Source organism: Melanostigma gelatinosum (assembly GCF_949748355.1).
Source record: "Melanostigma gelatinosum genome assembly, chromosome: 10".
NCBI lineage: Eukaryota > Metazoa > Chordata > Actinopteri > Perciformes > Zoarcidae > Melanostigma > Melanostigma gelatinosum.
Genome location: NC_136643.1, coordinates 4,095,507 through 4,167,055, shown reverse-complemented (window position 1 = coordinate 4,167,055; position 71,549 = coordinate 4,095,507). Strand labels below are relative to the sequence as shown.

The 71,549-nt window shown below is 43.9% G+C and overlaps 4 protein-coding genes across 5 annotated transcripts; 3 read left to right on the top strand and 1 right to left on the bottom strand.

Moving 5' to 3' along the window:
* Window positions 1-16,207: 16,207 nt before the first annotated feature.
* Window positions 16,208-44,845, top strand: hecw2a (HECT, C2 and WW domain containing E3 ubiquitin protein ligase 2a; the record flags this gene model as incomplete). The annotated part of the gene is made up of 29 exons (XM_079276774.1): window positions 16,208-16,583; window positions 21,502-21,609; window positions 21,874-21,968; window positions 22,709-22,775; window positions 24,337-24,506; window positions 24,677-24,816; window positions 24,961-25,061; window positions 25,148-26,004; window positions 26,586-26,886; window positions 27,057-27,149; window positions 27,816-27,966; window positions 28,420-28,526; window positions 28,852-28,976; window positions 29,961-30,146; window positions 30,352-30,486; window positions 33,481-33,583; window positions 33,672-33,768; window positions 34,101-34,184; window positions 34,406-34,488; window positions 35,805-35,925; window positions 36,760-36,873; window positions 37,897-38,049; window positions 38,886-38,984; window positions 40,173-40,302; window positions 40,422-40,568; window positions 41,602-41,716; window positions 43,124-43,209; window positions 43,496-43,608; window positions 44,618-44,845. The coding sequence occupies 29 exons, from the start codon at window positions 16,208-16,210 to the stop codon at window positions 44,727-44,729; spliced, it is 4,569 nt and encodes a 1,522-aa protein (XP_079132900.1). The 3' UTR covers window positions 44,730-44,845.
* Window positions 44,846-48,853: 4,008 nt separating this feature from the next.
* stk17b (serine/threonine kinase 17b (apoptosis-inducing)) lies at window positions 48,854-56,178 on the top strand. 2 transcript variants are annotated; one of them, XM_079277327.1, is made up of 7 exons: window positions 48,854-49,410; window positions 52,413-52,625; window positions 53,384-53,522; window positions 54,219-54,345; window positions 54,733-54,781; window positions 55,106-55,285; window positions 55,932-56,178. In XM_079277327.1, the coding sequence occupies exons 1-7, from the start codon at window positions 49,289-49,291 to the stop codon at window positions 56,164-56,166; spliced, it is 1,065 nt and encodes a 354-aa protein (XP_079133453.1). In that variant the 5' UTR covers window positions 48,854-49,288; the 3' UTR covers window positions 56,167-56,178. The 2 variants fall into 2 exon arrangements, with proteins under 2 accessions (XP_079133453.1, XP_079133452.1); XM_079277326.1 differs by having other exon boundaries at window positions 55,862-56,178.
* A 4,901-nt stretch (window positions 56,179-61,079) lies between these two features.
* cUnh2orf69 (chromosome Un C2orf69 homolog) lies at window positions 61,080-65,720 on the bottom strand (the record flags this gene model as incomplete). Its single annotated transcript, XM_079277328.1, has 3 exons — window positions 65,107-65,720; window positions 62,819-63,057; window positions 61,080-61,557 (listed from the first exon to the last, which is right to left on the bottom strand). Exons 1-3 carry the CDS (start codon window positions 65,404-65,406, stop codon window positions 61,080-61,082), a joined length of 1,017 nt encoding a protein of 338 aa, XP_079133454.1. The 5' UTR covers window positions 65,407-65,720.
* A 3,045-nt stretch (window positions 65,721-68,765) lies between these two features.
* On the top strand, window positions 68,766-71,058 carry LOC306783456 (ras-related protein Rab-17-like; the record flags this gene model as incomplete). The annotated part of the gene is made up of 5 exons (XM_079277105.1): window positions 68,766-68,946; window positions 69,780-69,931; window positions 70,034-70,159; window positions 70,292-70,385; window positions 70,845-71,058. 5 exons carry the CDS (start codon window positions 68,766-68,768, stop codon window positions 70,973-70,975), a joined length of 684 nt encoding a protein of 227 aa, XP_079133231.1. The 3' UTR covers window positions 70,976-71,058.
* Between the last annotated feature and the right edge of the window lie 491 nt (window positions 71,059-71,549).

The following is a 71,549-nucleotide window of genomic DNA, read 5'->3' as shown; positions in this document are numbered from 1 at the left end:
CCGCTGTGCATCGTCACAGCACTGCCTCTATCATTACAATTCCACAGTTTCTCTTTAACAGAGTTACTGTTCTCGCTCTGCTGTTCGGTTTAAAGCTTCCGTCAATTAACACCCCCCCCACCCCCACACAAACACATTTTGCCTTTCATATTTTTTATGGTTTATTGTGTACACAGCATTGAATTAGAGTAAATGTAATGAAGCTGATCAACCGGAACAGACCAAAGTAAAAACAAACATCTACAGTTCATTCTGAATTGACAAAATATTTGATTGCAAAAGTATTAACACCCGTCAAGTTAATAGCAGAGGACCTGTGGACGCAGTCTGAGTGGGTTTACACTAGTGTCCTCGTGTTCATGTAACAATCGGGTTGTTCGATTATATATTTTTATATTTTACATATCCAGGTTTACAAAATCTGAACATGAAAAGTTGAATTTGTTTTTACTGAAACTGAGTATTTTTCTGTTGATCAGTTAAAAAATATCACAATTAACTGAATACTTAATGCTCTTGGTGAAGCGTCGGGCTAGCGAGGTTCAAAAAGCAGATTACTTACTTTCCCTAAGCCTGGGATTTATGTTCAGTGGAGTATTATGGGATGTCTGGTTAGTACTGCAGCAGATCCACAGTATGATTGGAGCTTCAAACAGCAACTTCAAGCTTTGAACGGAAGATGTTTTAACTGCTGCAGTATCTATATATGAGTATATATGAGTGTCTTGTATTTCATGGTTACTGGTTATTAAGGCACTGATGGCAGGTGTACAGGTGAATACTTCGGACCAAGGATACCACCGTATGTCTTACTTTTTCTTTTCTTTTGCTTTAAATAGCTTTTCATCAAAGATGGATCACAGAACTGCTGGTCTGGGTGTCCTTTTGCAAGTCTTGAAATTACAGCAAACGTTTTACAACAATAAAACAACCCCTTTTTTGAATGTTTTTCTTTCTTAATATGTAAGAGCAGAGTTCTCTTGGTTCCAGATTATAACCTTTCAAGATCAAATTAGAAGACGAGGCTGGAGTTGTTCCATATTTTTCTTGTCAACAAAAGCCAACGGTGTGGTATTTCATCTCAATACTCAGCCCCGAGCCCATTGCTTCCTACTGATGACGTTGCAAAAAACAAAACAAAAAAACGCGCAGTAAAGACCGAAAACAGCTGGGCACTGTAGTTTTTAGTAAACGTTACTCAAACAGGAGTAAATTGTGAAATTGTTGGGACTATTTCCAGCTGTGGAGTAATACACATATGATGCTTTAGATGCGTAGGAAATGCATATTAGTGGAATTAGTTGTTGGTTTTGGTCTTCTAATGGGAATTGTTGACAAACAGAAAATCTCCAGACTTCTCCTTTTAATGCCAGCTGTTATAAGAAGAAGATGTAATATTCAATATCTTGAAGCTTTTGGATTTTTGCTGCTTCATAGCATCATCATGGTTGCCGTGACGAACTGTTTCCTGTGAGGTGGCGTGTGTTCTGGCACGTAGGCCTCACCTTTCTATTGATGTTCTGGCAGCCAATGACTTTTACAAGCCGGTTAACTGTTGCACTCACTCTGAAGCTTTCATCACTTACCTTTTACGTTTTTCACAAAACGTGATTCAGAAAGATTTAAAATAATAAAACAAATATATGACGCGCAACTAGCGACTTACAATATGTCTGCGACATGACAGGCGATCGATCGCGCTACCACAGCTGGACCAGAGTTTCATTTCACTTTTTATCTTTTTGTACTTGATGCCTCTCTGTGTTGAAAACGGTGTCTTATTGCTTTGCCTCCTCCTGGTCCTTGTGCTGTTGCTCACGCCCCCTCATGTCAGTGCAGCTGCTGCTGTGCCTTTCTGCTTCCTCCTGTGTGCAGCAGTGAGTCTGCTTCATAGGTATGAAGCAGGTGCCCGTCAGTTAGAAAACACCCGGCCTCTGCTGTCTCTGCTAAGTGATAAAGGCCCACGGTGAATGTAAGTGTACTCGTCTGGTTCTGTGTGAATGCGTCTACTCACAGAAATGTTTCCGCAACACTGTGGTCTGATTTCACTTTCTTAAAATCCTGAAGATAAGTTCATTAGGGACCAATCGCTCTCGCCCCTCCAGCAAGCACACAATCATGTACGTCAGCGTGCTCTGCAAAGACACAGCTGCTGTTCCCCAATGTGAATGTACCCGCACCGAATGTCTCCACGGGCGTATGAGTTTAAAACGAGTACTAGTGGTGTAAGTGATCCGCTTTGTCGTGCGCTCGTCCGTTTGGTGCCGTCTTAGTGCTTTGAGATGCACATCGTCTGCCTCGTTGTGAATTGGTGGCATACACTTCTTTGTAGAAGAAATTAGTAAAGATGAGAGCTGTTTTTTATATGAATATAAATGTGACTTATCGGTGTTCACTGTGATCATGTCTTAGTTCCAGATTTACACATGAGGGGTTTTCTTTCCAAACTGTAAAAGTCATCCCTTAGGGGGAAAACAAAAAACAAATGTGACATTTCCTCAGAGAAACTTATGTTTTCTAATATTAGCCATTTTAAAATGAGGTCACAGTTTGTGTTTTTATCTCACATTTTAGAGTAGGGCAGAAAATCAGATCCTTGAATACTTCCAGAATCAGGTTAAAACTTTTAAAGTTGGAATAAATTAACACCAGGAATCAAAGTCTACATTTCATAAGCACTCAATTTTAAATACTGCCATTTTTTATAACCGGTAAAACAAACGGGGCTCCTGTTGCTCCCTTATTGGAGTGCAGCTGTGACAAGTGTGTCCATAGTCTGTTCATTTATGTCAGACAAAGGGATCTTTACAGGAACAATACATGATTTCTCCACTTTAACTTTGTCAGTTTTTTTTTATTTTAATTATCTTTATTACAATGTGTCAGTGTACAAAAAGATGAAGTTGTTGGAAATGAAGTAAAGTGAAGCATATTGTCCAATAACGTTCCTGTCTTGATCTTACAGTAGGTGATGCCATGTTTTAATATCTAATTTTTATTATCAATCAAATGTACATTCTGCAGCAGTTTAATCAAAACATCAAATATCCTACAGACATATGTCAGACAAAGTTCTCCCTTCTTTGTGTGAGTGCACTTTTTCCCCAAGCTTTATTAGCATTTGAATCAAAGCACACTTAAGAAAAGAATCCATCACCTGCTCCACTCACTTGGATCGATCCCTGTAAACATCCATTCTGCCTAAAGTTAAGCTGAAAACAAAGAGTCGGCTCTCAGTTCAACTTACTGAAAACGAGTTGCTCAGTCAGACCAAACTCCTTTTTAGAATCAAGTGTTTGACAGATTTTAGAGAGTTTATTCCAATGTTGGATCAGCATGTTCCAGCACAGATCTTGTATTAAGGTAAACTGTTGTGCAACGCCACAGTATGACCGATGACATGCTAACCAACACTGAACCCTATGAAACTATAAAATCCATTAACAGACCTGGGTGTTGTCACATTGGTTGTTTGTATTCACTATTTTATTTACCAAGTAATAAAGAGTGCTATTAAATATGACCCTTTTCTCACTGTATGTGGTGATATGGAAGTAAAAATGATTTCAAATGTGACTACTGTTTTTAAGTGCTTTAAAGTCTGGTAACCCTATCACTTTTTCTTAGTTCTGCTTCTGCCTAGAGTGACTTTAAAACCTGTAACCTCCTGGTGGCTGGTCCTTGTGCAGAAATAACTAGTCCGCCGATCTTTGCTAATATACTGTAACAGGCCGTCGGGTGAAAGAAGAGAAAATGTACCACACCTGAGGGGTTGTTTTCTTTTATTTGTATTTTCTTGAGAGGCTCTGGTGTGGAAGAGTATTTTCTCCTCAGGTTTAAGCATTATTGTGTCAAAATTGATTGCTTTGATGTTTTTATATTTCTCACATTTTTATCTGATGTCATTCTAAATGGGCAAACTGTGCAATTTTTGGCACTATTGTTGCAATAAAACCAAGAAAAATAACACTTTATTATTATCATTATTATTATAGAAATGTTATGGGTATGAAATGAATATGCTTTAAGGGCCTGGCACACACAAACAGATGTTTTCTCTTATTCTGGCTATTTAGAACTCTGCTCTGGGTGAAGGTAGGTGGAGCTGTAAAATTATCAAACATTAGTTAAGAAGAATAATAAAGGTGTACGTTATCACGCCTGAACAAGTCCAACATGGGAGGGAAGGAGATGTTGCTCGAACGTCACAAACTTAGTCCAAATATTGGCAGTGTGTAGAAACACCTGTGTGAATATATCGTAGTGTCACTACGATGAGAGATTCTCACCGCTACACAGACTACTCATTCTGGGACAGTGATGCGCCTAAAAATACTGTCAGAAGTGGGATTCGAACCCACGCCTCCAGGGGAGACTGCGACCTGAACGCAGCGCCTTAGACCGCTCGGCCATCCTGACATGTTAAACTGAAGCGATAATAAATGTTACAATCACCAAAGAAAGTATTCGCTGTATTATTTGTTTAGGCTACTTCGAATGGATATTCAGCGATTTGGTGGTGACATATGAAGTAATGTAGTCTTTACACCAGGGGGAATTACTCACCAAAAGCAGTTAATGCATTTATCTATGAGGTATCTATTTAGTTATTTCATTGTGACTTTCAAGGTGCATTAAATATTAACACGGCATCAAATAACCGAGACGGAACGTATTAGTAGTAGCTACTAATACTGCTGATGTCACAGAAACACGTAGGCATGCCCCCTCCAAGACAGGAGCTCGAGCTAACTGTACAGACCTGTCACGCGCCAAAAAGCAGAGGGCTAAAAAGGACCAATTACTGGTGAAGAAAGTGGAACATTTAGTTTGGGAGTCTTTTCTCTTATCAAACCAGAGGTAAGTGAATACTGGACATATGTGTTCAACGGGTGCCCGAACAGAAACCTCAAAGGGAATGACGCTAAATAATGTCAGCCAGTCATTTGCTAACACATTATTAGCCACACCAAGTTTGTCTCGCTAACGTTAGTTGGCTCATTTGCTCTGCTGTCTTTCTGTCCCCTGGTGGTGAAAACATGCTCACTGCAGCTGTAAGCCCGTTCAGTTAAGTTGGGCTGTGGTATTTGAGGCCACAGAAATGTAACTTCTATTAAGATTGGATAACGTTAGCGCAGCTGCTGACCTCCCTCCACCACAGCGCCCGCCCCAACTAACGTTACCTCGTCAACTTCAAAACAGCTCTTCACTGCTCTTCATCTTCACCATTTGAACTGCATCTCCTTTTGCTGTGTCAATGACTTTTGGAGTACCGTTGCACCTCTGCCAGCCGGTCACCGGGGGGCGCAGTGTCCCAGACAACACCTGAATACAGCCTGCGATAGTGGGAAGAGTGAAGTTGCAAACACTGGTGGATGAATGTATACTTCCTCCACGTGTAACGTCACTTTACTGTGTCTATGCAGGAGCCTGGTTTCACCATGGTGAACAGTGCAGAATACATGACATCCGGCATCAACGAGGCTAACAGGAGGTGTCGTTCACCTGCGCAGGTCTACTGGGGAAAGACGGGACGCCATCAGTGGTGGAAGAGGTAAGCCTACTCTGATCCTTCAAAGTAAAAGCAGCGACACCTCAAAGTAAAAATACTCAGGTCAAACTCCTGCATTCAAAATGTTACCTCAGTAAAGCATTGCCTGTAGTCATTATGCAAGAGTGATATATCTCAATAGTACATTATTTGCATACTTATAACTGATGCATCAATGCAGAAGCAACATATTATTGTTGTAAATGGTCGATGTGGATCTTTTGAACCACTCTGTGTACTGTTGAGTTGTTCAATCTCTAACAATGCCTCTTCTCGACCATGTTTTGTATATGAAATGGTACTCTGCTGATGTTAAGACATAAATAATTCACTGTTTACATCTGAAATGTAGAAGCCTATAGAAGTAAAGAAGGCCAATAAAACTGCAGTTAGGTGTATGCATTTAGTATCATTGTTCTACAGGTTGACTACATTCAGTGCGCGCAGTCTCTCTCTCTCTCTCTCTCTCTCTCGTCACCTCCCACTCTCGTCACCTCCCACTCTGACATTTTCCCACATTAATATGCAGCGCGTGTGTGTGTGTCTATATACACGTTATCAACGGGGGAAAAAACTACATCTCAGGCGCGACAGTCCTCTGAATAAATCTCTCCGCGCCCCCCAGGAACATTAGCCATCCTCCGGTAGGCTACGTTTTTCTTCTTCTTCTCTTCTTCTTATTCTTTTGGGGCTGACAGCGGTTACATGCTCTGCCCAGTCACATTTGTTGGTGCGTGTGCATGTGCTGGTGGGCACTGCACGTCGGGACTGACTGTAGCGCATTGCGATGCAGAGAGGGTGAATAAGGATGCGGTGCCTGTATGAGCTGCACGCCTGAAGCCAGACAGAGTGCGGGGAGGTGCTGGTGGAGTTTATGCGCACACCTCTGGACGGAGAGGGCCGAGGTGCCTCTGCAACGCCGCGGCTTTTTTCAGAGGGATACCGTCTCGATACGTGACTCCCAGCCCGAAGCTGTCCCCTGGCTCGGGATCTGAGAGGGAGGGGGGTCTAACGCGGCACCCCGCCCGTCCCGCCTCATTTGGACTGCAGGGATAACGACCTAAACCGTGATATCCCCCGCGCAGAAACCACCGTGGCGGCGCTGTCATCATCCACGGACGGTTCTCCTCGCATCCCGCACCTCTGCGCCAAAGGTAAGCCTCTACCGTCCAGTGCGCCGACATGAATGGAGGGACCGTGTTGGTGTTCATGGCATCCAGGAGCGATGGTGATATTGATGATGGTGGCGGCGACGATGATGAAGCCCAAAAGCAGATGAATCTGTCATTAAACAACCGCAGCGCCTTCTTATTCGTAGCGTGTTCTGCTCGTGTTGTTGTTGTGGTTTTGCACCGAAAGGGGATCATTTATGATTTTTTTTAGGGGGGGTTCATGCATGCGTCTTTCGAAAGCGATGCATGAAAAGAAAATGACGTAGGGAATTCCCACAGTAATCCAATAGCGAGCGATGACACCTGCACATTCCGCAAGTGCGGTCCCTACATGGCCCGCTCGGTCATGTGCGTAAAGGCGGCCGCGCGCGGCCTCGGCGGCGCAGCAGGACTGATTCGGAATGATTAAAATTGGAGACGAGCTGTTATGTAACGGGGTTTTGCTGACGTGAGCGGGGGTTACCTTCACGTCTCTTGGTAACGCTGAGATGTAGAGATGCCCGTAATCCGGCTTGTGTTTACATTCACATGCACGGTACCACGTAAACCCCCTGGCTGTTATCCATGATGGAATATGTCATATTTGAGATTGGGTGCTATAATCCGTCATATGGGCCTGCAGTGTCTTTGTTTAATTCCCCTAAGAGATCTTGCAGTGCAGCAATTTGCTGATACTTTTTTATTCTCCCCCAACTGTGATCTTCTTTTAAGGGTTTGGCTGAAATCTGCAAAACTGCACAGCTTTCTCAAAAAATATGATACTTTCAGCAAATCTGTAATCTGAGACAAACTGGAACAAGCAGAAATACACTTTTGTTAGTTTTTTTTTTTTGTCCCTGCAGATCATCACAAAAAATGTCCTCACTTGACAGAATTTGACAAGAGGGCAACCTGTGAATGTTTGGCTCTGACGTCTGTCTGGATTTTGCGCAGAACCTGTAACCTGTCAGCTGCAGATGGGTGTGTAAACTGATGAGTATGTGAGACTTCTGAGTTGTGGATGAGTATATCAGGAGGGAGTAGAGGGTGAGGGGGATTAATTAGGGAGTCCAAAATACCCTCCTGTGCACAGGGTCCGTAATGATTAGCTATACCTCTAAATTAAAGGAAGTGTTTAATACTTAAAACAAATGCACAGTCTCCAGTCTAAACACACAGAAAAGGAGCTGGCCGTACTCCCAAACAGACCGTCCATTACACACAAGTACGCCTTCAAAGCAGTTCACACCTTCTAACGATAACAGTGGTGATCCTTTGCCCCTCGTAGCCAGCATATCATTCCTCAGCACCCGTGCTGAAGTGATTAAAGTGGCAGATTACAGCGGCGTGAAGGGTCATGAGGAGAATCCATCATAAGCTCTCAGAACACAAAGACCAGCTGTCGTTTAGTGGACCTGAGGTTGACTTTAGAAGAAGAGGCGTCTGCTGTGTTCGACTGCTGAGTAAAAGAAACAGGGATGTGTGTTGAAGACAGACGTGGCCTCCCACACAGGCATTGTCCCCCATGCTAAACCTGGTCAGACATCTTCATGAGGAGGTATGGGTGCACAGAGTTTGACATCGTGCATATTACAGCATAGATCCACCCAACGTTTTACCTGGCAAGAGGCCTCATCAGCCAGAGGTATTGATCGAACCCGTGTGGGTGTGCTGGGCCTTTAAATAGTGCTTTTGACTTGTCGTAGCAGGAAAAGCACATGTTTTACTACCAACATTAACAATGGCTCAAGCAGCACAAGCAGCTAAATGGAGTTCAGTCATCATTTATTTCATGCACACCTGTGATTTCCTTTCCACTGTGACAGGTCAAAATGTCTTTTGTGATAAAGTGCTGTCGTTAATGTTGCCGCGGAGGTTTGTGTTGCTCACCGTGTCAAATGCTTTGAACGGTTCTGCCACGTATTCAAGTATTTACTTCGTTCAATCAGAGATCCTACATTTACAAACGGATGCAACGATCACAAGAGATCCCTTTTCTTTGCCCACATCTGAAAATGTGCTGGGTATTGTAGCAATTATTCAAAAGTGTATCAAGTATCTTCGTAAGTTATTCTTCAATGCGAATGTTTCACAATCACCAAGATTTAGCCATTTTCCCCTGCATTTTATTTTGGGTTATGAAAGGCCTGGCTCTTTGTGCTTAGATACATGACTGTTGTTAAAAAAGTTGGCTTTGTTTTTAACAAAAATTAAAGTAATACATGTATTCTCAAAGTAAGGTATGGGGGAAGCAAAGTCTTATTTTGCTGTTGAAACTAAGGCATTGTACCGGCACTAGTATGAAACATCTAAATGACACCCAGCCCTTTATCCCCCAGCATTCATTGTGCTTTTAGAGAGAGCTGTAGCACTGCTTGTGCTTTGTGGAATGGAATGGTTTAGTGTCATGAGGTGGTCAGAAACACTTCCTTATTGAGTCAGGTGACCTGTATGGAAGCCCTAAACGGACATGATTCAAACATCTGTTTTAACATCGTTGTCTCATGAAAACAAAAGCTTGTTTCCTCTTATTCCTTCAAATGTTTGGGTCAAATCACCTGACCGTAAACGTGTTTAAACGGCCCACATTAGCTGGCAGTGATGGACTTGGGCAAGTTAGCGGAAGGATACGTGTGTGACTACGTCCAGTTTTCCAAATAAGGTGTTAATAAAGGTACATCATGTAAAAAATACATAAATGGAAATATGATTGAATGGATTATCTTCACAAACAGTATAAAACATGTGACCCGTGTCCCTAATGAAAATACCAATACATGGTGAGGGAAATGTCTGTAGTCTCCGATCTTTGGACTTTTACTCTGGGAAATCCCATAATTGGTACAGTAAAAATGCTGGATTTTCAGTCTGTATTGTAATGGAAAATGTATCTTACTGTTTGTTTAATGGAAATTTGGATATTCTTATGTGTATTTTATATTCTTATAAAATAGAAGTGTTTTATAACTTGTTGGGTGACAGACTATCATAAGCTTGCATTGTGATCCATGCAGCTGACTGCCTGCACACATGTCCTCTTCTTCTGTGTGTTGGATAAGAAGTACCTATTGTATGTTCTATGCCTTAAGGATAAAACGTATGCGTCTGTGTTTCTGTTGTATCACAGATAAAGAACTTCTTATACTTCTGTAACTGCATGGCCTGCACGGGTTAAACAGGATGTTCCAGTACACAGGCCCCCACCCTTGAACACTCTCTTTATAACTCTGTACGAATTTAAGTCTGTAGTACACTTCTGCAGACTCTTTGTGACTCTGTACAACTGTGCCTCTTCTTGCAAGAATACAATATAACATTTTAAAGACAAGTTCTGTTTGACGATATTCTTCATTTCAGTTCAAAAGGACTCAGCGGGTAAATTAGTTTTTCCACCACAGTATGTAGTCAGAGATATTAACATGTTTGCATTTCTTAACAGGAAGAGCCCGTCATGAATCCATACGCAACCCATTTTCCTATTTATAGAAAGGTCAGCGTTCTGAACTCAGAGAGGGCGATATCAATCAGTCTCGAGGCGTAAATGCCATTTTCGACTCGCCGAAGCCTGTCGTGGAGGGATACCTCCCGAGGAGTGACTCATCCCAGACATGTGCTCCCAGGGCGATGTGTTTAGAGAAATACCCTGCGCGGGAAAGGGCTGCACTTTTTCTGGGAAGTGGCCACACTCTGTCACCAGCCTTGTAGCCTGTGTTCTCTCACACTCACTCACAAAACTGCATCCTCCGGTGGGGCCTCGCTGCGGTGAGTTGTGGTCCGGTGGAGCAGTCGGTCTCCATCCACCTTTAGTAGTTTGTGAAGAGAATGTATTTTCATCCTCTGACTCAGAAACACTGTTTCTTTAAGAGTGGACAGGAATTCATGGTTTTGTCAAGAGGCGGTGCGTTTGTTTTAGGGTGCAATGCTTCGTTGTGCTGATTTTGTCTTTTGTTCTTTACATTATGTGTCAGTGAGGCACAATAATACCTCAGAGCCACTGTGTGTGTGTGTGTGTGTGTGTCAGGCTGTAAAGTGCAGGAGCAACAATGTTCAACATAATATATTGTACATAAGTATACTTTTGCATCTACTATGAACTTATCATCATAATTCTCCGAAAAGCAATATGACACTATGAATGAGTTGTAACAGTGCGTTTATAAGTATGCTCATTAGACTAGAGGATGTAGAGGGCAAATGCATAATATTATGTTCAGCAAAACATATCCACTTGATGCATCAGGTCAGTGTTGTGAGAAAGGACACCTGCCTTGTAAACTCCTGTGGGCCTGATTTGAACACAATAGACAAAGGTTTTGCTCAAGCTGAATCTGCAATTGGGCGACTGCTACCATCATAACTCCATCTGATCATCCACAACATGACTCAAATATCAAAACATGATCAATACTAAAGCAGCACCGAAAGGAACAACCCAGTCATTGAAACTGAAAAATGTCCTGTTCATCTTCAGAAGACAATTCTATTAGAATGTAAAGAAGTTACATTGTATTAGAATGTAACTTCTTTACATTCTATTAGAATGTAAAGAAGTTACATTGTGTTAGAATGTAACTTCTTTACATTTAAAGAAGTTACATTGTATTAGAATGTAAAGAAGTTACATTCTATTAGAATGTAAAGAAGTTACATTCTATTAGAATGTAGCTTCTTTACATTGTATTAGAATGTAAAGAAGCTACAGTGTATAGAATGATCCTATTGAAGTTATTCCTTTTTTAAATGTTTTAGACGAGTCACTAATCGCTTTAAAAGAGTGATTATAGCTGATTTAACTTACAGACATGAGATTGATCTTCTCATGTCACTCTCTTTACAACAATGATATAAATTCATCCCCATTTTATTGATATCTTATGAAAAGTTACTCCTCATTTTTCGTGTGTTTTTCCTGCAAAAGTCCAGCAACATGAGTCTGTTTTCGCTTGTTACATGTATACTGTCTTTTCAAAATAAACTTCCATCTTCACAGGAAGGTTTAGGCGATGAAACTACTTAGTTAGGTTTAGGAAAAGATCGTGGTTTGCGTTAAAATATCTACGGAAGTCACGTCACAAATAAATCAACATTGGCTTCCTCCTGGAGGAAACACAGTGTTAGTTTGACCATCCACCTCTCCTCATCCCACCCGTCCTGAGTGGAACTCTACTCATGTAGTCGCCCGCTAGCTTGTAGCATGTAGCATCCTGGAATCACTGGGAATCACAACACCGCGGCTTTGAGAGCACTTGTTTTCAATTGCGCATTAATGTGACTAACCAATGATTTAACTTGCTGCTAGGACCACTGGTTCACCAAACCTGCTTGCTTGCAGTCTGTGTTCCACCACAGTCCCCGACGCTGCTCTCGTGATTCATTTTGTTTCTAAAGATAGATTTGATTTTGTAGCGAGTAACGAAGGTTTCAGGGGAAATGTATCGGAGTAAAAGTATCAGTTTTCTTTGCAAAATGTAGTGACGTAAAAGAAAAAGTCAAATGTTGTTCTATGATTTGGGAGAGGTTTTAGACTTGCAGCTGCATCATTCCAAAGAAATAATAACAATAACAGTGCTTTTTTTTCAGGCGAACCTGAAACTTTTCAATCTGAGCTGTGTGCCATCTTCATTTACTCTTAACCAGTAACATATACACTGATATTTACACACCTGAACAAATCTCACAAGTGTTACCTTTTATTGTAACATCACAATTATTAAAATATGCAATTTTCGCGCAGAGGCCTAAAAAAGGGTGATGCGGGCTGCATATAATGACGTGGCGGGCCTTGAGTTTGACATGTCTGTGCTAGTAAATAATGTGCTAACGTACCCTGCTAACGTTAGCTGCACATTTGTTTTACATAGAAACGTAGCGTTTTAGACACATATCTCCATGTATCACTGTTACACAACGTTTAACCACGATGAGATGAAGAACATCTGAAACTATTGCATGAGAGTCTCTGCAGCAGAGCCGTCGGAGCTTTTGGTGTTCTACTGAGTATTTCTTACAGCAGGATAGTGTTTTTGTGAGTGATTCTGTGTGTGTGTGTGTGTGTGTGTTCATGATGATGAAGGAACATGTCACCCAGAGCAACACTGTGGCTCATTAATATGTTTATAATAGCTTTCCTTTAAATTATTCATTAAAATTATTAATTGTCTTATTCTATTATTTAGTTGTCTGTCAAACAACTCTTAATTAACAAATTGTTTCAGAAGTTCATCGAACACAGAGTCGTCACAAAGAATGGCATTATTGTAAATTCTCAACACTTAGAAATCCTCGACACCAGCCTGTTGTAGGAATGCTCTCTGAAGAAAGGCTTTTTGACGATTTAAAAACCAACGACACTCCAGCATATTCTGCCGTGCTCCATCACATCCTCTGCTGCAGATGTGTTTGTTTTTAGCATGCGCTGCACAGCGGTGCAGTCTCAGTATTTTGGTGCCGAATAACAGAGCAGCACTCGGAGGACTTTTCGCAAGACGGGTGTCAAATTCAACCTGGTCCCAGAGAATGGTTAGAATTCGATTCAAATGATTTTTTTGGCTCCTCATATGTAACACCTTGTTTATCTTTGTCCGTCTCCTGAGAATCAATCTGTAATCCCGCATCAGGTCAAAGCTGTGCAGAGCGGTTGAGAATTGGGATTATACTGGGAAATGGCGGTCCTTTAGTAAAAGCGCTGCAGCGAGTCCAGATTGTTCAGTGCCCCCTTCCTGAGGTCACGTTGTGGTGTGTGCTGGCAGACTCCTCTCCCCCTGTGCTGTGAGTGGGACGGTTGGCGTCTCCCACTCCATATCAGGGTGAGACAATGCACTCGGAACCACAGGAACACTTACATAACAACTCAGCAGTTACATATACACTTATCTTAGCTTCTTCTTCTCAGCGGAGTAAGCCTCTGCTTGTTTATGGACATGCCCCCCCCCCCCCCCCTGCATGAGCACACGTGGGCAGGATTTACGTATTCCTGCATCTGTGATGAAGGTTGTATTCTGTCATAATTCCCTGTGTGTGTGTGGTTGTGTGATGGATCCACGCTCTGGTAATCTTGTAGAGTCAGGGACGTCCGGTTGATTGATTGAGAAGCTCGGGAGCGGCACACGCAGTGTATTAGACAATTTGACATACAAGCTGCTGCATACGAAGCGCTTTTTGAAATTGGTTCTCATCTTTGCACTGTAAAGAGTTTCCACAGTCGACCTGTTAGCTCTCTACATGCGATGTAACCCCAAATTACAAGTCCGACTGAAAAGGAAGTGCAAACGGATTATATAAGAGACCAGAGGAGACACAACAGCGGGTCCTTGTGTTCTTTCACCGACTGTGAAGCACATAGGCCAGCCTCACGTTGGTTCTTTTTGTTCCCAGATGATGCAGATGAGGGTGTTAGTGGGTGCGGTGGAGGGCCACATCTTGACAAAGTAAAGAGCAGAATTTGCCACCACGGTCAGTGATGTTGCTAAGTAACATGCGTGTAATGTGTCTCTGACGCATTAAAACACAAAGAGGACGCAGTAAACTCAGTATCCCGCCCTATTTCCCCCTGATGATGCTACATTGTGAACAACAGATCCCTGTTGAAATCAAGGCAAACTTGGTGTTGGTAAATAAACTCATGTGGCCACTGAATGATGCTGCGATCACTCATGTCGATGATGATTTACCATCCAGAGTGCACAACGTGAGTCAGAATGTCACCACACAGATACACATATTTATAGATTCAGTGTGACTTACTCTTTACGGAGACATCATGATCTCAGGTCATTCATCTGGAATAAAGCTCCCATGAGTCTTCATCATTATGTGTTTAAGGTTTCTTCTGTATCACAGTAATTCAGTGACGGTTGTCCAGACATCCATGGGTACAAACAGGAACAGCTAATAGCTAATTCAGCATACTTTTAACAATGCCAATTTGCCAAAATGTAAACAACAAGCTATAAATAAGTCACTGCACCTAGCCACAGTTAGTGAACATGATGTCATTTTTGTGTAGATTAAATAAAAGAGGTATTAAGTAAAGTATGAGCTTTACAGGTAGTGGAAGTCTGACTTTATTTTCTGTCTTTGGACAGAGCCAGGCTAACAGTTTTCCCTCGGCTCCACTCTTTATGCTAAGCTAAGCTCACCAGCCGTACCAGTGTTACCATACTGATATGAGCGTTGTATTGATCTTGTCATCTAACTCTAATAAGCATATTTCCCAAAATGTCGAACTATTCCTTTAATATCTGAATGTAAGAGGAAACATAAAGGGTCAGTGAAAGTTCTGTTCAGTCATTTGAATTTGAGTGACGTTAAGTTTGGGTTTTCAGTTTTTCTTATTTGAAGGCTTATAACTTTTTTATTATTAAATACAGCGATGCATACGGACCACACACTGAGGCCTGCAGAGGAAGCAGTGGTTTCAAAGCATCACTGAACAGCTCAGCCTTTGAGACACATACGCACTTAAACAAGCCAAATATATCAGGGCTTAGCGCCGACAGCAGCCCACATGGGTTTCAGTGACTGCACCAGGCACATATTCGCGAAATATTACCAAACCGATTCTCTGGGGAAGAAAAACTCGGCTCCTCTGCCCGTATAAAGTCAGCTGCCCTTTGGCTGGATTCTGAAGTCACATGCCATCCTTCCTTTTAAAACAAAATGGTTCTGGTTGAGACTCTGACAGCACTCCTCTGACAGTTCCCTCACTGGCATTGGCTGGTTGAAGAGCTCCCTGGCAGGCAGATACAGCTGCCTGTCTGCTTTAGATCATTTAGATCATTTCGGTCTGCTCTTCTCCACAGTGGGGAGATCTGTTCCTTCCAAGAAGATCATATACACTCCTAGAAGTGTTTAATCGTTTAAATAAGTCAATAGTGTTTAAACCTCACCATTCTAGTTAGTAATAAAGCCATTAAAAATCCCTCCTCACATCCACTTCCTCCATCCTTTTCTGCTGTCAGTACAGTAAAGGATGGAGGGTTGTTTGTGTTGGTGACAGGCTTTTTGACAACAAACAAACCCCCTTGGTAACGAATGAGTTGTTCACTCATTTGTTGGATTGCAACCCACTGCATGCAACCATTGCTTTTGTTGTGCTCACCGTTTTCTCCGTCTCTCCTCTTTCCTTCATCTTCAGGCTCCCGTCGCCTTTGGCTAACATGAAATAAGAGTGTGGAGGACTGTGGCTGTTGTTGGACATCTTCTACTTCAACAGTTCTGAGATGACTCAAGGACCAGAAGGGCCGATAACAGCAGCCTCTGGGAAGAAGGAATCGGACCATCACTTCTGAAGCTAACGTATGCTTCCAGTCATGACAGCCTCTTCAAACCAACTCTCACTGTGTAGACGTGAGGGTTGAGTCAACAGGAATGAATCAGTAAAACGCGTCTTCACTTTGACGACCAGCCCAATCGATAAGAAGCTGCTACCCGTCTCTTCCTCTTCTTGGACCTTCCCATCAACAGCTTCCACCTCTCCTAGTCGCCTCTTCAACAATCGCTCAACATGCGTCCTTCCCTCGCCACGGCCGTCCTACCGCCCAGGACCCGTTCCCACAATCCACCCAACCTGGCGGTGGGGGGGCGGGAACACGTGACAGCTCCACGAAGGCGGAGCCCCCACCTCCGGCACACCCTCAGCCCAGACAACCTGCGGACCCTGGCGGAGAGGGGCGGGGCCGCCGTCGATACCGCCTCTATCAGCAGCCCTATCGGACTCCTGCGGGCCAACAGTGACACAGACCTGGTGACCTCCCATAGCCGGTCCTCGCTAACGGCGTCCACTCTGGAGCACACGCTGAACCGCGGCCAGAACCTCGTCATATCCTGGGACATCAAGGAGGAAGTGGACGCCACCGACTGGATCGGGCTGTACCATATTGGTGAGATGATGATTTTTTTTACATATATAGTTGCGAGTAGAGCTGCTTATAACCGTGCTGGGTTAGGTCGAGGACAACTCAAAGATGAAAATCTTTATTTCTGAGTTCTGATCTTAAAAATGACTCTCAAAGCTGTGTTGATAGTGTTTTCTGCATTACTCAAATCTTAATAATAATAACATGCAGGGAATGCAGCTGACCAAGGCCTTCCTGTTGCCGTCCTATGGTGCTAATGAAATCTTTAAATCCCGTTACGTTTGCGCTTGTAAAATTATGATTTTGTAGAACGTCAGATCGTGCAATAAATGCAGAATGAATTGCAGGCTTATGAATATGCAAGCAGAGAGATGTGATTAACTAAACAACAGCTTTGACAAAACGATCCCCAACATTGGAAATCACTCAAAGGTCTTTCTCTTTCAACCGAATCTACTGATGGAAATAGTATCTAAACTATTATATTTATAGATTAAATTATCAAAAATATTATCGTGTTAAATATTTGATTCTAAAAGTCATAGCAACTACAGTGTTCACATGGCAATAGATCCCTACAAATTTTTAAAATTTTTAAAATAAAATTGTATTGAGAATTAGCACCTACTATGTCTTTGGCCAGTGTATTCTGAGTCATAGGGCTGTTTTCACCACAGACAGCTTGACGTGTTACGGTAGTAAAAGCACAGCTGTCACTAGTAATACAGTAAATAAGATCCATGACCAGAACATTCAGCCCGTTCTCTCATGATTGTCGACTATCGTCAACGTATCGGGTCAACTTTCTGAGCCGTCAAGCCCAAATAACCAGTGATGGGTAATGATTAAACACTTTTAAAGGTAACTTGTTACATTACAACGTTACTGACATTAATAAGCAACTGGATACTTTACAGAGTTGCATTCTGAAAAAAGTAACTTGTTCGAGCTTTTGAATGTATTGACATCCATGCTCAGCCTGGTCTACAGCCTCTTTATCTCTGCAGGCAGAAGCCATAGAACACCATAGCTCCTCCTCTACAGCTCTTTATTATATGTTTCCGTCAGGCACTGTTCCCTCCATGTTATAAGGATTTTATAAATGTTACTTAATGATGAGGACTCTACAGTAGATATTGGTAGCATCTCCTCCACCAGCTCGTTAACGTCCCTCACAGAGACAGCTTTGGCCGAACCCAAAGCTTTCCGTCCCACCAGTGTTGTGGAGCTGTGCTAAGCTGGTGCTTCTTCAAAGATTATAGAATTGCTTATTTGAAACATAACGAAATGACTGATTGCAAACTAACACATTACGTTACGTTGCAACAAATAAGTAATCAGAGTACTCTGCACCCCGACAATGTCCAGGACCTGAGCTGACTAGACCCTACCTGTCCTCAAAGCTTTTTCTGCTGACCCGGGTGTTTTACCACCGGGAGCTGAGAATAGAAAGGGGGAGTCTTGTGCAGGAGCTTCCAACTCCGAGTCAATACTGCAACAGGAGCTGATGAGACTTTACACTGGCTGGAGGCTGAGTCGACATGGAACAGCTCTGCCTCGGTGTACAATAACATACACACATCACAAAGCTCGCGTCTCTCCGAGGTGGTCTCCGATAATGTATCCTGCTTAGATACAGGAATTTGACAGGGGGGGGTGCACTGAGCTGTGTGCTGAGGAAGGCTATCGGGCTCATCTGTCCATCCAGCTGAAAAGCAATACAGGAGCAGCGGTGTACAATCAGCACATTTGTTATGAACAGTCAGTGTCTTCTACGCTGTTGTAGTCACATAGTAGAGAGCTGAAGGCCCGACGTCACCTCTGGGTTAACGGCTGTTCCACCAGCTTCTCCCATCACGCATTTCTAGGGCTGGGCGATAAATCGATTTAATCGATTAATTCGAATGTGTGCTTTAAGGCGATGTGTTTTATTGAAAATCGAGAAAATCGCCCCCACCCCTCCCCCCCGTTGGGTTCCCGTAGTAGAGTGCGCGCGCATTGTTTACAAACTAAAACAATGGCGGCCAGCAGCTTCACTGCTGGCCGCCGCCGCCGCCACCTCACAACAACAACCCAGCATTTTGGAGACATTCACCAACTGTGCTCCGCATGAGAAGAAGAGTGCCCGGTGGAAAGCCATCACGGATGCAGTCGCGATGTATATCGCAAAAGATATGGTGCCCATATACACCGTGGAAAAGCCGGGGTTTATTCACCGTCTCAAAGCTTTGGACCCCAGGTACGTGCTACCAAGCCGTAAACATTTTTCTGACGTTGCCTTGCCTCGGCTGTACAATAGTACACGCCAAAGGATCTCTGCGGAGCTGGAGGGGATGTCATTCTACTCCGCAACAACTGACCTGTGGTCCAGCAGGTTGACCCAGACACCGATCCACTTGACTGGTGGAAGCGTCACCAACTTAACTTTCCAAGGCTAAGTACTTTAGCAAAGAAATACCTCTCTGTGCCAGCTACAAGTGCCCCCTCTGAGAGGCTTTTCAGTGTGTGGGGGGGGGCATTGTTACATGCCACCGTGCATGCCTGAAGCCAGAGGTAGTAGACAGGCTTGTCTTCCTGGCAAAAAATATTTAGAAAAAACATGCACTACTGTTTAATACTGTTGGTTATGTTGTGAATGCACTTGATTTTGTTTACATGCACTTATTTACTGTGCAAAATATGTTATGTTGATGTTAGATCAGATGTTGCACTTTTGAAAATGTGAATGTTAAAGGGTCATATACATTTTATTTCATGCTGTGTTTGTATCAGTGTATTCAGTTAGAAAAGCTTACTGTAAAAAGTTACATTTGCACAGTTGTTTACAATGGAAGGCTACTATTTAATGCCATTTAATGTTATGTTTAATTTAATTTTATATTTAAATGATTCAGGCAAACAAAAGAGTGACCAAATACTTTTTGTATACTACAGGCACCTTTCTACAATGTTCAGGTTTTGTTTGCACTTTATTTTTATCAACCTACTTGGGAAAATCATCACAAAATAAAAGAAAAAAATGTTTTCAACAGCTTCTGTCATCTGCAAAAAATTTTGGGGGAAAAAAATCGATTTAAATCGTGAATCGGATTTTTTGTAAAAAAAATCGGAGATTTTTTTTTTAGGCCATATCGCCCAGCCCTACGCATTTCTTTCAAAACGAAATGAAGCGAGCTTCTGTGGTGTACTTTACATATTCTAAGACAAATGGGTGACGAGTACAGACGCTGTCAATGGAAGTTCAAATCTTTGCGATCTTCCCAAAGTTAACCGATTCATTTGTCAGCATATGACATTAGAATGTTTACCAGGGAGGGAGGGGGCATCATGGGAAACGTACACGCCAGTGTTTTTAGAGTTTAACTCGTACAACGGACTAAAAATATCTTCAACTGTGTTGATTACAATTTTAAATCGGTCACTTGAGAGTCTCTTACTTAATGGAAGTATAATCCTACTGTAAATGACTGAAGTGACCCTCTGAATAAACAGAGTTATTAAATAGTTTCTTAAAGATGTACCGTCCTCATCCAGACATATGAAATGAACCGACGTACTGTTACACAGGATTTGTGGTTAAATGAGGTTTTCTTACTTCTGGGACAGAAAACAGAAGTTTTGGTTCTACTTCAGCGCTCTAGTCTAAAGTGTCATTTTATTTTAATCTAATAATGATGAAAACCTGATCTGCTTCCACTGGTTTCTAAATATTTATTGAAAACTGCTGTTGGAGACACACTGCTGCCCTGACATATATGATTAAAGGAACTACAGAAGCAGTGTTGTTCCACTTTTACAGTACATTAAAACGTGACGCAAAAAAAAGTTGTCTCTTTACACCAGATAATTACTGATATAATCCGGCGGCGTTGGGAGGGAAATTGCAGCCTTGTGAGCTGTTCAGCATGATGTATTGTGTTCATTATGGATTTCTGAGAGCAGCGGGCGTCTTTGACTTCCGAGAGGTCAAACAAACCTGCAGTACAACACCCGGCAGTAGATTATTCTAGAAAAGAATGCAGTTTGTGATCGCTTCAACTCGTTTACCAAACCATCCGTTTCTGATGACCTCCAGGACTGGATTAGCTGATCACATGTTTTCCAAACGCTTCCCTCTCAGGGGAGAATGCAGTATGGGAGAAAGAGATAGTGCAAACCGCCGGTGCCTGGCAGGGCGTCGGGTCACTTGCCATCGATCACGAGGGCCGCCAGGACTTCATTACCTGCTCTAGGTTCTCATACCCAGGAGGGGCTGCCGCTTTCCTCGACCAAGCAGACATTCAATGATAAGCGACTTGCCCTCCCCATCCTCCACTCCCCTTCAAACATGCACACACTCCTCTCGCGACTCTCTCCACCCGGCAGCTGAGTTTGGTGCTTCATTAATCTGTGAGAAAGTGCTACGTACAGCGGAATTCCCCCTCCCTGTTTTTAACTCAGAGGAAGTTTGCTGTTTTGTCCTTCTGGGTAGAGGTTGCAGGGAGGCTATTTTGGGAGTGTATTTCACTGATTAAAGGCAAACTTGTGTTTTTTTGGAAGACAAGAGTCCGCAGACTAAACACACTGAGAGACGGAGCAGATTTTCCTCAGCGAGAGCAGGATCCAGAGCTAGAGTGCGGTCATCTGTTGTTGGTCGTGTTTTTTTTTTATTTAAATTTTTTTTTAAATATTTATATAAATATTTTTTATTGAAAGACAATATTAAGACAATACATAGACATAACAACAAGAGGATGACAAGAACAGTGGGATAAAAGCCAGCAAATATCATAGAGTCAGTGTGTGTATGTGTGCGTGTGTGTGTGTGAGAATGTCCTTGAGCCTTTGGTCGTGTTTAACGTTCTCTGGTTAGAAATCAAAAGGGAACGTCAACACAGGAAGCGTGTCCAGAATATAAACACACGCACACACACACGTTACTAACAGTTCCCCGCTTCTGCAGATGAAACCAGTCCGTCCAACGTGTGGGACTGTAAGAACAGAGGGGTGAACGGCACCCAGAAGGGTCAGATTGTCTGGAGGCTGGAGCCCGGGCACTACTTTATGGAGCGTAAGTTACCACACAGAGTACCCTGACAATACTTTCATTGCATTCTTTCAAAATATTTTTCTTCACTTAGTATTTTGAAGCTTTTAATGATCAAAGATGTTAATGTTCTTCTGGAATAAAAGGTAAAAATGGTTTAAATAAGATCATGTTAAATCGTCAAAACACACAGAATCCTCAGTACAACTACTGTGTTATGGTCAGCAACAGGTAGATAACGTTTGCACTACTTCCACATCCCATAACTCTTTGCTGCTTCCTCTGCAGCTGAGACTAAGATCTGTTTCAAGTACTACCATGGAGTGAGCGGAGCCCTGAGAGCCACGACCCCCTGCATCACAGTGAAGAACCCTGCAGTCCTGGTCCGTGTGTGTGCGTGTGTGTGTGTGTGTGTCTGTGTGTGTGCGTGAGTGTGCATGCCTGCAGATATCTGCAGGACCAATTTGAGTTTGAGACTTTCCGATTGTGGACATTTTTGTTAAAAATGAGGACATTTTGTCCGGTCCTCACTTTAAGATAGACCTCCTGTGTTAGAGTTCGGGTTAGAATGGGGTTTAGGTTTAGATTAGGGTTTGGGTAAGGGTTGGGGTCAGGCAGTAGTAGTGATGGTTCGGGTTAGGGTAAGATGCTTCGGAATACAATATGTCACTGAGTGTTCTCACAAAGATAGAAGTGCAAGGTTGTGTGATTTTGGGTTTGGGATTAAGGCACTCTGAGTCCCAGGCTTGGTATTATCATCATGGTTAAAATGAGACATTAAGGATGAAGTTTATACCAAGTAATAGTAATGAGGTACAATTATTTCAAGATCTGATTGTTGCACGAATGTATAGAATTCTTTGAACACTGTTAGCAGTCCTGCAAAGTTCACATGATTTGTACATAATGGAGGTGGTTCAGGCAGACACCGACGTTTGTTTACTATGTTAAACCATGCGTGTACCAATGAGCAGTGCATCCTCGCTGCCTCCTTTCACTACAGATGATTCCCTCCACCTGCCAAGTTGTCTCCTGTATTAGCATTTAGATTCCAGTGAATTTAGTCGGACAGACACACAGATGTGTGTGAGCACGAGTGTGACGTTGTCTGTTCCCCCCTCAGGTGGAGGGCCTGGCAGAGCAGGTGGGCATCGAACATCCGCGAAAACTGATCAGCTTTACTTTGACAGGTGAGTTGAGAGGTTTGCGTGTTGAAACTGCTGTTCAGATTATTTTTGTCGCGTAATCGTTCTCAATAACAAACCGAAAAAGAAATCTGGAGTCGACAGCTGTAAGTCAATTTACCAAAGCCTTCAAAAACACTGACAGACTTTTGTCTTTTAGCTGAGTGATGTAATCTCCTCCTCATGTTTGTCTCACAGTCCTCCGGGGGAAAGCGAGAGTAAACATTAAAAGCTGGCTTCAGGAAACACAGTGATCTCGGAATTTAAAGAGGTGCTTTCCCGACGGAGAAATACATGGAATGTTATCAGTTTTCTAAAGAAGTCGGTTGGTATCACCATCTTTTAATAAGACGTAAACAGGAAAACGACAGCAGTCACATGTCCACTACAGCTTGTTTTAATTATCTGTTGCAACAGAAGCTTTCAGCTGTTTTATCAGCCGCCAGCTCTAATAGTTACCATTCTTCCAGATGAAAACATTACTAAACCAGCAGGGAGTTCATGCCCTAGTGCTCTGGTGCAGTTGTGGAGTAGTCAGAGGCTTAGAGGAAGGGGCTATAACATGACGAAGACATTCAAGGTTCATTTGTTGTCATTATTGAACACAACGAAAAGGCAGGTGTAGCCCATTTTCTACAGAAGACAAACATGACAAACTAAACAATTGCATTCAAAGAAATACTTGGATCAGGAGGAACGCAAACAGCAGCAACAAAACAATTCTCTGGTCAATATGGCCGACATATTCACATTAAAAATTCAAAATCAGGGAACATCGTCCATCACATTTGAATTGTTTGTGCACTAAACATGATTGATGTAAACGGAGTCACCCTCCTCTCGTCCAGCCGTCTCTGCTGCGGTCAGCCAGTCAAGTGCTGCTTGACCCTGGACGCCACGATAGAGCAAGGTCTCTGTAGAGATGTGGACACAGTAACCGACCCCCTGTTGCTGGGTTAGCCTGAAATCAAACATTAGCCAGGTAGTGGAGCAGCCTTAGGTCTTAGCTGGGTTAGCTTAGCTTCACACGGCTCTCCTCCCTGGGGCAGTCGACCCATTGATTTCAGTGGTGTTGGTCAGGCCGGTCTTGCCGGGTCGTGGACCTTTGGCAGTGATCGTCTCCAGTTCCACTCCCGACAAATTCATCCAATCCCCACACTTTCTTCTCCGATGTTGATTGACTGTATTGTCTGTATTCTGTCATATGTCATAAGCACTCCAGTGATAAACGCAAAAAAGTCAACAAATTAAGACAAAAATGCAGCAAAATCCATGAGAGCTGCCAGCCATAGCATTTATATGCCCTGCCTTTGCCATAGCATCTCGTCACCCGAAGCAACCGTCTTCTGTTTGTCATTATGCATCCAATGCTTTGCTCGATGACCAAATATTATTATTATCTGCAAAACCACTGACAGTCCCATCTGTCTCAGCTGTACTTTGTGTTCAGTTGTGCTAGTTAGCAAATGTTAGCGTGCTAACATGCTAAACATCAGCATGTTGACGCGATCATAGTATTTACCCCTCTCCTCTTCACAAGCCTGCTGTCACTAACGCGTTGCCACAGATCTGCGTGCCACCGGCCTGAAGAAGGGAATGTTTTTCAATCCGGACCCGTACCTGAAGATGTCCATCCACCCAGGGAAGAGGAGCGTCTTCCCTATCTTCAGCCACCACGGACAGGAGCGGCGATCGGCCATCATCGCCAACACCACCAACCCCGTCTGGCATGGAGAGGTGACGTTTTTATTGGGCTTCAAATACACCGCACTGCACCACGACACTGAGCATGCTTTTTCACATACACAGAGGATGTGTTTATACACTCGTTCACACACATTCTCTTTCAAACAGATATACTAGCCACACAAAGTACTGAGTGTCTATGTCTGTCTGCCTCTCTGCAGAAGTACACGTTTGTGGCACTAATGACGGACATCCTGTACATCGAGGTGAAGGACAAGTTTGCGAAAAGTCGACCGATCATCAAGCGCTTCCTCGGTCAGCTCACCATCCCCGTGCAGCGGCTTATCGACAAAATACCGGGGTAGGTGAAACGCAGGTTCCCACACACAGACGGAACATACACTATGTGCGCTCCATGTAACTTCAGTTCAGTCAGAAGGACAGATGTTAGGACTTGAATTTGACGTGTGCAATGTCACAGATGTCATGGTGTTTCTCTGTCCAGAGTCCAGCCTGTGAGCTTCCCCCTGTGTCGCCGCCTGCCTACTGAACATGTAAGCGGCAATTTGCAGTTCAAAGTGGAGCTCACGTCGACTGGGCCTGACGGTAAATCAATCGGTCTTTAAATTGAGTGGGTTTTCTTGAAATTTGTCTTTTCCAACATGGAAACACAACCTGTTGTGCTCCTGCAGGTGCCTCTCCTGAGTCTATCATTGGCCTCTCTCCCATGAATGGAGCTCCAGGGACTCCGTCCGATGATGAGGACCTGCCCCACCATCTTCCAGGGCTGGTCTCTTCGGGCCCTTCTCCCACCGGCTCCCAGGGCTCCCACAGCATGTGGGAAGGCGGGGCCACGGCCTACCCAGCAAAGGACCTGCCTTTTGTTGGATCCCGGGCTAGATTTGTGGAGCACGAGAGCCTGTCTTGCCACGAAATGCTCCAGAGGTCACTCAGCGAGGGCCTGGATGCTATCGAGGCCCCCAAAGGCCCCGGTGAGAGGCCCCTGGGTGCGGCCTCGCCCAGACTGCGCTCCAGCTTCCCAACTCACACAAGGCTCAGCGCCATGTTGCACATTGATTCTGACGAGGACGACGAGAGGTCCGGGGCCAATGACATCATTCCGGTGCCGCTGTCACCGCTGCTGATGAATGGAGAACCTCCAGACAACGGCGGCCTCGATGAAGATGACCCGTTTCCCGAGTTCCAGCAGGGGCCAGGGCGGCTGGAGCCCTCAGTGCTGGAGGAGGAGCCCGAGGGCGCGGGCGGTGCGACAGAAGACGAGCCCCCTGAGACGGAAGTGGCCCTGGAGGTGGGGGCAGGTCTGGACTTGGAGGATGTTTTGGAGCCGGACGTCTTCTCCGAAGTGGAGGAAGCTCCTTTCACAGAGGCTGTATCCCATAATGCCGTGCCAGAGGGGGACGTGCACGAGGAAGGAAGGGGGCCTGGCGAGGACCCCTCCTCAGAGATTGACACCTACTCCATGGCAACAGCCCCGCAGACGGTCTTCTCATCGTCAGAGAGCTGCCCAATCACAGTGACGACTGCTGTGGTGAGTTCATTTTCCTTATATGGTCACGACCCGTGATTCATCTTGTGTCTTTTGTCAAATGTCACCATACCATTTCTTAATCTTCTTTATCTCTGAGTGGATGTGAAGCCACAGTCCACTCTGCGGTGGCTGAGTGTCATTACTGTCCCCACAGTGCACACATTCTACGGAGCAGCAGTCTCCACTGGGTCCTAGCCCCAGCTGTGTTCGTGTGACAGGGCACCATAACAATCTGCCAAAGCACCATCATGCCACGTTTAAGTGATCTGTATCCACTTTTCATAGAGGTTTTTCAGACAAATGCTCGATGATTGTTGTTTTCTTTGCATTTGCGCCTAAGCACCGATGCGTATTAGCATAGTGTTGACCATTTCTCAGCTTTCTTGTTGTTGCCTTGGTGACGGCCTCTTGTTGTGAGCTGCTATTGTAGTTGACTGACTATTTTGGACCAGTAGGTGTGAATGCCCTGCATAACAATGTAGCTGAGATTCACGTACATCAGCATGAAATCCTGTCTATAATCTACAATAATTATCATTGTGTCTGTTGTTTTCCCACACTATTATACTTTTATTCTGTAGGAAGCGGAGGAGGGAGCAGAGACGGCCATAGATCCGGGGGGAGACGTCGTTTCCGGAACCCCACCAACCAATCACGCCGTAGACGACGAAGGGGGCGGGCAGGTCGCCATCGCCGAGGCTGCAGGAGAAGCCCCCCGGCCCAGCGAGCCAGCGGTGGTCAAGGAGATCAGCGTGAGGAGGCTGAGCCTGCAGGCTAAGGGGGGCGTGGCTGAAAGACGGGCAGGGGAGGAGGCGAAGCCGCACGAAGAGGCCAGCTCCGCTGATTCAGAGCAAGCCACCACAGACACAGATGGAGAGGAAGGTACTCAACCATAGATGGACCCAGTGTTTTTTGCAGAGGACATTTTTTGAATTCCTACAAAAAATGTTTGCTTAAAAGTTCACTGAACAGTAAGTGCCATTCACACAATATTTCTTACCATTTTCATCGCATTAATACAAAATCTGTCTTTTGTATGTTTCCGTGTTCAGGCAATCACGTTAACGGCCATCTTGTTCGTTCGCTTCCTACTGTGCGTCATGACATCCACCGATACCAACGTGTGGACGAGCCTCTACCCCCCAGTGAGTGTGTGTGTGTCTGCATGCACCGTGTCTTTGTGTTAATGCATCTGTGTTTGTATGTGTATGTGTCTATGTAGTACTGAATGACCCTGACTAAAAACTACCACAAACTAATTCCAAATTCCCTAAAGAATGACTATTAACCCGGCGATTTGTTACTCCATGATGAGAAGTGTTGGAAAGAGGACGTGAATACAATGATCTGAGGTTTTGCATTTAGTTTTAGCCACACTAGAGGGACGCCAATGTCTGTCAGTCAATATATCGGTCTACCAAACCATAAATGGTTAAACAGAAGTTCATCCTCCCCAGAGGATAAATCCTAATGTCTTAAGTGATCCTTTGAATTTTCATCTCGTGCCACCATAACATTTTGAGTTGTATATCTTGACTAAATCTGGCACTGACATTCATGTCACGAGCATGTCTGTATACTTTCAGTTATCGTTTTGTTCATGCAAATTCTGGCACAAATACAGTACATCATGAAATAGATTTCTGACCTTAAAATAGAGTATATGTCTCACAACAGGGGTTGTATATGCTTTATATTCAGCTGTTGGTGTTATCATCTGTCATTAATCGTTGGCGGGTATTTATTTATACAGTTATGTCCCCCCGAGACATTAAACACCTACTGTGTATCAATTATTCATTTCCTTTCAGACTGGGAGGCTCGGATCGACAGCCACGGGAGGATCTTCTTCGTGGACCACGTGAACAGGACCACCACGTGGCAGCGTCCCACCGGACCTCCTGCCCCGCAGGGCCTGACCCGCTCCAACTCCATTCAGCAGATGGAGCAACTCAACCGCAGGTGGGCTTTGTGAAGAGAAATGTATTGCAATAACCGTCGTGTTTCTAAATGCCATTATTTAGAAGCATGGTTAGATGATGAGCAGGAGGCCCCTTGCATTGTAGCCCCTGCCTTCCGTGTATGAATGGGTGAATGAACATGTAGTGTTGAAGCGCTTTGAGTGGTCGGAAGACCAGAAAAGCGCTACACAATTACAGTCCATTTCCCATTTAAGAATTTATGCTTCATGAAAGACAGAAAAACAGTTAAAAGTTGCAAACTCTGATTGTAAGACTTTCAATAGAGAAATGAATGCAACTTTTTTTGCTCAAAATGCTTCCCTTTACGTCTTTGATTTGACTTCTAGTGAAACATGTTCAGTACATAGTTGTATTCATAAGTGTGCATTCTTTGCTAAAATAGTGCAAAACTCTACTTTCACCACAGTGACTTCATCTTAACTCTCGATCACAGGTACCAGAGCATCAGGAGGACCATAACCAACAGCGATCGGTCGGAGGAAAACCCCGTTGACCTGCCTCCTGAACCAGAGGGTGAACTGATGCCTCACTCCATTTCTGGTTGGTTTCATGAAACATATTACAGAAAAAACACACAAATTGAAAAAAATTTGAGGTGTCGTTCACAGGAATTCTGTACTCATTTTGAGAAAAAAACAAAACAATTTGCCCAATTAAATGATTCACCTCTTGAAAATTATTTGTCTCTTGAAATACTACGGTCTGATAAATGTGGTACACAACCGTCTCAGAATAGCGGTGGTATGTGGAGATGTTTTCTTTTATATCCCTGACGCATAATGCTGGATATGAAATGTTGACGATGAAATGATCTGCTTTCGTTAGCGTCTCGAGGTTTGACTAGTATGTGTTGATCTCGTTGCAGAATACCGACGAGAGAGTGCAGTCGCTCACTCCAGCGGTCGCTCGCGTCTCTCCCTGCTGCTGCAGTCCCCCAGCGCCAAGTTCCTGTGCAGCCCCGACTTCTTCACCGTGCTGCATTCGAACCCCGTCAGTCCTCCTCCGTCACCTTTGACCCTGTTCTCCTTTTATCTGTCTACATTCAAGCGGACACACTGTTCTCAAACACAGCATTCTGACTGATTTAATGTCCGAGTACTCATCACAGTCATGGGACTCAGATATAGTAACTGCTGCCTGAATGAATGCCACACAGCGCTACGCTTCAGTACAGTGGTGTAAGAGTGTAAGGCCCAGTGCTGTTGTTCAGCAGGAGTCACACAGAGTGCTGAAATAGTTAACCAGTGTGTCACATGCATTGAGCAATGACGGCAGTCATTTTCTCACTTACCTCCATTTGTACTTGGACATGCAGATAGTTTTGGTTTATGTGCAGTGCTGCTTTTAGGGGCAAATAGCAAAGAGCCAAAATGATCTGCATTGCTACATACAGGTGGTCACAAAATATGTGGCAATATAGGTCGTTAATAATGTTTTAAGATATGTTATAAAGGGTCTAAACATTTTTCTGTAAATTGTAAATTGGGTGACTTGATCATTTAAAACATTACTTTATTTGGGCTTTATACTTTATTTAAAAAAAAACTTTTTTAGACTAATTTAATTTAAAAAAAGACAAATGAATCCATAATTAAATGGATACTTTGCAGCCCTAGTGACTTCCAGTTTTTGAATGCTGACTAAAAACCATTTCAAACCTCCGTTAAATCAATTCAAAGTCTCCAGCGCCACATGGATATGATGGATGAGATCCATGACAGATGCACAGCAAAGTGACATTTGAACAATTTGAACGCCTTGCTGTATGCAGTATTGATCCTACACTAATCATGTTATGGCCGAGGATGTCTAGCATTTATTTCAAATGGTTCAAAAAAACATTAATCATTGGGAAAGATATTATCCACACCGTCTTCCATCTTGAACAATTGAAGTGAAATGAGCCCGGAGCTGCTCTCTAGTCTCTCTCCTGTCCCTCTCTGATGACCTCACCTCTCTGCCCTCTCTGCCCAGAGTGCCTACCGCATGTTTACGAGCAACACCTGCCTGAAGCACATGATCAGCAAGGTGCGTCGGGACGCCCATTACTTTGAGCGCTACCAGCACAACCGCGACCTCGTCACCTTCCTCAACATGTTCTCCAACAAGCAGCTGGAGCTTCCCCGCGGCTGGGAGATGAAGCACGACCATACCGGGAAGGTGTGTATGTGTTGACCTTCGACCTGGGATGACCCTGAAGTGCGTCCACTGATTGTAACCTCTGCTCAGCTGTCCAGTGGTCTTTGCTGCTGTTTTGTCTTTATAGTCCTCCCGTTGAGTGTACTGCATGTGAAGATGTGTTTCTGTGTGCACGTAGTGGACTTTATCCATGCCTGACCGCGGGTGTTCGCATCTCAATCCTCAGCCCTTCTTTGTGGATCACAACTGTCGCTCCACGACCTTCATCGACCCGCGGCTTCCCCTCCAGAGCTCTCGCTCCACCGGGCTGCTGGCCCACCGCCAGCACCTGAGCCGCCAGCGCAGCCACAGTGCAGGGGAGGTGAGAGACTAGCCACCGCTGCACCACTTGTCAACTTAAGACTAGGAGAGACACTGCGACGTTTAGAGAGGCCGGTTTGAAGGAGAAAAATGCTTTGTGAGCGTTATCCTGCTAGTTCACCAAGCAAGGGCATCAGTGCTGTTTCAGTACAACGCTAGTCCGATGGAAAAGAGTGAAACATTACCTCGTTTTGAAACAAAGCTGCTTTTGACTTAGTCCTTCTAGATATCCTCCTGTGTCCCCAGAATGACTGAAGAAAAGCTTCATAAACAGACCGTATGTCAAATATTTCATATCGTCACCTTCCTAAAATAATGGCCTCAGTCATTTTTTCAGGTTTTTCAGAAAACACAAAATAACACGGCCTAACACTGTTGAGTCTTGACATAGGCCAGGGATTCCCAAAGTGGGGTGCGCGCACCCCTGGGGGTGCGCGAGCTGCCTCTAGGGGGTGCGCGAGAGGAAAAGTGTAATGGCGGTCTGATGGTGTAATAATATTAAATATTTAAAAAAAATGTAATTTTAATTTAAAAACTGTCTGAAGCTATCAGTCGTAAAAGAGGAGAGGGACAGAGAGAGAGAGAGGAATTGGAGGCGAGGGGAACGGAGAGGTGCAGCACAGACAAATCGGGAGCACATCGGCCCATCGCGGAGTCAAGGTGAAAAAAGAGGAAACGAGAGTGAGCATCAGACTGGGAAAAAAAAGAGGAAATATGATGAAAAGTATCTGTGTCTGGGCTTCACTTGGATTGGCAACGCAGATTGCCCAAAGCCACAGTGCGTGGTGTGCAGTGAGGTTCTGGCTAACAGTCTGAAGCTCTTATTTACGTCGCCACCTGAACACCAAGCATGCCAGTGCAAGTCAAAAGCCCCTTACATTGTTTATATCCAAATTGGAGGAGTTACAAAACAGCCAAAAACAACTGCAGTCTCATTCATGTGTTGGTCTATAAATGACGCACTACGGGCTTCATATCTGGTTACAGAATAGCGAGAAAGGGGCTACCGCACACAATCGCCGAAGACGTGAGCTTGCCAGCTGCCAGAGAGATGGTGGAATGTATGATTGGGGAGAAAGAAGCAAAAAAGTTGGACATGATCCCGGTGTCCAACAACACTGTGTCGCGCCGCATCGATGCTTTGTCCGAAGACATCCTGGCTGCATTAGTCGCTCATTAATTGTAAATTAAATGTGATAATCTGCCTCTGAGCCTGTGCGTGTGTCCTCGCATCCGTATTGCTCTTTAAAAGTGACGCCTTGTGTCACTGAAAGTTATTGAAACTTTGTTGCAGTGTTTCAGGGCGTTTTCACACCTTCAGTTCGTTTGCTTTGTTGCAGTTGCTCCTTTGTTCGGTTTGTGTTCACACTGCAACATTTAACAGCGGACTAAATCTTGTAAACAAATGCCACGCGCGAGCAAACTGTTCTCTCATTGGTCCGATTCTTATGCGGCTATGAAGGCTTAAAAGGCTCTGTTGCTTCTTTTTTTTTTTTTATTATTAAGGGGGGGGGGTGCGCGAACCCAGTCGGGATGTAGAAGGGGGTGCGCGGCCTAAAAAGTTTGGGAACCGCTGACATAGGCCATTATATACAGGGGTAGAATAGCATGATCTGTTCATCTGAGGATGTCGGCGATTTTACCTGAGGTGGCCAGCGTCATAAGGAGATGATTTAGGCAACAAAATCATTTTTGTGAAAAAATGACTTAGGCCATTATTTTAGGAAGGTGACGATATGTTGACAGGTTGCTCCTATCTTGTTGCCACTCATCTCTTCTAAAGCTCTGTGTATGTATGTAGGAATGACAGCATCACTCAGTCACTATAAACTCTAGGGGCCATGGCGAACAAGAGGCCTTTGTTGCCTCTTGAATCTCTAAAAACCACAACGTTATTGGTTTTAGTTGTCTGGTTATGGTAATAGTTTTGGAAAGGTCTCCTGTGTATTGATAGTAACACAGCAGGGAATGTTTAGAATAATTCAAATTAAGGGCTTTGTAGCATTTCTGATATTTGAGATCGGTTAAAAACCTTTTTATTACAGAAAATTACAAATCTGACATGCCTGTTAAACAATGAAAAGGACCAGCTCTAGTTTGACTTCTAGGCTTTAAATAGTTTTCTCTCCAGTGTTTATGACTCAAGAATAGGTGAAAAAAAGAGTTTTTGCCAGGATCATCTTTCATCATGTTTTCTTCTGAAAGAGGTAAAAAAGAGGGTGAGTTATTTGTTTTGAATTGTCAGAGTCAAGTGTTCGTTGTTACATTATTGATTTTTGGCCACAAGAGGCTGAAGTGCACCACTCTCGCCCAAGAGGACTAAAAGCATTCACGTTTTCTTCATGGTGAGTTTTAATTTACATAACTTGCTAGAACACAATATATGTAGCTTGTGTATAGAGTGCACGGATCAATTAGGACTCACCTGAACGAAAACATGATTTTTTCCCCGTGCTATTTAGAACACTTCAGCCTCTTGTGGCCGACATTAGTATTGCAACAACAAACACATCGAAATGATCCTGACATAAACAATCACGGGCCAAAACCTGTGTCCCAGATATGATTTGTTTTAAGGACCTTAGAAAGATTATCCAGGCAAAGCCTTTTTTCAACTGTCCAACGGAAGTCATAAACACTGGAGAGAAAACAATTTAGATCAGACTTGAAATAAATAACCAATCATTTTTTTGTAGTGTTTTTTCCGTAGCTTTCTGATATACACAACAGTCATCTGAAATCTTCAATACTGTGCTGACTGTGATACCTATTTTTAAAACCAATACAGAATATATGCAAGGTCATTTTTATACAACGTTTTGCTTGGGAGACTGTAAATCTATGTGGTATGCTATGGAAAATGGTTGGCAGACACATAAGAAATAAGAAGTGTAGTTAAGGGGCGAGACCATGCTAAAGTGACGGGTATCCTGACAGGCAGACCGGTCTCAGAACTAGGATGCGACCTGAACTGTAGTGTGTCCTTTTGTCACAGGTGGTGGACGACTCTCGCCAAGCCAACCCGCCCATCATGCCCCGCCCGTCCAGCACCTTCAGCGGCTCCAGTCGAAGTCAGTACCACGATGTGGTGCCTGTGGGTAGGTCAGGCAGAATCAAAATGTGCGCATGCAACAGTGTGACCAAGCAGACACAGATATAAATACACATTCCTCATTTTACTTCCAGCCTACAATGACAAGATAGTGGCGTTTCTACGGCAAACCAACATCGTCGAGATCCTGCAGGAAAGGCAACCCGAACTCGCCAGGAATCACTCGCTCAAGTATGCCTCTCGCTCTCTCTGTTTTCCTCTCCCTTTCCTCCCCATCATTGCGCGCTCTCTCTCTCTCTCTCTCTCTCTCTCTCTCTCTCTCTCTCTCTCTCGCTCGCTCGCTCGCTCGCTCGCTCGCTCTCACATCCAACACCTCCATTATCATCATCAGTCAAACTAAACACACAGTTAACCTTTAATCCAAATGGATTGTGTCACTTTACCTGCTGCTGTGTGTGTGTGTGTGTGTGTGTGTGTGTGTGTGTGTGTGTGTGTGTGTGTGTGTGTGTGTGTGTGTGTGTGTGTGTGTGTGTGTGTGTGTGTGTGTGTGTGTGTGCGCGCAGGGAGAAGGTGCAGTTTATTCGCAGTGAGGGAGTCACAGGGCTGGCTCGTCTCTCTAGCGACGCTGACCTCGTCATGCTGCTTAGGTGAGTGCTGTTCATGTGCGTTTGTGTGGCGGGGTGGCGGACTGATTAATGGACACTTGTCAAAAAACAAAGAAGATAACCAGCTGGCTCCACCACTTCCAGGAATACAAGTTTAATTTGATCCACCTATGCTGATACTATGCTGTTCTAAGATGTAGGATTTCTACATGTCTGTTCCTCTCTGACTGTGTTCCGCGTGTGTTCCTCTCTCTCGTCTCCAGCCTATTTGAGGAGGAGGTGATGTCATATGTGCCGCCATTGCTCCACCCAAATTACTGCCTCTCGTCTCCTCAGAGCTCCCCTGGTAAGTGTCTGTCTCGCTCTGTCTGCAGCCACTTTATTGGCATGATACGCCTTTACTCGTCTTTATTAAGTTCTGTCTCTTTATTACATTTCACGCCTTCCGCCGTGAGGTTTGGTTTACATTGTATACTAAATAAAAGAAACAATTTCACAGTACATTCCTATGTAACACAAGTTGATGTCAGGCTAATATAAAACATTAATACACTAAGACACAAAAGACGTGCTTTACATGGACACTCACATTCTCTCTTCTTCCCACAACCTCGACACACATGCACACTTAGTTTGCTGTCCTCTAGTCCCCTCAAGTCCTCAAAGGTGCTAAATTCAGAGCATATCTCTGATTGAGGGAGAGGCCCTTTTCACAGCAGCCATTGTGAAATGTCATTGTAGGGTAAGCACAGGTGTGATGAATTAGTTATGGCCTTGTTCCATTCAGGTTGGCCAGAGCCCTGGTGCATCCTGACTCACTGGAATGACTGTGACACACTAATTATAATGGGACCATAATTAACATGATGTGTTTACCCTGTGATTACATGTCAAATTGGCTGCTGTGAAATGGGCCAATTGCCTCCACACGGCTCTCAACATGGCAGCGGCTGAGCCGGCTGTCAGCGGCAAACAGCTGGACCGTTTACAAAAACAAAGCACAGATTCATGGAACCTTTGGGCGTCGGAAGCGATTCATCCTGGTACACGTAAGGCCCACTCCGTGAGCAGGACTCAACTATCTGGGTCAATATGCCACTTGCAGAGGAATTTATTGCTTTAATCGACTACATTTACCCTGATTGGACATCTACATGAAAGGTGGCAACTTTTTCCTTTTTAAGTAGTTGACACATACACAAACGCACGCTTCCTCTCTTTAGTGCCGGTGTGTTTGTCCTCCTGTGCACACTCTATCTATACTGAAGCTACCGCTAATCTTGAACTATTCAACCAAAACACAGACAGATGAAGAGATGTGTCTCTGTGTATCTCTCCAATCAATGACAGCTACAACAGTCTGATGCAAAATCACAATCCAGGATTAACCTGCATACAGCACTCCAATTCCCAGATTTAGTTTTTCCTTACCCGTTCAGGCTGAAGCTTTCGATCATCCGAATTTCATTTTATCTCAATCTCCCTTTCTCTGTTTTCCCTTTTTTTTCGACCCATCTCTGCCTCCCTTTCTTTGTCTGTTTCCCACTCCGACTACCGTTGTCCTTTTTCTTTCTCCCTGTCCTTTCTTTCTCTGTGTGTGTCTCTCTCTCTCTCTCTCTCTCTCTCTGTCCTCTCTCTCTTTCTCTCATATTTATATCTCAGGCACCCAGCGAGCCAATGCCCGCGCTCCTGCTCCCTATAAGCGTGATTTTGAGGCTAAACTGAGGAACTTCTATCGAAAGCTGGAGACCAAAGGTTATGGACAGGGACCGGGAAAAGTCAAGTAGGTTTAAACCCAACATTCGAAAAGAGATGAATGTGTGCATTGCCAGAGCAATTAAAACATGAGTTTGCAGATTCATCTGGGTCCAGTCAAAGTAAAAACTCCTTTTATCTTTAAATTCTGATGGAAAACAGTAAAACACTCGTTTATACTCATACTGATGCTCCTCTCACAGCTCATCTCTGCCCGTTGTCGTCTGTTTACATTTTTCCGTCGTTGCTCTAATTGGTTTTAGGTTTATCCAATTGAACCGTAAGCCCCCTCCCTCGCTGCTACTCCGTCAAGCTGTTACCATGGAGTCCACACTGTCACTAACCCTTCCTGAAGGAATATGATCTAAATTTGGGAAAAACGAAATATCACACAGAAGCAGACAGAAGGGTCTATGATGTGTATTTGAAGGCTTGAAGGTTTGGCTGTGAAAACAGGTTAAAGAGATAGAGATAGAAGCAAAGCCTACAGATCACAGTGTAAAAGCGTAGCCAGTCTATGGAGCAGGCCTGGATTGCTGTCAGACCCTGGTCAGAGCTGGCTGATGCTACGCTGTGATTGGCCAGTCTGCGTTCGAGGGGCGGAACATAGTGAAGGGTCAGTTGTGGACCTCTTGGATATCAAAAGATCTGAGAGATTACAGACTCATTAGAATTTGTGATTTGGTTTAGGGTAGGTTCCGGTCAGGGTCAATTTTATTGGCTTTATTGTCAAATTCAAAATAGTAGTCTATTAAGTTAATCATGACCGTTGTGTAGATACAAAATATTGTTAGAATTATAATGTTCACGGGTCTAATACCAATAAATCTGTGTGTGTGTGCGTGTGTGTGTGTTCTCCCAGACTCATCATACGCAGGGACCACCTCCTGGAGGACGCCTTTAACCAAATCATGTGTTACTCCCGTAAAGACCTGCAGCGGAGCAAACTTTACGTCAGCTTTGTGGGCGAGGACGGGTGAGAAAGACGCATTCCCAATGAACTTCCTCAACATGCTTTAGACAGTGCACGTGTGTGGTGTGTGAATTCAACTGTTGTTGATCCAGGGACGTCTTAATGAGTGCTTTCACCATGTACAATTCCACACACACACATCTGTCAACAGCCCGGTAAATCCACAGTGTACTCGTTAAAAGGCAGCTAGAAATGCACCACATGGAATACTCAATAAGTAGGGTTACTGTAAACAGAGATGAGAGGCAGCACCTACACTGTGTTTTTCAGTGACTGATATTATATCCTTTGTTATCAGATAACTGTATTGTATCCTTTTCTTGTTGCAAATGCACAAGAACCGATGGTTATGCGGGTGTATCGTTAAAATCATGACCACCAGATTTAGCTGAGACTGTTGTCTCCACCAGTAATTTCAGGAGAACAACATAACATTCTAACACATTCTCATTCCCAACTGGTCACATACAGACACTAAGTCAGTGGCCTCTTTAGCATCATTTGTCAACGTGCAGCGGAGTCCGATTTACATCTGATCCAGGCGGCAACCTCCGGTGTTGAAAAGTGAAGCCAATGCAGAAGTGTCCGAAACTTGCATTCTTTCTAATGGGCATCAGGGGGCGACTTCTCTCTTGATTTATTATCTCAGTGAACATTGTAAACATGAGTTTATGGTCTCAATCTCTAGTTTCAAGTATTCGTTAATACGGCATGATGTTCATTTAGTGAATGAACAATAAAGCAGGGTATGCTTTAGGGCGGGGCTACCTGGTCTCTACGTCACTCCTCCACAGTCCAAATATGGTCACGTCCGTTCATTGGTTGCAAAAAAACAAGATGGCAACAGACGAAATGCCGATCAAACCAATGGGTGACGTCATGACGACTCCGTCCACTACTTATATACAGTCTATGGTCTGATCAGGCTGCCATATTTGACAAGATGGGAGTGAGAATGGGTTGAAAATGTACTGATTTCATTTCCCTACTGACATGCTTGTGTATTTCATTGTGTGACGACTGCAGGCTGGACTACAGTGGGCCCTCCAGAGAGTTTTTCTTCCTGGTGTCCAGAGAACTGTTCAACCCGTACTACGGCCTGTTTGAATACTCGGCCAATGACACGTACACTGTCCAGATCAGCCCCATGTCTGCCTTTGTAGACAACCACCACGAATGGTGAGGCCTCCATATATGTATGTGTCTATATGCCGTATCAGTCTGTCTGACGTATGCTTGTTGTTAGTCTGCTGCTGTGCTGACTGTAAAGTGTCCGTCTTGTCCAGCTCTGACTGCTGTGCGCCGGTCCCAAAATAGAAGTCATCTGCGGGGTGCTGCGTGGAAATTTGGATCAGCAATTTGTTGGCTCACCAGTCAATTTTGCCTCAGTGACAGTGATTGGATGGACGGATGGATGGATGATCAGACTGATGAATGGATGGGCAGACAACTAGACAGGAAAACAATAATATGACTGGATGAAGATGAAAGCAACATTAATTCAAGTCTTCAGGGGTTTGTTTGTCACGCTGGACAAACCTAATGGTTCTCATCACATTGAAGAATGTCAAGTCAATATGTCTGACGTTAGAGTCCTCAAGACAGACAGGACAGAAACACCATCCCTGCTGGTTCAGCTGGTCTCTGTGCTACAGACTCAATGCATTGTTCTCACAGTAAATCTTTTGGGGGGGGGGGGGGGGGGTATTTATTGTCAGAAACAATGTCACCATCTGGTGCATCCTCAGTTGGAAAGTGAACTTCAAATTTCACTTCAGCTCGTTAAATACTATATGAAACAATAGACGAAACAAGTACACGCGAGCAGACTAACTTCCACAATGTTAATGCATCCGCAGAGAGAAGATTCAAAATCAATCTGCTACGTTACGCTCGTTCTGTCGACACCTGACAGATTGAACTCCCTCCATCTTGTGCTCAAAGCAGGCCTTACTAAACACCCGGTGGGAACAATCATTTGAAGGGATGATTTAGCCTCTATTTTCTGCGTCTAGGTTTCGCTTCAGTGGGCGCATCCTGGGCCTGGCCCTCGTCCATCAGTACCTGCTGGATGCCTTCTTCACCCGGCCCTTCTACAAGGGGCTTCTTCGCATGTAAGTCCCTCAGCCCGCTTCCCTCTGACTTCCTAATTCCACACCAGCCTGCAGGGCCCCAGCGCTTCCAATCAGATCCCCCTCACTAACTCTATAAGGCCGTGCTGAGAATGAAAGTGTTTCAGTCAGATCCTCTCAGCCAGCAGCTGGCAGTAGGAGCAGCATCCTTATTAATAGCTTTGTCCAAACAACATCAAACCCTGCCAAATGTCTGCACTAAGGACAGATGTTTATGCAATAAAAAGGGTTCTTAACCTCTTCACTGACATGGATCCTTTCCTGGCTCCACATTATGATACAGACGAGCATTTATTAAGCAAATATAAATGTGTTTTAGATTGTAATACAAGTCACATACAGTAGTTTCTCATGACTATACATAAATATTTCATGCTGCATTACAAGAGAATGTGCAAAAAGTATTTCCTGCAATGGGGCTAAAAAAACAAACCGATAAAAACCAGATATTCGTCATTTTCATGTTTCTTTCTGTATAAAACGTAATCCAGGCGATTTACCAAAATGAAAAAAAATATATAAGCTAAGAAAGGGCAATAAATAGCTAACTCACTGTCTCCATAGCAACACTAAGCTTCCTGTTTACATCTATAAATGCTGTGATGTGAATAGTGATGGGGAAATATCAACATATATTAAAGGACAAAGGAGTTCTAATAGTGAGTGTCAACTTCATGAAAATCAGCTTTTATTGATTTGCACATCAGCACATTAAATGTACATATATATATATATATATTTATTTATAAATATATATATTTATAAATATATATATTTGTAAATATATATATATATATATATATATATTTGTATATATATATATATATATATATTTATATTTATAAATGAATGTAGTATAACAAAATGCTTTTATTTATTGCCTGTGTCCTGGTAAGCATCTCACATCCCTCCTAACTAAGATGTAACAACCCGAGTGGATTATCCTGATACATAATACATTCGGATCAAACCTATTTTCCTGCCATGCATCAGGCTGTGTCTCACATTTGACTATCTTTGAGGACAGCTGTCTTGCGCTATTGTGCTTGGGCTAATTAACCTTTTAACCTCCCTGCTTACAATCAGCCATGGTTCATGAGTAGGGCAACCCATCAGTGCCTTGTTGACCTCTCTGCAAGCTCCGCCTTACCTCTGCCTGTGTTCACGCAGCCCATGTGACCTGAGTGACCTGGAGTTCCTGGACGAGGAGTTCCACCAGAGCCTGCAGTGGATGAAGGACAACGACATCGAAGACATGCTGGACCTCACCTTCACTGTGAACGAGGAGGTCTTTGGACAGGTGTGTGTGAGGGATTGAATAAGAGGAGTCTTCTTGCATTTCTTCATTAAATGTGTGACTGCAGCCTGGTGAAAACACATCCGTATTCAAGACTGCAATGTCTGCATGTGATTGTGCAGATCACCGAGAGAGAGCTGAAGCCGGGCGGGGCTGGTATCCCTGTGTCAGAGAAGAACAAGAAGGAGTACATCGAGCGCATGGTCAAGTGGCGCATAGAGCGAGGAGTGGCCCAGCAGACGGAGAGCCTGGTCCGAGGCTTCTATGAGGTACAGCACATGATTAATGAGGCTGTGAGTGTAAAAGGGCGATAAGTATGATTTTTCTTCTTTATAGCACATTATGGCTATAATACACTCTATAGGTAAGGATGGGACGATGTAGGATTTTATTGCTGTTCGCGATTAAAACCCTCCCAATAAGTTGATCGCTAGTAATCACGGCAGAGAAGTAAACAATAGAGCCTGATATTAAATTACAGGAATTATCATTTAAGAGGCTCACAGATTCTTTTTAAATGTATCCTTTATTGACGCAGCGGGACCTCATGATTTATGATCACTTTATTTAAGAGTTTGTTTTTCACTAAAACAGATGTGTGTCTGTGATGCAACAGTTTGTTTGTCAGCTAAATGTAAGGTAAAGTGACCGCAGTGTGTTTTAGTGCTATTTTTAACTCGTTTCGATGATTGTCGAGATCATATTGTGAATTGTAATTATTTTGGCCGGGAAAATGGTGACAGGATTGATCACTGGCGATGACGTCGTGGGATTTCTTCTTTTCTTTGAGCAACAACAAGCAACTGGTGTCACAATACTGTTCAACTAGAAAGACTTGAAACAGTTATTAGTTTCTGTAAACTACAGAGAATGTTGAGATTTGTGTGCAGTGCACAGTTTGGCTCTAATGTGAGGTTAGCGTTTCAAAGTGCACCAAGAGCGGACTGTAATCTGGACTGGCGCCATTATTCTGCTTCTTCCTCGTGTGTTTTCCTAACTGGTACAAACCCAACCCCTGCTTAAGTCCGTTGCCTGGCAGGAGGACAGATTACCGGGTCTTTGTGAGTTTACAGGCCTCTCGTTTCATCAACAAATCAAATCCAACATTTACCGGAAACAAATCGGTATTGTTCATCCTCCTGCCATCTGCGTCAGTGTGTATATCTTCACATGAGGATCTACTGGCTTAGTCAGTGCTCTGAAATTGATCAAACAATGTGATGTACAGTATGTGGGAAGACTTTGATAAATCAGAGGCTGCACCAGTATGTTATTCCATCTAATCATCCGTCTGTCTGTGAGGTGGTGGATGTGCGACTGGTGTCAGTGTTTGACGCCAGGGAGCTGGAGCTGGTGATTGCAGGCACGGCAGAGATCGACCTGGCAGACTGGAGAAACAACACTGAGTACAGAGGAGGTACGTAGAGACGGAGGCAGCGGAGCGGACACGTAGATGGAAGTGTTGACAGCGACGGGAGAAAACGTACAAAGTCATACGCAGTGTATACACTGTCTCATGTTCTAGTGACACAGTCGTCCACAACTTGAAGCTGCATGTGTGCAACCAGTCACCTTGTGTTCTGAGCGGGAGGGGGGGGGGGGGGGGGGTTAGATAGATGTTCTCAGTGCTGAGTGATTGCTGAGGGGGATTTTCTCCTTCACAGGAAACCCAGAAATCTGACCTGACCTCTGGGGAGATGTAAGACGAAATGACACGGCGAATGTAGATGCGTGGGCGGGTTTTTCCCCAGGACGTAAAGGGAAGCCAGTACAGCGCAGACGCATGCATGAGTGAACTGGAGTCCTTTTTAACATCATGTCTGCAGCCGGTGGATGATGATGAATCAAATCGATTGCACTAGTTTATAGGGCTCGTACCACACAGCAACTTTTGCAGTCAGGGGTCACAACACACTTGACACAAGTCAGAAACTCTGAAGGAAATCTGGTTAAGTGTATTAAACTGGCGAGATAGCCAGCTACTTACATGAACCTACCTACTGCAGAGGCCCAAGCCACTGCAGTGATGGGAGTGAGGCAGGCCCACTCACGTCAAATGGTTTGGCCCACTTTAGGGGTGTCTGACATGAATATGGGAAATATATTGTAATATTTCAGTACGATTAAAGGTAAGAAGGATAGTTTCGTGTTTCGAAACCCTCTGACCTGTTGTTTTGACCACTTTTGGGGGTGTCCAGGTCTTAGGGGGGTCAGAGCCCTCCCCCATACCCCCTGTAATTCAAACCCTTTTTCTGTTCATCTAAAAAGGTAACATATTGTATAAATCCCTGTAATGTTTGCTGCTCTCACATTAACCACTCACTACACAATCAATAGTGATTCTTGAGTTTGAGAAATATTTCCATTAGCTATTCAACAACCGTATGAGGTTGTTGATATTAACTGTAATGCACTGTATAATGAGCACTTGGTGGAGTGATTGCTATTTCATTATTGTGATTCATATTGTGTACAGCACAAGCATGCAAGCGCCAGTGTCCAAACCATTGACAAGAGATCACATTAAAAGGCTTTTTAAGGGTCTGGCCAATACAGTTGAGAAGCCGCCAGCAGCCGAGAGACAAGAGAGCTCAAACCGACAATCGGCCATGACTCAGTGTGAGGACCTTTTAATAGAGGAATCGACTGAGACGGACCAAACCGCTCCGGCCATTAAACATTAAAACGATGGCGCCCGCTCCAAAATCACAGAGGGGAAGTAGAGAGATGGAAGGAGGACGGGTGAGTGAGGAACAGGGGACGAGAAGCCTTATTTGATATTCATCTCACTCATGCACCATCATCGTCTATCTCTCCCCCCCAGGTTACCATGACAACCACATAGTGATTCGCTGGTTCTGGGCAGCTGTGGAGAGGTTCAACAATGAGCAGAGGCTGAGACTACTGCAGGTACAGCACGCGGGTGACCGAATGCACTCGGGCTGCCCCCGAGTGGAGGCCGGGGGCCCTGCAGGCGCTGCAGAGTCTTGTTGACTGGATTATACAACATGCATTTTTCTGTTTTTCTTGAAGCCTCAGTTCAATTCTCAGTTCAAACTAAAAAGACTAATTTACATACATTTTGAGTCACGCAGCCATAGATACAGTCAGAGTCATACTGTAATAATAATAATAATTACAGTATGATAATAATAATTCATACATTGTGTGACGAGTGTGGCCCTCTTCTCTCTAGTTTGTGACAGGCACCTCCAGCATTCCCTACGAGGGATTCGCCTCTCTCCGGGGCAGTAATGGACCCCGCAGATTCTGTGTGGAGAAGTGGGGGAAAATCACCTCCTTACCCAGGTAGGATGTCTTTAATGGGATGAATGTGTACAGGAAATGACTCACTTTGAAAAAGGTGGAGGATGCTGTATTTTTTTCCTTTTTTCTGAAGGGAGGTCGGGCCATTTACTTTTCTTTTTCTCACTATTTGTATTTTACATCAGCCTTCCCCTGCTAAATGTAATATTGTATGTAGGAAGGCCTGGAAAACGTTGCTGGGGAGAGGGATGCCTGGAATACTTTGGATAAGCAGATGAAAATGGATGGAATCATAAACTAGTGATTTGACCAATAAGTCAATTTTAAGACTCACACTGAACCTTTATGGATCTAAGTGATTCAACAGTCTCTACTCCAGTGTTCCCACACTTACTTTATCATTACATTTTGTATGAAGCCTCACACAATCCAGATGTCTGATCTCGTACAAGGCATTGTCTGATATATTTTCTATTCTCTTTCTATTATTTGTTCTGGTTAAGTCAGTCAGCCGGTAATTGCCAGATTTGGCAATTGCTAATTACACTTGTACTTTGTCATTGGTGACTATTGTAAAAATCTTTAATATTTTATTCTTGGAAGGTTAGGCTGATATGAAAATATAAATATGGGGTGAGGAAAAAAGATAAAAGGCCCAACCTCGCTTCAGCAAAAGTATATATGATGGACCTAGCACAGATTCAGCCCCCTCGTCATTGCAATAGTTTGTGTATGGTCCCTTACCAAACCTGATGAACACTGTATATCAGCACAGCCCTGGTAGCTTAAAGGCACAGGTGATCCATTTAAACCATTTTTATTTTGACTATTTATCTTTTAAATTTACTTCTTTATTTAAAAGGGGAAAAAGCACATTCGGCCCTGTGGAGAATTCGCGAAATTACATTTTATATAGGCGTATTCAAAAAAGATATTACAGGAGGTTTAAAAGTTCTACATATAATTTATATACAAAATACTATTCATGATTTATATATATTCATTAGGGGTGTAACGGTTCACAAAATTCAAAATGTATGTGTCTCCATAGGGCTCACACTTGCTTTAATCGTCTGGACCTCCCACCTTACCCCTCCTTCTCCATGCTCTACGAGAAGCTGGTCACTGCTGTCGAGGAAACGAGCACGTTCGGTTTGGAGTGACCTCAAATCAGCTCACACGCAGGTTTAACTCGGGAGAGAGAACCATCTGGAAATACACCATTCTCCCTGAGAAGAGACATGAAAACTAAAACTAATATCCTCAAATGGCAACTAACCACCCCCCCCCCCCCACCCCGTGGACAACTCAGCTGATTATTATTTATTTTTTTTCCCAACTGGCTTTTTCTTCACTCAGCAGCTCTCAGGCTGTGTTCCGATCCTCCACATCTCTCATAGAAGTCAGTCAAGTGGACACCTTCTGGAAGAGAGGCGGACAATCGGAGAATGGTTTGAAAAGCTGTACAGTACAATATATTGTGTTCATGGTGACATTTGTTCATTGAGCCACATGTGTGCTTTATCTCTTCAGTTAATGGGCTTGTTTACTGGATTTCTAGCACCTCCTCTTCCTCCTCCAACCTGCACCTCCAAGACAGCTGCTCCAAAAAACAACACTAAGCTCCCCTCTCCGGACCTCAAAACTGTGTCCTTTCTGCACCGAGGCTGCAACCTTAGGAACTTTAATACACACACGCTAATCACCTTTGCACAAAACACACACAACATAAGACATTTTGTTTTTATTAATGTTGCAAACCAGTGTTTCCCCCAAGATTTTTTTATCAGCATAGAAAGATGTGACATTTTAGAACTGGATGTTGGCTGGTCCTCCTTGCCTGTCTGAGAGTTGGGGATACACTGGAGTGCATGAAGACACACACGCAGATAAACATGCACAAATTGTATGTAGACTGAAAATACACTTGTTTTTCATCGTTTCATCGATTGCTGAATAAGCTGGACAACGCGTCACACATCATCAGTGACACCGATGGACTGTGTCACGATAATGACGGCAGGCTCTGGTCAGGACGTTTACACCCAACTACTGCGTCATCAGAGCTCTTACATGGGCACAGAAGGCGAAAACACACCTGAGACATGCGGCTCTGTTTCTGCATATACTCACCAAGGTATCCAGTATCACACACACACACACACACACAAATAGTGCACACAGTATTGCAGCATTAGCCGCGATGCTGCGGGTGCACTTTCTTACAGTGGAACAGACGCACTCACTGCGCTGTGCAAGATACATTTACTGACACACTTCCGTCGGATAGAAGTGCAGGCTTCCTGTCTGACAAAAGTGTTCCACACAGTCGTCACGAGCAACAGATGCACTTTCTCTCACAGACAGATGAAGGCCGCTCATAAGTATGACAAGGTCCTTCTCAGTGATGAGATCCCACCCAACCTATGAAAAGGGATGAATGTACCAAATAAGTGACCGAATATATGAACCTCGAGCAACTGTGTTCAGCCCCTGAGGAGGATTTCACGAAACACAAAGTGGAGGGAAAGGAAATCTAAGGTGGTGCTCGAGGAAGGAGGATGGCTTCTCTCTGATGTTGGCACCGGATTAGGCCTTCGTACCTGAAAGACAGTAGCCGGGTGTCACCCCAGGAACCTGGTCAGGATGCAGTGGTGGGACCTTTTTTAGTGCCTCTTGGGTTTTCCTGACCATAAAGTGAAATTTCTCACGGAAAGCTATTTTATTTCCTTGTAAAAGAAAGAAGAAGAAAAAGACCAGATCCATGGGTCTCACAAATCAAAGATGGTGAAATTTAAGGAGTCGTGGTTTTAAATTCCCAAAGCAGATATCAACACAAGGGGGCGGTAAATTGTGCTGTCGTTACTACAGCACCTTCAGAGGAAAGAACCAGTGGTTCCCTCCTTTCTGCATGACCGGACCAGGTGCGATGACTATGTCGATGGGGAACAAGCACCAGCGGATATATTATACTTCAGAACTTTTGGCATTCAGGTCCATGCCAGGCAATAGTTTTGTCTTATAAGCATGTGATTCAATTTCTCTAACTCAAGTGCACGACCCGACCCAACCCCCCCCCCCCCCCCCAAGTCTCACACACACTTTCTTACATGCCCACAAATACACACGCATACTCGTTTTGTATGGGGTGCATGCAAGACTACACCTACTGTACAGAGTCCTGTTGGAGCCAAACTACAGGGGGCGGGGCTGGAATAGAGCCAGAGGGCCCCACATGTGAAGCGAGATGTGGAGGCAGTCTGTCGTACCCCACCACCACCACCACCAACCCCTCGTACCCAGTCCAATGCATGCGGGATCTTCCCGGTCAGCTCTGTGAGCCGTGCCGAGGCAGAAACCCCTAGATGGCGTTGTGTTATAGCTCGATATTGCATGCTGAAATAGTGCAACACACTGTCCTTACTAGCTTTTTTTGCATGAGGATATTGCTATCCATTCAGAAAAAAGGGGGCGAGGGAGCTGGTTAAGTTGCGTCACTTTGGTCGCTCACTCGAGGCTTGCGACCTTCTGCTCACCTGGCACTGTCATACCTTGAGAGCCATGCTCATGGGAGCAAGGCGTGGGAAATACAGGTGCTCCAGTCACTTAGTTTTAGTTCCGGGAATGGCGCGCGAATGCAATAGTTTGTTTTTACTCTATGACAGTGTAACGGCGAGTGTCTCGGCAGCATGTTTCTACGGTGTTGTTACTCTCACATGTGCGTGTCTGCCTATCTTAGTAATAGGTCGGTGGTCATGGTTCGTCGCTCATGAATCGGTGATGAATCAATAGGGCTGTTTTGATTTCGTGAAACGTGAGAGCACATGCTTGTGTACCATGTGTGCGGCCCCGTTTGTCTCTTTGTATATAAATGTATATGTATGTCCGTCCTGTTGTGTGTATAAATATATATTTTGCACCGAATGTACCAAAGGTTTGGGGCTTGCAAAGTCAACCATTAGGCCTGCTCTCTATCTCTGTCTAACAAAAACACATCCCACTTCTGGCTCCCGCCTAATCCTTACATGTCACCTCATCAGATTTGTGGCATGGGCAACAACGCTTCACGTGATGGGATGTACGTTCACCCGGTTCCATAATGAGGCTTTTCTGCTGCAGAAGACTGGTAAGACTGATCACCTGCTTCACCTCCAGATGAAGGCACTTGCACCTCTTGTCTCTCCGAGTACATTTCTGACAGGACACGTCTCCGGTTTTCAAAATTCCACTCTATGCAAAGCTCCTGTGTGTGTGTGTGTGTGTCTCCATTTCACCCCGATGATTGTAATAAAAGAGAACAAATGGCAAATTTTGATTAATGATACATGACTCTTATTTATCTTTTACAAGAGTTTTGTACCAATTGAATGAGTGAAATTACTAAATGTATTATCTTTAAAGTACATTATAATGGTGAACCTAAATATAATCATTTTAAAGACAATATGGGGACAAATATACAAATACCAACTGATATCCCCATACATAACATTAGTATTCGTCTTTATGGGTTAGATATGAGGCTCCCAGTGCCCTGCAGATGCTTTGCCAGATGTCAAAAATGTACATGCCCAGTGGACAGATTTATGTGGAAACTCATTTCCGACAGGAAAAGAAAAACTTGTGTTCATGGTAGAAAAGGATTTTTTTTAAATGACAAACAAAAACACTCATGGTAAGTAAAAATGATCAACAAGTAAGTTATACTCTACAATGAAAACAACATGAGAAAAACAAGATGCTTACTTAAAATTTGGCTGATCTCATAATTTTGGCTTTTTATCTTTCAGATGTACGCTACATCTCATAATTTGGACTCAAAGATATGACTTACAGTTATTATGACTCATCATTTTCAGATGTTATGTTACAATTATGAGGAAAATGACAAAGTCAAAAGTCATATCAAGTCACAATTGTGAGATTTAAAAAGTATAAAATAAAAATGATTTGTTTTCAATGAATTACTAGACAGTCAACGATTTGACCTATTTTACAATTACACTCATATTTCTGACCTATCGTGAGTCATTTTGATTGATTTATTTTGGACATTGCTGAACTTTTCATAGTTTGTCTTTTCTTGGCGGTAACAGACTGCGATACGGTCCGCTGTCTTCATTCTCCATTGCACACAGTGAGGGAGTAAATGATTACAGTTCACACACATCAACTGCATTCACGTTTCAAATAAACTCGACCTCCCTTTTTTTTTCCAAACGCAACAGTACTGCGCATGCGCCAAGCCGTGACGTGTCGACAAAGTGTCAAACAGAAGGATGTAAAAAAAGAAAATGATCGAAAACTCTCTCGATAAACTTACTAAGCTATTTCATAGTGGCCCACTGCGGTAGTTTGGATAAGCGGACGACTGGAACCAGCCGTAGGTAGACGTTTTAAAGACGAACCGCTCCTCTTCAGCTGCAATTGGGGAAATCGGTTTAACTCACTTCTGAACCCGCGACATTGACCATCGAGCTAACTCAGTTAGCGACAGTTAAGCTAACCGGAGTCGGTAACGTTAACCGTAAACTAAACAGCAGCACGGTAACCGGCTTGGTTAACATTAACATGTAACTAACGTGAAGCCGGCAGTGTAAACGTTAGACAGACACTTGGGTTAGTTTCTTCGTTCGTCTCTCGTATTACTCGGCGTTCAGTAGTACCAGCCGGGTAGCTGGCAGCAGGACCGAGACCAGTAAGTTACCCACGGGAGAGGAAGATGTCTCGGAGGCGGCTGGACAGTCGCAGCGGGCTCGCTCCGGGGCTGCTCGGGGAAAGTCAGACCCCAATCAGCATGGAGCCGATGGAGAGCGTGTACGATATCACCGGAGAGCTCGGCAGGTGAGTCCAACTGATGTGACCGTTGTCCCGGGACAACCGAGAGAGACAGAGGGGCTCTCCTCAGCAGTATGCGGTCTGCAGGAACGACACAAGTAACGTTAGTTCTGTTGTGCACTATTCTACTAGCATTACATAGAGCCGGGATATATATCAATTGTACAATTAGCATTTAAAATGAGTCTGGATTGTTAATAGTCAATTCAATATTGAATATTGGTGTGGCCATGACGTGTCTAGCCGGACGGGCACGATAGTACACAATTGACTGTTAAGATAGCTCATAAGCACAGTCTAGAGTCTAGACCACACTTTACAAATGAATCACACGTTACAGTTAGGCAACTACTGACTGACAATGATTCAGGAAGCCTTATCAATGCAGCAGCAAGGAGAGCCCCGGACTGTGTCATACATGTCCATCATATTCATCTCAGAGTTTACGTTAGGTAATACTTCTATGATGTAGTCTAATCTCGATACTTGTGTATTCGATACTTGTACCATACATTGTATTGTTACATAGGTGCACATGACACTTTCTGTGTTGTTGAGACTAAACTGGGTCAGTAAGCTGTAGTTACATTGTCACCACAGATTTAGACGACACTAAACATGAGACTGAAAACCTAATAACCGCCACACATCCCCTCAACCTGTCCTTTATCTAACCAGTCTGCATCGTCTCATTTCTCTATTTGCAAACATGAATACTTTTCACTGCAGTTGGACTCTGTACTGTAATCTGTCACCACTGTAAATACCAGAGCCTGGCGGTGCCAGAGGGACCAGAGGGACTGGTCCGTGCTACAGTAGACCTTTGTCATGTGTTTGCGTGTGTGCGTGCCATGGCAACGGCAACGACTGACGGTCGATGATCATACATCCTGAGATCTCTGAGGTGTGTTTGAAGTGATGTGTCATGCAGCATGCACCGTATAATTCTGATTACAAAATAGGAGGAAGGAAACGAGCACCACACTCTTAGAAAGGAGAAATGGTACCGACCACTTCTGTTCACTTATTGTGTGTGTGCAATTAGCCATAACAGGAAGTTCTGAGGTGCAACACTTTAGAGAACATGATGAGAGCAATTTCTGGCTCTACTTTTCACCTTTTTAAGGCATGTGTAGTTATTGACAGCGTTGGTACAACGTAGTCTGAAATGACACTGACTTTTCACAGTGGGAGGTTTCCATCTCACGGTGTTTCCCTATTCCTTTATCGGGCTGCACCTTCCACTTGTGTTTGTTGTCATCAGTAACAACAAGTCTGTTACCTGCCCAGTATCAACCCACAGACAGAGTTAGCAGCTAGCTGGTTAGCATAGCAGCTAGCAAGCTAAAGAGTCAGAAATGTTTGGTGTAGACCAAACCAGAGCTACTAGTGTGAGTAGTGGACATGCATCAGGAGGCCAGAAACACAGCTGATGTTTCTATTGTTTGTGAAGTCAGATGTTAGCCAATGGTGGCTGTGTGTCACCTTCTTTTAAATGTGTTTCCCCCTGGTAGCCAGAAGTTGATTGTAGCGATTTTGAAGATGACTTTACCTTTCGTTATTCAGCATGTAATTGAATCAGTTGTCAGTGAGCTCTGTCAAGAGAAGATCCCGCTTATGACGTCATCAGTGCCTCACGACTACAGAGTGATTAACAGCAGTTTAAAGGTGCGGCCATTTACTGGTTAAGGAGGATCTAAAGAAGAACCACTGAGTTGCATCATGGGAATTATAGGATCCTGCTGTTTTGTTTTTTTAGCTTTACTTATATTCTATAAGAATATATCGGCCTCTGCTGCTTAGATTATATTTAAAATATAATGTGTCTCACTCAAGTCGCACAAGTTTGCTGAAATGTAATACTGAATTTGTGGAATGCTCCTTTAATAACGTTACAGTTAAAAGTGAAGAATAATGCTTCATGCTGTGTCAAATGCTAAGACTGCATGACAATACATGACTAATGCCAGTGATAGGCGGTGCTACGAAGTAGGACAGTTTAGCGCCATTGTTCTTCTATTTCAGAGTCGTCCTTCTGGGTCTGAAACCTTCGCAGTTCATTTTGGATTTAAATAGTTTTCTTCTTTTGTCGCGGTCATTGCAAGGCCTTGTCTAGAAGTGCTTCCGCTAATTGAAGTCAATATCAGCCAAATGTTGTTGTTTCAGAGAGGGAAAGGTAGGTCTAGTTCTCAGGATATTCTGAGAGTTAATCATTTTGCCGGCCTTCTTGTTTAGGCGTATCTTAGGAGATAAAGTTGAAGGTGACATATCATGCTCATTGTCAGGTTCATGCTTATATTTTGGCTTTCTGCTAGAACATGTTTACATACTTTAGCGTTCATCAAAACATTATTTTCCTCTTACAGTCTGTGTGAACGTACCTGTATTCACGCTCGGCCTGGGACGCTCCGTTTTAGCGCCTGTATCTTTAAGCCCAGAAAAACGTGGTGCACCTTTGCCAAGGCTCTCGAGCCGTGGCCGGTATATTGTAATGAGCCTGCATGTGGAAAAGGATCCGAATGGCTTGTTGAATCACATCTAGTCTGATTTCACAGTTTGAGGGTTAAGAGGCACTCCAGATACCAAAAGGAAAAAGTTAGTTTTCCACGATACGTCCCCTTTAAAGCATTTAGAAAACCAACAGACTCAAATGAATATTATGTGTGATGAACACCCATATTAGCACTGCTTGTTTCCAATCATTCTGTAGTGCTGGATTGTTGCCATGATGAGTCTGGGGCATGCATGTAGTAGCAGGTAGCCACTATCCTCCCAGCATTGAGTAACATGAACAATTACCACAATGATCAAACCAAGATGTAATCGAATGATGGCACCACTGTCTCAATGCTGCAATCATTTACAAATGATAAATGTAATGTATTGTTTTATTTAGAAAGTATTGTGGGAACCTGTTGTAACATTATAAAACAGTAAAATGTAGTAAATGTGCAACAGAATGTCCCCCAGGCTGCCTTTACGTTACATGTCCACTTTGTGCTCCCCAGGGGGAAGTTTGCCGTGGTCCGGCGCTGCGTGGAGAAGGCCACGGGGAAAGTGTTCGCCGCCAAGTTCCTGCGGAAGAGGAGGCGAGGTCGCGACTGCCGGGCAGATGTCATTCACGAGATGGCCGTCCTGGAGACCGCCCGCAACAACACCCGAGTGGTCAACCTGCACACTGCGTACGAGACGGATCACGACATCATCCTGCTGCTGGAGTAGTGAGTTCACAACAGAGCCAGTGGCACATGTTGGGACGCCATGTTTAACGATCTGTCTAACACCGGCTCAATGTTTCTACCACAAACAGCAGAGGGATCCTGTAGATGCCTGCATACGGGAAAAGTCCTGTTTGTCCAATGTTAAGGAGCTGAGACACTCTTTATGTAATGCTCATTGTCCAACCGCTTTATCAGGCTTGTAGGCGACATTACTGTACAGCTTGAGCTGAAACTCCAGATCTAGATGAACTGCATGGACACCGAAACAGAAACTGGATGTGAGAGGCAGAATGGAAATAAGAATGCACAGTTGACCACAGTTACATACTTGTTGTCGGAGACGCTTTAGGACAGCTTGCACAACTCACTTTGGTGATCTAAGACGGCCCGACAGCTCAAAACAACCTGAAATGTCATGAAATCAGGTGAACTTTGTATTCTGCACCACCACTTTAGGGCTTTGTGTCAACTTTGGCTGATGCTCTTAGCTGCAGTGTTTTACAGCGAGCGAGCAGGAAGGAAGGCTGCTTTCCTGCTCAATGTCACTTGTAGGATCAGACAGAGGCCCTCTGGCTGTGGGTCGGCCACTAAAACCACCAATACACTATATTTCTGTTTCTAGCGTTGAAAGTGCATCACAAACAAACTGCTTCAAATGTCACAAAACTGCCGGGTATCTTGCTCTCCGTGGACCTCTTAGTAGACGAGCGTTTCATGAACAGTACCTGGTATTTACGGTGCGTTTCCTCTTTGCCCAGTGCGGCCGGTGGAGAGATATTTGACCACTGCGTGTCTGAGGAGCTGCTGCCGGAGGCCCAGATCACCCGTCTGATCAGGCAAACACTGGAGGGAGTCTACCACCTCCACCAGAGCAACCTGGTGCACCTGGACCTGAAGGTCTGCACGCACGCACGCACGCACACACGCACGCACACACACACGTAGAAAATGACACGCATGAGTGTAGTTGAGGACGAGGGGAACTATTTTTACACGCTCACTCGCTTCGCTGCAAACTTCCCCCTCAAGTGCTCGACTGCGTATTCCCTTTTCTTAGAGAAGTTGTGGATTCAAAACCCCAATTTCCTATCTTCATGGCACAGTTAAGACGGGTTAGAGCTGGCAACAGGGCAAAGTGAGAAAGCACTGGTAAAACAAGTGCTGCAACATTGAAACAAGTGTTTGTTACCAGGCCTAAGGTCAAGGTGGATCTGCAACTTTAAGACACCCAGCATTATTCCAGTGAAATTTGAATTTAACATGTCCAGTTGTCAGCAGATGCTGATCGGCTTCAAAAGCACCAAATAGATCGGTGTGTTTGGTGTAAACAGAACGAGCAACGTACTGTACGTTCTCAACTTCTCTTGAGGATGATGCAATAATGAAACAATAGTAGTGTTGACACAGTGTCATATGGCCAGTACATTTCCAGCACTTAAACCAATAATCATGCTACAGAAAAGTAAACACGTCTCGTTATTGAATAGGTGTTCCAAGAGGACTCCAGTTATGTAATAAGTTGAAAGTACAGCACGTCTTATCTTTCCAGTGTTGTGCTCTCTGCGTGATGTTCACCTCGTGTTTCCCTCTCAGCCGCAGAACATCCTCCTGACCAGCTTGTCTCCTCCAGGAGACATAAAGATCGTGGACTTCGGCCTGGCGCGCAGACTGGGCGCGGTCGGAGAGCTCCGAGAGATACTTGGCACACCTGAGTATGTGGGTAAGGTGATGTTCGTAAAGCCCCGCTTTGATTACTCTAAACACATCAGGCATCACCAGCATGACCACGTTTCAGTGACCCGTCTCGTGTAACGCTGATAGAGACGCCTTTGTAGGTCTCCGAGGTGAAACTCTCACAAATGATAAGTAGTTTATGGGTACTGAGAAAGTCGTAGCTTTAGCGTGATTCACCACACTTGTGGACAGAGATCAGAGTACAACTTCCTGTGTACATTTTACTCGAGCCCAAAAAAGTAATTTACTACAAACAACAGAAACGTCAGTAGTGGTGATATAAAACAACCCGAGGTATGAAATGATACAGGAAATGACAACATTCTTGTGAGATTGAGTAACAACTGACTTTTTCTTTCATGTCCTCGCTCAGCTCCCGAGATCCTGAATTATGAGCCAATCACGACAGCGACTGACCTGTGGTGAGTCCATTCTTGCAAAACAAGGTGTCGCGTGTTGACCGTCGTTTGTGTCGCTGTAACTCTAAAGCCAAACGATTTGTAAATGAAAAGGGAGGAGAGCCACAGACCACAGAGTAGCTCTGCAAATGCTAATAGCTGTTTACACTTTGGGTGATTATTGTAATCTCCTCGTGTGTTCTCACTTTTGTGGTTGCCAAAATTGTGAAAATGATTTATTTATTCAAAATATTTTTCTAAATCAGTCACCCAAGTGTGCCCTCTGGTATTCAGCCCTCAGACGCATGTTTTGACTGTGTTCCTCGTGCATGTGTGTGTGTTCCTCAGGAGTGTGGGTGTCATAGCCTACATGCTGGTGACGGGCGAGTCTCCGTTCGCCGGGAACGACAAGCAGGAGACGTATCTGAACGTGTCCCAGGTCAACGTGGACTACAGCAGGGAGGCCTTCTCCAGGGTGTCTGAGCTGGCCGTGGACTTTGTCCGCAAGCTGCTGGTCAAAACACCAGAGTGAGTTGTGTGTGTGTGTGTGTGTGTGTGTTAACTCACCTCAGTCTCCCCAAGAATAGAAACACAGTCAAGGGATTTATTTTGAATGAATTAAATGGAATGTTAGCACAGAGCTGTAAACAAAAGGAGGACTTTTCCACGAGGCAGCCCAACCGTCACGTGATGTCTTATTTTAGAACAAAGTCTGCTCGTGTGTGAGGAAGTCACACAGATTCATTTTCCCACGTTTCTGTGCCTAAGTGACAGTTTTTGAAACTGGTCCAGTATTGAGGGAGAAGGCTGCAGATGGAAGCCGCTAAACCGGCTGCAATGTAGTCCTTCTGGGCAGACCCTCACCCTCATGTGTTGTCTTTTCCACGAGCAGGCTCACATGATGAGTATTTCTGGACAACATTATGGAAAAGCCTACAGCGAAATGAAACTACTTTCTTTCCCTCGACCCGGTCTGTTTGAGTGCTGGTGTTTGAGTTTGTTGTGTTGGAGGACAGAAAGCTTGGCTTAGTGTTTGCTAAAAGGTTTCCATTGTCACGGATGAACATTGAAAATTTAAAAAGTAAGTTTGTCTTTAATCGACAGTGAAAGTAATAGTGAGCGGCATGAACACAGCGCTGGACTGCAGGTGCGTAACGCTGCTCTCTGCCCACAGGGACCGGCCCAGCGCTGCAGAGTGCATGAGTCACCCCTGGCTGTGGCAGCTCTGTCTGAGCCCCGAGCCGGCCCCCGCCACCCGCACCGTCCGCGAAAGGAGCTGCGGCACCAAGTGGACAGCCCCACCCGAGGACCCCGAAGACAAGGAGAACTTCCTGGAGTCGCCCCACTCGCATGCAAAAAAGTTCCGCTTCGACGAGGAAAGGCCCGCCACTGGAGACGGCGACTTTTGAAAAATAAATAAGCAAAACGAAAGCTGGGAGGGGGCCCGCTTCTCCCATGTGAGCTTTTAAATTATTTTAAAGCCTCCAGAAAACCGTCTGTCACCACTCAAAAGTATATGTATCTCACTAATTTGCTAAATTCCAAGATGGACCACTCAGACCAAAGATAACCAGCTAAATTGTGAGATCTGTCACTGATCCATCGCTGTTAGAAAAAGGAAGTGTGAAAACTGTACAGTATGTCTCAATTAATGCAGTGTGTTTAACCTGAAGTATTTAATTCCTTTCATTGGTGAAATCTCTGGTAGTTTCAAAGCGCTGCATCAGGCCAACTCTGTTGTGCTTGATGAAGGCGAGTGTGGAGGGCTTCTATGCAATACCTCTCTCGTGCATTTAAAATCTATCTTTTTCAAGTTCACAGCGCTCTGCCTTAAGTCTTAGTGTGACATCGAAATTGGCACCTCTGCAGTGAGGAAGTGTGACGACGTCCCGGTTTGCATGTTGAAGAGAATCAGAGACCGCTGCACAGCATCACGGTAACCCTTTGCACTCCGATGTTTGGGTCATTCCGTCACCAGTTCAGTGAAAGTGGATAAAACACGCTGCTGTCTTTATGTCACAGCTCCGTCTCTGTATTTCACATCCAAGCTGACGTAAAGACGAGCAGCAGAGGGGCTGAACTACACACCAGCACATTACTTCTTACTGACGTGTTTTATATGTCTGCAATAATCCAGATTTAGCTCAGGGTTTTAGATAGAACTCAGTTTTAATAGGTCCGACCTTAGCATAGTCCCCTTCTGAAGAAAGCCCCCCCACATGTACAGACATTGACAGAACACGGTTTCACACCAGCAGCACATCCTCATGGCATACTTCTGTAATGAGATAGAAACTTAAAAACTGGACCGACTGAGAAAACAAGCACCCTGTGACTCCCACAGTCGTTCACATGCCACACCCGCACTTACTCTAGGATGTCCTCAGCGAGCTGCGGGTTCCTCTTTGTTAGCCGGAAGAAGAGAAGCTCGACTTCAGCACTTACTTCATAAGCACACGTATGGTAAACTGATCGGCAGAAGGAAAACGACTCATGACGCTGTGTTTTCTTGTCCTGTAGAGGTTCCCTGTGTGATTCAGTCCCTCGCCCGAAAGCCATTCAGTGTCCTTTCATTCAAAGCTACTCCTGCCTGAAGAATGTGGCAGAATAAGACCACATTATTGTATATATGCTGTGTTCATCTCAGGGCATGCTGCTCGCTCTCTGCTCACTTTGTGTTGTATTCTTAATGTTATTCTAATGGGCCTGTTATTATTATTTATGTGCTACTTTATATTTTGATGTAAATAACGTGTCTTATAAGGAAGAGTTGATTGTGGCGGGAGAGGATGTTTACGGTGTTATTTAAAACAAGCTGTTGTGGTCAGTGTGCTGGATAATAAATGGAAATGTTGGACTGCAGTGGATTGGAAGATGAGGGCTAGATGAAGGTGGTACCGGGAGCTAAAGGAGTCGAGAGGAAGACGTTGGAAGAAGTGACTGAAGTCATAGTTTGAATGGTCATAACTGCTCCTTGGAGTTGTGACGCTGCATGATAAGATATGTAGGCATGAAATGATTTGAGGGACCAGAAAGTGGGAGTGATGGTTTTAGAAAGGGACGGATGAGACGGAACCACTGTCTAGTGTGGAAATACACGGTGCTATTGATTCACAGGATCGGCCATCTGTTGGTCACAGAATGAAAGCAACTAAAGTGATTGATCTTAACCTCCAGTGAAACGTTCCGAGGTGTCCGGCAGAATAAGACCACATTGTTGTTGTTTTTCTTCTTGTCACCGGCTGGTACAATGGCCTTTGTGTGGGTTAGGGTTAGGGTTGGGCGTCTCCAGCCACGGCCATGCTCTCATCTGTATGCTGTCATCCTTAAACTGGAACAACACACTGTAAAAGATGTTCATCTCGACAAAGTAATTTAATCTCACCGAGCCAGCAGATTCCCCTTGAGCTTGTAAAAATTTTATTCTCCAATCAGCTGGAAAGAACATCTGTGTGAGGGTCAGGGGATTATGGCCGCTGCACCTCTTTTGCTACTGTACAAGGAAATAAGCTGGACTCTTACGTCATATCATGACTCAAGTATGTTCACAGTCAGTCAACTACTTGTTCCGATATGTCTCCAAACAGGTGTCGGTGTCTTGAAATAATCTCAATACAGGAAGTTACTCGTGTCTAAATTTCTAAAGGAGTGATGGTTCCTCTTTCCTGTTATGTGTCATCTGTAAAACAAGTTTGAAGACTTGACGAGTAGCTGAATGCGTGAGACGAGACAGACTTGTTTTGCAGTGCGGTGATGTCGGGATCTCACTTCTCAGGATGACGGAGTGCTTCGCACAGAGCGGCTCGTGTTTGCCGTCCCGTCCCGTCTCGTCTCTTGAACGTGACCTCTATGGTGGTGATTCTGTTGTTTAGTACAGCTGTTGTACCGGGTCCATTCCAGCGGCTAGTTGCCCGTGGCCTCTCTGTGTGTGAGTGCTCATTGTCGTGGGCAGGAGGAGCTCAGCCTTCAGCCATCAGGCCGCTGATGTCACCCTACGCTCCTGCTTAGTGCCGTGAGACCACAGATACTGTGGGTTACAGACACACCAGCCACAAGCAAATACATGTTTCAGAGATGTATGTTTATTTTGCTTTTTATATTCTCTTTTTAAATGTATGAGCATTCTGAATGCGTCTGAAATGACTAAAACAAGACACATAATCCTTATTGTATTCTGATCAACTGCAGGCTAATATGTAGGTTTCACCACGAGAAGTGAAAAAGCTCATTAAAGGTTGTAGAAAATATGTGGAGTCTTTGATGTGTTTTTGTTGATGTCTCATTATCCTACATCCATTTCTCTGTTGCAGTCGAGCCATCATTGGGTAACAGTCACCAGGGCGACAAATTAGCCAGCACTTGATTCTAAATAACACAATTTCTCTTGGGTGTGCACTTGCTTTATACCTTAAGAATCTTACATGTCCTCCTCCTTTAAAGAGCATACAAGTAGTAAATGTTGTGGAATGATCTGAAGTTACATTCAGCAAGATGAGTTACAGCCATCAGCAGCGTAGTGCAAAGATGCTATGTCAGCATACAGAGATCATACAGACTGGAATACATCACAGATATGAATACACATTCCCACAGCAGCTAGGAGTTCTCACACATTTCAATAAACAATGTTCATTATCAACAATGCAGAAAAAAAAAAAACTGACCAGTAAATGTAAATTCTAGTAAAAAGTTTTCATTTTAACAAAACATGTTTGTTTGGTTAAAACGTTTATAAGGTAATTTGATATGCTGTCAAAACCAAAACTATAAAATGTGTTGGGAGAAAAAGATCCAACCAAAGAGACAGCAAGTGCTTAGTGAAAAAAAATAAAAATGAAGTGATATGTAATAAGTTTGTTATGAAGAAATGAGCCGGGATGTCATCGCAACAAAAAAGGAAGTATCATAGAATGTAGGCGTTGCATTGAAACATTAACTTGAAAACAGCAGTTGACAAAATGTCTCCTCGAGGTCCACATGATCATCAGCGGATGGACTTAAACGCGAAGACCATGTGATGGGACTGAAAGGTCCAGAGCAGCTACTTGATGGAGCTGGAGGTTAGATTGTGTCAACTGTGTGACATTTACAACAAAAAGCTCTTATGAATGATTGGACGATCCACTATTGGGATCAAACTGAAGGATGACAATGGAACTCGAGTAAACATTGGAATACAATGAAGAATCACTACCGAGAGACCAACTGATTAAGTCTGAACCCGACTCTCTAGAGTCAAGTTCAGACATTCACGCGTCTAAAACAAGTGCCGGTATCAACACAACGTAATATGCGGTTCTGCTTCAGCCAAATATCCTTTAAGAAGGTGCAATGTGTAGAACCTGGCAACCTGCTCCAAAACAAAAGGAGGCAGCATGTCAGCTCTACCACTGGGTCCATACAGTCTACATGTACAGTGATTCATTCTAAAGCGAACAGCAGGGAAACACTGACACTGACCGGGGCTGTACGCTTCATTTCGCTTTGATAGATTCTTTGTTGGATTGAATCCAAAGTGGCAGAAACAAGAAAACAACTCATTTTTGTTTGGTCCTCTCACTTCTCCGGTAGACTGACCGTCCAGCAGGTGGAATACAGCCAGCGAGGGACCACCATGACTCCCTGCTGGATCAGCAAACTATGTTGCTGCCGTCACGAAGGTTAGACCCAGCGCTCCACCAGACCGCTGTGACCCCCGTGTGCCGGGGTTTAGTGCTGGCTGAATGCTAACTGCTACAGCTAGCTGCTACTGAAGTGTGTGAATGAACATGTAGGGTTAAACTAGCATGCTCATTTCAGTAGATATCTCTGCAACACCATGCAGAAGACGTCTTTGACCTCTTCTCATTCTGTGCAGAATCAGTTCATTTTTGGAGTATTTTAATCTAAAATTGTGGCCACATCTTACACATTGCACCTTTAGGTTCAATTATGAATCATACCGGAAATTTAAATAAGTCCTTAATTAAACAAAGAGGAATTCTCTCATGAGCAAAATCCAACTGAACATGAATCATTCGTGTTTCTGAATGGACAACTCTGCAAGCAGCTCGTAGCTCGAGCCAGAATCAAATGGAAACGCTCACATTTAGCCTGAAGAGTTAAGAAGGAAGACCATTCTCACACTTGCATATTCCTATTCAGGAGCAGGGAAAAAGCTCCCGGATCATTCAAACGGGTCGGGTCAAGTACATTGAGCTGTGAAAGGTACAACACACCAGCATCGCTCACATGCTCTCAGGTCTGAGCCCTTAAATCAAAGAAAAATTAGGTAAGAGCGGCAAATACGACTGAATCTGCATGTAAGCGCTCACAAGCAAACTCAAAACTGCTGGATGACCCTGAAGTGGTTCTCGATGGAGGGGGGCTCGTCCTCAAAGTGAAGATTCTTACTCGGACGGGCCCCGAACTCCTCCAGGGTCTTGATAAAGTGTCCGTGCTCGCGGCCCACCCACGCCCGCATGGGGTCGCACACCTCGTAAGGGGTCACGTGGGCGTGGACCGATACCCCGCTGGCGGCGAGCTCCTTCAGCAGCTGCTGGTTGGTCACCCAGGTCTCGCTGCCCCCCGGGTGCCCGCCATCCAGCCAGTACATGTCCGAGACGCCCTCGACGAAGTGCGACATCTGCAGGTCCGCTCGGGCCCCGGCCAGCTCGTACACCATCTGGTTCAGCACCACGCAGCCTTTGCTGAAGCCCACCAGGGCCAGGGAGAACCCTGAGGGGGGGCCGTCAGAGCCTCCCTGTGGCCGAGGGGGGTTCGGTAGGTGGGCTCGCTCCATGCCGTGGCTCAGCAGGGCCCTGCAGTCAGAAACGCTAACACTCACCATGCAGTCACCGTGCAGTAAACACTCTCTCCTCAGAGGTGAGGATTCTACTCAGTGGTCATTTTAGCAGACGCCCTCTTCTGCGTCTCAGTCAGAGTCCGTTTCAGACTCTGGCAATACAGAAGTCTTTAAGACTGATGCACTAAGAATTCAGACGGCCACTACTGAAGATAACCATCACACGGGCAGCGGTTAAGTATGCCAGCGTCAGCTTTAGTAAAAGCTGAGGCAATAACCTCAATAACCTTATGAGTTTTCAAAGAAAGCTGAGGCAGGGTTGTTGTATTGTACGGTGTCTGAAGGTCACTATACGCAATATTATAACGAAGACAGAGACTAGCTGGCTTATGATTCATGAAATAAAAACTCAAAGAGTCAGAAAACATTGTTTGGAGTGATAATAGACCATAGACTTGTCTACAACCATTGCAATACTGCATAAAACGAAGGACATCATGAAAGAAAACTCAGAATGTATTCTATATTCTATACTGCTCACTCATAGTTCCATACATTACATAACGTGTTGAAGTGTAAACACTGACACAACTAGCACTAATTCAATCTTCATGCAACAATTCATCAAGAGGAAATAGTGATGTGTGTTTAGGAAACGTACAAAAACATTACAACTGAAAGACACAAAGTGTGGCCGACACTGAGGAGTGACACGACAGAAACGATTCTTTATTTTGACCTCCATGGACTGGCAATCTATGATGTCATGGTTCTTTATTATATTTTGGTTTGTTTTTGATTCTCTGCTATTTTGGGTCGAATTATAGAAATGCTTTGTGCAGAATTAAGTGTACGCACAATAAGCTCAGGCTTCAGAATATTGTGTTTGATGTGATTCTATTTGTGATGTGATGATTTAGTACAAATCAACCACTTTGATAACTGTATGGTCAATTTGTTGGATTGTGAATGAATGAGTGGAAAAAATTAACGAAACTAATTTCGAGGAATGGATCAGCTAAATAGCCAGACGTTTCCCTCAGGAGTTGGTGGAGATCAAAACAGCTGAAAGAAGAGTGACTGTGGACACAAACACTGTGTGCATGTTACAGCGTGTTGTGTTTAAAGCTTGTTTGCTGCCCCCAAGTGGCCAAACAAGTGCTTAACACAGCTGACAAATCGGAACAACGTGCAAATATTAAAGCAAATTTGAAAATGTCACGATAACTATATGTTGACTAAGCCGATCAGAGAAGAAAAGGAGTTGAAATACAGACCTGAGCTGGAGAAACGCTCCGGAGTCAGGAGAGTACGGCGAGTGCTCTGGGGCCCCGAACATGTTGCTCTCCACAAAGTTATGGTAGCTGCTGAACTTGTGGAGATACATGCGGCCGGCTCTGACCACCCAAACGTGCCGGCCCGGGAAACGTCGGCCCAGGGTGAGGGCGACCTGTTCCAGGCTCCAGGAGAGCCACTGGGCTCCTTCAGGCTGCAGAGCCATCTCCTCCTCGAAGTTCTGCACCGAACAACACGAAGAGAGACGGGATGTGAAGCTGCAGTGAACAACTGATACAAACTGGAAGAAGGTGAAGTATACGATATATAAATCACTTATCGCTTTGCATTTGTTTGAGCTTACAGATACGTGCATCCCTTAATCCCTAAAATGAGCTCTTTCAGTCAATGTGTTTGTGATGATTAGAGCATGTATCTTTGCAACATAAAGTGTTGGAACATAAACTTGTCCAGCTAATAATAAGAAGAAGAAGAAGAAGAAGAAGAAGAAGAAGAAGAAGAAGAAGAAGAAGAAGAAGAAGACAGTGATATTCGGCCTTCAAACACTTAAATTCAGATCTAAGAATAAAAAGAAATCTCCCAAAAAAAGACTCTAAAAGTCAAAGATGTTTGCAAGAAGTATTGATGCGTCTCTCTGACAACCGATGACTTCAAACTGTGAGCGACAAGAAAAGAAGTTCTCCACATCCCCTCTTTGACACTCTTGGTTCGCGCCATCGGCAGCGTCTCCTCACTCAGACTCAGAGGTCCTGAACAACAAGCGACCTCATTTTATCTACATGCAAACATGACGGGGACAGCACCCCACGCATACCAACGTCTCCTGGTAGATACCAGCACACTGGAGGAACATTAACACTTGCCTGGGAAGCCGCCGGATGAATTGCAAATGAGGACAACGTACGGCTGGATCGGGCGCGACTAAAGCTTCAGTGAATGTCAGCGCTTGGATTCTTGAAAGCAATTAGAAAGGGAAACAAATAGCTGATGTTTAATTTTCTTTTACTCCTATTCTTCTTCTTTTTTTTTTTTACACTTGATTAATAAGTGTCCCTTCCACTTACCAAAAAAAAAAAGGGGGGACCAAAATGCCTCTGATGAGACAGTTTTCCGTAATCTGGCAGCTGCAGCAATTTGACTTTTGGCCCAGGCTGGAGGGACACTGAGTCCTACTTATTCCTCACAGCAGTTTAATCACAACTGCATGTTCAGAAACTCTCTTCTCATCTGCTGGTCAGCTGTCAATTCATCAAACACACACACACTGACATCTCAGGGTGAAATTACTCGTGCTCCCATCCACAAAAAGTTAGTTTTTTCCTTTAAGTGCTCTGCTCTTCAAAAACACCTTGAAAAGCATGAACGTCCTCTGCTCTCATAGGGCACATCCAAGATGGTTGTTCAAAAATATGTATTTAACCGGACTGTTGGATGGTTTCTAACATAAGAGAAAGATGACTAGTGATGACTTATACGTCAACACTACTCTGTGGACGGTAGCAAAAAAGCTTCAAAATACTGAATGCCTCAGATGTTTTCTCAGGTCCTATGTACGGAATATTATTACAGTGTGGCATTGTCAAATGTTTTTAAATCCCTACACAAACTCTTCGCACAGTGGATTTCTGGGAATTGCAGTCTGGTCATTTTCAGCTCCGACTCAGAAAAACCATGTTCAATTTAGTCAAATCTTCCACAAAGACGATCCAACTCACAGCTAAAGGTGGATTAAATAGAGCAAGTGCACCTCATCTCTGCAGCGGTCCCCTATCATGCTCCAATACCCGCCATGGACAGACAAGTGTCATAACTGTACTTGTGCGTGATAGACTGAGCTGTGAAGTGCTTCCTTCAGTTGAACTATGTGGCTTATCACTGAGCCCGAGACATCCTCTCCAACACAGTATGAATAAAGTGAACTCGATATCAACGTAGCTAAGAGACGCCAAGAGTGACGGGGTCAAATATCTGCCCTTTGTTGTTTTACGATTGTGTTATACGGGGACAGTAAATAATAATTTGTGCAGAATGAACTACCCTGCTACTAAAGTGGGAAACAATTCCAATGCAAGCTAGCCTGAAAGTGGTTCCCCGCATTATGCAACAACCTGCAGGAGATCTGGAAAGATACATGACCCTTACCCTGTACATGTCACATGGCGTTTAGATCTCACCATACCATAATCTTACAGATTTCTCAGTGAGTCGTTGGGATAACCTGAGATCAACAGACGCCTCAAACATGCGCTCATACCCTCATCACACTCACCTGAATGTCCCCGTGGAAAAACACAACATGTCTGTTGCCGCTCTCCTCCTTAAGTTCTGCGGTAGTCTGGCCGTCTGTGTCGGGCCGGAGGAGCAGTAGGTCGTTAACTCGGCTCGGGTCGTATCCGGGTACAGCGAGCAGCTTCTGGAGCCTCTGCCGCGGGCTCCCGGTGCGTGCACCCCGGCTGGCTGACGCGCTCAGTCCCGGGGGTTCAGAAGATGTCGTCGCTGCCACAGAAGTCATCGTTTTGGCCACAGCTATTAGAGAGACGCCCGCTGCAGCTGCTTGAATGGCTAGCATGGACTCTAAAATAAGAAAATGATTGGAGTTGTCTCTTAACGCAGTCGCTCTATGTTGTGGCTGCTGTCAGCTAACGTTATAGCTACCAGTCTCTATTAGCAGCACATTATCTGCAGCTAACGTCAACGCAATTATCCCGTATGTGGCTGTAGCCCAAATACTTATCTTCGCACACTGCTCTATTCGTCCTCTGTTTCTCATTGTTTGAATTGATGTTTAATTGTGACAGTTAAGAAATGGGGTCTGTCTGCGGAAGAGAGGGGCGTAACGTGAAGTTGGAGCTGCGGCTGGCTACTTAGCTAGCTAGCTGCTTCCAATGCTTAGGACACCGATTACAGAAAATGTTGCCACTCGTCCAGCGATGGCATTGGGCTTTCCTACGCTGTAACAAGGGTGTGGATGAAACATTGAGTATTTAAGTCCTACTCATTTAGCGGCTTGCTAGTTAGCTAGCTAGCGTGCGCTAATCCCAGAATGTTTCTTATTTGCGTTTTATCGGCGTCTTTACCAGCACCATAGGTGCATTACCGCCACCTACTGGTCTGGAGAGGGACGCAGTATATTATCTTAAACAATCTTTGTAATATTCTTTCTACTTCTCTTAAGAAATTAATCAGAGGATTACCTACTTTCCAGAATGTCTTTCCAAGCTGATTCATGTGATGGGAAAAAACTATTCAATAGTACCGAGTGAGTCCTATAATACTGAAACAAGACGTTGAGGAAAGAAGTCTGTCTTTAAAGTATTTATTCTCTGCGCAGAGAAGGCTTCACTGTCATACTGACTGCAACACGGTCCGCAGAGGATGAGCCAAGAGTTCAGTTTGTCTCCTGCTCTGAAGCATCTCAGCACACAGCAGGGGGGGAACATCAGGATTTACATTACAACAATTGATGAGCAGTTTCAAGCTCCCCATGGACAGCCTCCAGTCATCCCCTTCCTCTTCTGAGCCTGGTCACACAAAGACATGTGTCTTTGTTACCTTTGGTTATCCCTGGGAATCTTCACACCTCAACACTCTCTGGTTAAACTGCAACCTCCATTTGGTTACTTCCTCTTATCAAAGCAAAGACAGAGACACCCCATATGGTCCTGTTACCTTTCTCTTGTACCGGAAACGGATGTGTGTTAGAAAAAATTAGCCCACACCCGTGTTCGCAACTGGATTGGTTATTAGTAGCCATGACGTCTCCGTCCCTGATTCGTCACACTCACTATCACGTGACCCGTACCCGGAGTAGTACTTCCCTGTGTTACCTTTAGCCCATAGTAGTATAGTATATTATAGGATACCTACAGTACGAGATATTGAGTTTTGGGGTCCACTCTCAAGTGAATTTGTAAGCTTTTGACAAAAAAACGACTATTAGTTTATAGTTAAACCCTAAAAGCTTAACGAGAAAATGAACATCCTTCATATAAACATTTAATTATTCTGATGAAGTTTGTACCATAATTGCTTAATTTAAAAGATTCAGAAAACGAAATAATAAGACCTGATATGTAGAGGGGAGAAAGGAGCAGCGACACCTAGTGACAAGTGTCGGTGCTCAAGTAAAAAGTCACTTTACGCCAAAGAGTAAAATGTACAAGTGGTACTGCGTTCTGGAAAGTACCGGCTCACTTCAAGCTATATCAATGATTCACATTTAGAAAGAAAATATGTTAAAGTAGTTTACAACTGTCTGTTTATTATTAAATAACAGCTAAATAATTACCAGTGCAAAATGTTTACCATTAAAAATATTCATACGCCTGTTAGGGATGATTGTCACCTGTTTGTCATTATTGTTTATTAGCCCATCGACACCTTATGGACCAGCACCTAAAATACAATTTTTAACATATTTGTAACTTTGTTTGCTTTATTGATCAGCTTCAGTGTTGTTTAAATCACAATTTAAAAAGATACCAGCACTTCTACTTTATATTCACCAAAACAACAAAGATATGTATTTATACTGTGTATATTCATCCAGAAAAGCCAATACAGTCAATTTTGATTATTTATTTGATTCCAAAACAATTGAAGGCAAATCACTGTCAAAATCTTCATCTTGCTGATGATAACATACTTGACTAAGGTTTTGAATGCAGGACTTTTACTGGTCGTGGATTGTTTCATCAGTGTGTTATTAGTACTTTTACTGCAGTGAAGGCTCTGAATAATCTTTTGGCCACTAATTACTTGTCAGTGATTTTCAGTTTGGGAACTCACTTTGCAAACAGTTAATAACAGTGGTTAGGGTTCGGGGCTCCAGATCCGTGAGCGGTTCTTGCTCATAATATGAGCAGCCTTTCACGGACCTTTACTCGATACTTTGTATATATTTGTGGTGTCACGGTATCATTTGGAACTTGTGATATTTTCACATTCTTATGAAAGTGTTATTTCATATCTAATTATAACTTCTATGTGAAGTACTTTGTTTTGCATCTTTTGATTGACAGAGACACAGTTATATCATGATTATGGTTATAAAATCAAATAGTATTATTCAATGATATTTTCAGTTTGTATTCGTGGTGCTAATTAGGCCAGATGTTTTCTGCAAATAACTTTTCTGAATGACAATATTTTTTTATTTGAAAATCTAAATAAAACGTAGGCAATAATTCACAAAATCATTTTCAAGCATAGAGGCACACGTTCACAGACGGTAAGACTGAACCTTTATTATTACCACGTTGCTGTGATGCTGCAATGATGCCCTCTTGTGTTGATAGAGTGTATTGCAACACTGCAGTCTGTGCAGAAACTCTGCAGCCTGTGATATAAGAACACAAGTAAAGTGGACATTTCTGAGTCTAACTTCTAAAGGCATACATTAGTTATTTCACCATGCAACACTTATCAATGTTGTTACAGGACATGTGTATCAAAAGCATGTGATTTAAAGTAACACTGATGTGAGTCTTTTTCTTTCTGAAATGTTTGAGCGATGTGAACTGAATACACAGCTTCTGTTTGTATCTGATGTGTCGCAGCTGCATTAAAATAGCTGAGTAGAAAGGACATTTGCCATCCTGTTTGCTACATTAAACACTTCTCGTGCATGTGATTTGTAGCTCAGAATAGCCTGGAAGGTTTTATGGCCTAGTCGTGGGTGTATACATGAGGAAGTGAAAATATGTTGCTTGCCTTTTACAAGTCAAGACTGGACTTTGGTTTTACTTTTATTTAGTTGCAACTCAAGTTGCAGCACAGCCTCAGACTCACAACCAAGAAGACACCGTTTAGAGCAGCTGCTGCTTCTTAACAGGAAAAAGACGGAATCAGGACTTGTGGACATTCTTGGGCTTTTTCTGTCTTGTCCGTCTGTATTCTCTCACTCTTTTGGAGTGAAGAGAACGTTTGATGGGAGAAAAGCTCCGAAGGGTGCCAGGTGGAGCCCGGCTCCACAGTGACGGTTTGAGCAGACCAGTGCAGACCCTCAGGGTTAAGATGGTACTTCTGGGAAGCTCTGGTGTGGGAAAGTCCAGTCTGGCACTGCGATTTAACAAGGATGAATTTAGGAGTACAACACCTACTGTAGGCTGTGAGTATATGACACTGAGAGCTTTGGATAGAAATTGTTGATACGTATCAGAGTGAAATATTGATACTGAAAAGTAGTAACCAAAATAATGTTTTGAAAATCGCTTATTCGCTGCTGAGAGTTAGATTAGAAGATCTATACCGTTCACATGTCTGTAAGGTAAATATGAAGCTACAGTCAGGATAGCGAGCTCAGCCTAGCTTAGCATAAAGACCAGAAGCGGTGGAAAGAGCTCGTGTGGCTCTATCTGAAAGAAGAAGAAAAAATGCAGAAAAACAATATAATACATTTGAACAAAATAACAGAATAGATGTGTCATGTGTACAAACAACGAGTTGTGGTCTAACAGGGAGTTATGTGATGGACTATTTCTCGGCGGGGAGCAGTGACCTCCTGGAAACTACAACTTTTTTTACACCTCAGATTTCGTACAGAGTAAAGACATAATGTGTTGAACGGTGAATTGGTGCTTGATGGCATATCTTTTCTTTTTTTTACATTTGGAAAGAACCAAGCCAGCTGTTTCCCATGTTTCCAGTCTTAATGCTAAGCTAGGCTAACGTCTCCTGGCCGTAGCTACATAGGTCTAAATAACGTACCGCACAGACATATCTAACCCTAGCTAATGAACCACAATGTAAAACTTGAATCTTTATCATAGTTCTATAGCTGTGTAATATTTTTGTGTGACACATATGGTGGGGATTTCATACACATGTTCATATCTACTAATTCCAAAAACATTTCTTCACTGGCATTATTGCAAATATGATCCAGCCAGGGACTCAGCAGTGAACAAATGAATCCCCTCTGGTGTCCTTGTGCTGTCTCAGGTGCCTACCTGACCCGGGTGGTGTATCTGAGCGATGTCACTCTTCGCTTTGAGATATGGGACACGGCAGGGGAGGAAAAGTACCACAGCATCACCCCGCTGTACTACAGAGGGGCCCACGCTGCACTCGTGGTCTATGATGTCAGCCAGAGGGTAAAAGGAGCCGACACCTGAACATGGAGGTGACTTGTCTTGTCTCATCTTGGCCGGTGCTTGTGCCATATCGTATCCTTGTGCATGTTTGTGTCACTTTAGGAAACGTTTGTCAGAGCTCAAGTGTGGCTCAAAGAGCTTGAGAAACAGTACATCCCGGGATCTACCGTCATATGGCTGGTAGGCAACAAGGTGGATCGGGCGCAGTATCGACAAGTCTCAGTGCAGGTACGCACTCGCATGGAAAATCCCCCTCCTTCATCTCAAACAATCCATATTTAACATGCAGAGTCGCATCTAATGTACAATTGAATCTATGACGTGCAATTGCTGTTTTTGTTTTTTTATGTGGTCATACAGGAAGGACAGAGTCTGGCCAATGACAGGGGCTTATTGTTTACAGAGACGTCGGCGCTGTCGGGGGATCAGGTCTGCGAGCTGCTGCTAGCTGTAGGTAAGTACAAGTATTGAAGGAACTGCAATAAAGAGGTTGTTTTGAGACTTTTGTTTCCTGAACTCAGCCTCCCAGGCAGTGTTCTGCCAGACCAATCAGATGCTTTAAAATATAATAAAATACTATGCGGGTTAAGGTTGTTGTTAGGGTCTCCTAATTCTACTAGAGGAAGCTGGATTTAGTCACAGTATTCCTGACTTATCCATGGAGACAAAGGTCCAAGGTGCAGAGAAAGACAGCTAGAGAGCAGTAGATACACACATGAGGAGCAAAGGGAGGCTGCTTCATCTCTAATCCACACACAATTATTGGCAATATGAAAACTGTAAAATATTGTAACATAAGTCCAGGTCTGAGGTGCCAGTTTTATTTTACAGCTTAAACGCCTCTAAAATGTCAGCATGCTCCTGTATTATAACTACATCTGTGCCGTCTTTGCTAACAGAGCTCTGATTTCAGCCCACAGAGTGCACGAGTGTATTGGAGCGCAGCAGGGAGGTCTGTCAGAGTGGCAGGAAACGGCACACGTGGATCTGCATCGTAGAGACGCATTCAATCCTTTTGTATCCTGCTGCAAAGTCGGACCCTAACCTCTGTGACGATCAGTTGTGCTGCTGCTGTGATGGCCCTGCCTCTAACAGCAGTCGTGGCTGATTGACTGATTGTCTTTGTTTCTCTGTCTTTATCCTTTAAAAGTTGCTCGAAGTCTAAGGCTAGACTGTTTTTACTGTATTTATGGTATACATAAAAACATCTCAAATAAAACAAATGCGTGTAGATTCTGAACCTTTGGTTCTCTGCCTGTTTGATTGGATGCACCAAACTGCATTAATCCTGCAATATGACTCGTGGTGGCAAGTGACACATTTTCAGCTTGTTTTACTTGAGGCTAAACGCTGCTCACTACTATTCAGGATCAGTCCTTGTGTTCCATTTGTTGGAATGCTTTTCCTCAGTAGGTGTACAACCAACCCCCTCAGTCTCTGTCTATGCCAGATGTTGGACTGATGCCGATTATCCTCATTCAGGGTCTGCTGTCTGTGATTAAGCTGAGCGGAGATCACAGTTCTGTTGAGTGTGGTTAGATTTCCTTTTTTTACACTAGAGACCCAGTCAAGTTTAATGAAGTTTATAATAAAAACAACTTGAACGGTCCAAATTTTG

Excerpts from the sequence above, each read along its gene's own strand:
- stk17b (XM_079277326.1), top strand. The coding sequence starts at position 49,289 with ATGTCTCGGAGGCGGCTGGACAGTCGCAGCGGGCTCGCTCCGGGGCTG. Across the intron at positions 49,411-52,412 it reads ATCACCGGAGAGCTCGGCAG|GGGGAAGTTTGCCGTGGTCC; the intron begins GTGAGTCCAACT and ends TGTGCTCCCCAG. Across the intron at positions 54,346-54,732 it reads TGGCACACCTGAGTATGTGG|CTCCCGAGATCCTGAATTAT; the intron begins GTAAGGTGATGT and ends GTCCTCGCTCAG.